The sequence below is a fragment of the Lottia gigantea genome (genome assembly GCF_000327385.1).
Source record: "Lottia gigantea unplaced genomic scaffold LOTGIsca_12, whole genome shotgun sequence".
Lineage (NCBI taxonomy): Eukaryota > Metazoa > Mollusca > Gastropoda > Lottiidae > Lottia > Lottia gigantea.
The window spans coordinates 633,956-706,044 of record NW_008707225.1 but is presented as its reverse complement, the minus strand read 5'-3'; the positions used below and the strand labels follow the sequence as shown (position 1 = coordinate 706,044).

Here is a 72,089-nt window from a genome sequence, read left to right as displayed (position 1 = left end):
GTTGAATTTGTAACCAAGCTTTTCATATAAACGTTTTTAGATCATAGTTTGGATTAAGCAGCTAACAGAAATATTTAAAATAATTTATCTATGTTAATCAGATTGTCCAATACAGATGTATATGGAAAATTGCTGAGAGAATGAAAACATTAAAACTGTTGTCTGAATGTTAAAGAACACAGCTTATAACAAGAATTCAAAAGTCATGAAGGCAGTTTTGTCTATTCTGCAAAATAACGTAAATATAGGTAAAATTAGCCATATAATATCAAAGTTGTATGAAAAGCGTATTCACATGAATATACTGGTATTGTTTGATTGGTAAGTTGATGAGGTGAAGTAAGAGGTGACAGTAAGGATTCTACAAGTGCAATGACTATACAAGAATATAACACTTAATGTCAACGTTATTTTCACTACAAAAACATTGTTACACTTCATTACACTGTACAGAACTTTCTCATTTACCAAACTCACTGATAAAAACAGAAACAACAGAAAGTCTAAGTGCAGAAAGTGCAGATGCAAATTGGCAGTAAGGATAAGGGAATACTTACAGTAGTGTTAAATATTCTTTAAGATATGCCTTTTGTACCAAGTTTATTTAAGTCATTCATGCCCCAATTTTTCCAGCAGACTGTCAAAGCATAAATACTTTGCCAAATATTCAAATCATTAGTGATAAATTGCTATCCAATAATATAATGCAAATGCATTAAGAAATTCAGATATGATCACAAACTCAAATATTGACTATTTTGTTCTAACTGTGTAAGTTATATATGGTTTGGTTATAAAAGTAAATAGTATCTTGCAATCTAAATACTTGCTTAAACAGATGATAGAGCTCAATTGCAGCTAGACTGAGTTTCCCTGTTAAGACTTGCAGTTCTCCTGCCATCTTAACAAATAATTCACTGTGGATGTTTACATTGAATTTTCACTGATATGATAATTTAAGTATTCATGACATTGAAATTGGTTTAAATGTGTGATTGGTTGAATTGTATATAAATAGGTAAAAAAAAATGCAAAAAATCCTACTTGAAAATACTAATTTGCAAAACAAAGTAGTGTGTTGTATTAAAAACAATAATCTGTAACACATACTGTGACAAACCAATTTGCCATGCCATGAAATAAATCACCATAATATACAGCATAAGATAAAAACTATCAACTAAAATATCTCAATGACTGGAAATGAGGAAATAAAATGACAATTTCAGGGAAATGGCAATTCCATATAAGTGTTATTTTGGATCATTGAAGATCATTCAATTCGTCAATAAATTCTTCAAACATACATGAAGTATCATTTCCAGTATCATTTCAATCTTATCTTTATAGCATCACTTGGATATTATCACTATATCTTCCAATTTTAAGTTATATAATATCATTATAGATAATGTTGAATCAATGTTCGCTCATAGAATTTCAGAAGGAGGAAGTCATATCTATTTGGTCAAGCAAGAAATCAATGAAATACATGAAAGTAAATGAATAGTAAAAGTATCAATAAGATGAGTTCATTGGAATCGGAATTCAGACAATTTCTATTAACCCTTAAACCCTGATTATTAAGAAATATTAAACCAGCTACAAATTCATCTACATAAGATTCTGACTTCATTGATCTACTATATAGAATTACACATCGTGGGACACATCCCACTAATAGGATATAAGATATGGGATATAACATGGGGCACTGCTTTGTCCAACTTTTTCCTAAGTATTAGATTTTTGTGGAATTGATGCTGAAGTGAAATGATGTATCATGTTCCTTTCACCCAATACACCAGAAAGTTTTGTCAGCCAGTAAAAGTGTGTGTAATGCTGTAATGTCAGATTTGCCTGCACACTTTCTGCTTATGGTATATTTACGTGTTTCTATTATTTCTGTTAATCACTAGAGAATTAGATAAATATGAAAGTTTTGTTGAAACAAGATGATATGACTATTCATGGGCAGTTTCGTGTAATTCCTTTGAGACTACGTGTTGGCTTAAGTACAGTCTATCTTCAACGCCTACAATATATTCAACTAGCTCTGCCATGAAATGTCGCAGGATAGATAAGGAGTATATACAAGAAGAGAAATTGTCTGAGTTAATTGCATGTAATGCTTCAGATGGCACTATCAAAAATACCATCAAGAGCTGTCAAAAATTGATCTAGCATTGATTGCCTGCAAATATCATACATACATGAAAATACCATGAAAACATTATTAACTACATCATCTTCTCCACACAAGATATCAAATTGACAGAGCCAGCAACACAATAGCAATGTGTGTACCATAAATTACTAATTCCATTATGTGACAGTCATAAATATAGATATCAGTCTATTTACTGGTTATTTTGGATCTTTAATCCTCTTAATCGACTTAAAGTAACTTAATCTCCATTGAGGATGGAAGGCATGTTAAGGAAAATGGTCAAGGTCTTTTACCTATTAGTTCATTGACATGGCCGTATTACTGTATTTATAAAACTGAGAATCTTTGCGATTCATCATATGTTATTGTTCTAACAATTTCAATATTCATTATTATTTCCAGGTTTTAAGCGTCATTTTTTAACCAGAAATTTCAGATCAGTGACACTGATAGCATCTATTTGCACCATTCAAATTTTTGATCAGACATCTGTGGTTCTAGCAAGTCCACTAAAACTAGATAGATGTCACTAAGGCTTTTATATAGCAGTTTTTCCAACCATGGATGACTGACTAAATGTTGGAATGATGCAAGTCAATGTTAATAGTGTCTCTGAAAAACTGAAAAAGTTTACACAGTTGCTTTACAATCCCTTTAAATATAGCTGAATAGTAATGTAATGGAACACTAATACATAATAAAGAAGAATTGTTAAGTATGTAATATAATATATTATCCTTTGTTGATTTAATGTTATATAACTGTAATACATAATTCCAATAGGGATTAAGGACAATGAAATACTGTAATTATCTAGAATGGAATTATTCTGCTGTTAAATTCACAACAACTCAATTATGCACTCAGCTGTTTTCTGCCAGTTTTAATGTTAAGATTTGTATCAGGAAGAGAATTTCAAGAATATTTTTTAACAAACTTTATTGTTCACTATAGTGCTGATCGGGATCACTAACTATACATTAACCTACTTCAAAATGGCTTTAAATGATGTGTTATATGAGTTGTCACATAATTAGATTGGTAATTATAATGGAAATTAACAAGCAACTATTTAGATATATAGATCTTTGGAAATAACTGTAAAATACAGGCTTTTCCTTTGACAATTTCAAAATGAACAAACATAAATGATGATATAAATCAATTACATCTTATCAAGGCTTATTAATAGACAATTTATTGTTTTTATTAAAAGTTAAATGATTCATAATCCAATGTTCTGCGAATTGCTTAATATTTTTGCTTTAAATTGATCTTTAAGAGTTTTATAATTGTTTAATATATCCAAAAAATAAGTTTATCTGATTGGAATTGGAAAAAAAATATATTTGAACTACCATTCACAAAAAACATGAAACCATACAATACAATATTAGATAGAAAACATAATATTGAATTTAAGTATATAAAATTTACACAGCAATGGAAACCATGTTTTGGTAGCTACATATTAGTTGGTGCTCTGCATCTTTCAGAGCTCAAAACAAATTCTGAGATGATATATATATATATCAGTTGGTATCTTAATCTCCACATTATTTCAGAAATAACATATTAATCACCTGCTGTTCTTATTAACGTACTATAAAACATTAGAGAACTAAACAAGGTACTATTAGAAACTAAGAAAATGTCACTACTTATCTAATCTAGTGTACAGATTGTAGGTGGCTTACCACCTTATAAATCAGTAATATTATTGTTTTAAAATGATAAAAATAAAGTTAAAAATGCACAAAGCGTAATTTGAGATTCAGCTTTTTTTTTGAAAAAGTCTTAAAGTCTGTCCACATGTTCAGAAATCAGAAAATTGAAATTCTAAATATCTGTATTGGTTGTATTTGAACTTTGTACGTGAAGTTGGAATGGTGAAATAGGTTATCAGTGTTCCCAAAGTACAAAAAAAACAAGAAAACTTCATAGACATCCTTTCGTATTATCATCAAAATACTTAATAAAATCATGAGTAGTGTTCCAAGGAAAAGAAACACATATAAACAGTTTTAATATTATGGGTTTGAATCTTTGATCATATAGTAATAGATTTATATACTTTAATGTTTAAGATATTATTTAAGACTATTAACAATAAAGGTGAATCATTTTAGTGTTAAAACATAGAAGTGAAACTGGTCATGCGAAGCAGAAATATCTTCACTTAGATGTTCAACAAAGATCAAGTAATGAAAAGCCTTCACGCATACATAAAAGGTTTACAATCTGATTTGAATTTGTAAATAGAATGTCTGGAAATGAAACTGAATAACTGATACAGTAAACCCTGATCCTCATTAAACTAAGAACAAGATTATGAATAAGAACATCCGGAGTCCATAACATCAGATGTGAGAAATCTGTGCTCAAGTGATGTTTTCCACAAATTTTCTTAATCAAGATTTCATAACTTTATAAGGTTCAAGCATATATATAGTGTGTTAAGCTAGTCTACACATGAAATTATCTGTAAAATGGGCAAAATTATTGTGTAATGCAGATCTATACAATGAGCATGATGGGCAATAAAAGGAATGATCTACAAGATAATGATTTATAAGATAAATGAAATGGTCTGCATTGAAAATAATATGTAATGATCTACATGATAAATATAATGGGCAAATGATAAATGCAATGATCTACATGATAAATATAATGGGCAAACGATAAATGTAATGGTCTACATGATAAATATAATGGGCAAATGATAAATGCAATGATCTACATGATAAATATAATGGGCAAACGATAAATGTAATGGTCTACATGATAAATATAATGGGCAAATGATAAATGTAATGACTTACATGATAAATATAATGGGCAAATGATAAATGCAATGATCTACATGATAAATATAATGGGCAAACGATAAATGTAATGGGCAAACGATAAATGCAGTGGTTTACATGATAAATACAATAGGCACTGTGATTGAACGAATGACCTCAAAAAAAAATGATTTATATGGTGACTAACTAAATTTGTCTGCAGTGAAGATAAGGTTGTCTTATGATGAATGAAACCAAGATAAATAAAGCCAATAATTGATAATGAAAAAAGATGCTATGAAAAGCTCTACTTCCTCCTTATTTCCTTTTAATAACAGTAAGGTATCTCTATCAACAATTATAATATCGTATTGTCAAGATCTTGACTTTTTAAGCATTTTGCTTTCCCAGTTCACTTAATTCTAGAACCAAATCCCTTGAACGTAGATTTCTTTCTTAAGCTATCAATGCCAAACAATACTGGTTTAACCTTTATATATGTTGATTTCACCTGGTCAATCTGTTATTATTGGTGGTCAAATTACCATAATACTATGGTACTAAATAATTATACTCTACTCAATAGGTCTGCTTACAACCACTTCCAAATCACAGAACACACAGCTAGAACTCTAGACATCTTCTCATCAAATATATTCTTTATAATATTTCATAGACACCTAATGAATATCTAAATAAAGACCTCTTAATGGATTGTATAAACCTATAGAGACGTGCCAAATGAACCACAAAAAAAGATCCCATTCTTCAAAGAAGTATTCTAAATCTGACTCAGAGTAAACTATTCTCTGTTGTGCAAATATCTGTCTGGGCATCTTGGAGACTTCTAGGATAAAAAAAAATTCTAGGAAGATGAATGCTCCGAACTAGTCCAAAGTATCAGAGATCAGATGTCCACCAATTGTAAATAAATCAAATCCGAAATCAGATGAAATTGCAAATTAATACATAGGAATATGATTATTAAAGCTAGAGTTAGGCATCTGTCATCCAGTTATATCATAAGTACTCCAACTATCATTATACTTAGGATAAAACCTTATCAACCAAGACATTCAGTTTCCTCTAAGATTAAGTACAAGAACTTCTTGATATATTCCGTAAGATAACAAATCATCATTTACAGGTTTGCTTCCAGAAGAATATTGAACTTTTGGGCAAAGTGTTTTCTGTTAACAACCTTGAATAATGACAAAACTGTTTAAAATGTGGTAATTATTTCTATCTATCAATGACAATTTTGAGTTCAAATCAATTGATAATATAAATAAGGTTTCTGTTTCAATATTTGAAGTCCCTGAGATCATTGAAATCCAAAGTGATCAAGAAAAATAATTGTTTGTATAGATTAAGAAAACGTGCAGTTGGTCAGGCATTAGGAGAAACCATTTAAGTGTTTTTAATACTGTATCTGTTTCTGATGTCATTAATAGAATAATCAATAGTAGTTTTTATGTTTATATAGTACCCACACTATGCAAGGTGCATGCTTTCAGTGAAAATTATTCTGAAGTTTGAAGGATTCTGAATCATTTCGTTTTCATCTGATCTAACACATGTTCTTAACTTGACATTTTCGTAAATGCTTCTGTAACATTTGTATTCAATGTTGGAACATAATAAACAAGATAAATCATTACAAACAGATTTTATAAATTAAAATACAATTATAACTGACTCTGTATTATTAGATTTATCAAAATGTGACAGAAAAGGGAATATGAAATCAGCATTTCAAATCTGTAAATTGCTATTAAACATAGAGACATCCATCAATATGACATTAAATGTTCCCTGTCTTGTACATTCTAATAAACAACAGCACACACACACACACACACCCTCACACTTATTACAACTGTTCTCCAGGTAAAGCAATCATCTAGATTCTAGAAGTATTACACATCACAGAAATAGCAGTGGAAATTATTTCTGGAAATTTGAAAACATAGCCGATAAAGTTTAAAGTTTGATATAAAAGAGATATATACACAAATTTTATCTATACAGACAAATCCTGTGTTCCTCCCACAAATAGTCAAGCTTGGTTGAGTAGAATGTCTGTAATTGACGTAAAATAGGCACAATTTGGCATCTGAGAACCTCAAAAGGTGCCCAAATTTTGCGCCTGTGGCCCACTATTCAAACAATTTATTGTTGAGAGACAGGAAGACCATTCGTCGTTTTGGGACCCATCTCCACACACAGAAGCACTGTTAGCAATAGCAAATTTTATCGTGCGCATATTTTCGTCAATCATATCGTGTGATCAGTACAAATGGCGGACTGCCACTGAGAGGACTTGCCTTGACATTAAATTTGATTGGTTAAAAGTCTCAGTTGCCCTAGGTGAAAATTGAAGTTTTTAATTCGAAATTAATTTTCTCCTAGGTTGTGGGCACCCGCTGGAGTACTGGAAAATTCAGTAACATACAAGAAGGTGCCTTTCTTTCTATAATATTTCTAGAGCTATAAAGATACGGTGTCACCTGCTCAACTGAAATGTTCCCATGCCGCTATACTCTGCAATTGAATTTACACCTTCAATCCGACCCCTTTCAATAAATCCTGCTACGCCACTGGTTCCCCACGCATTGAAAAAGCGATCTGTGCCCCTGAAAGCATAGGGAGGTAAAGCACAACAAGCTGTAAACTATTTCTAACCATGGGCATCAAAATGAACTATTGGATTGATGAAGCAACTAAATTTGTTCTCTTATTAAGACGGTCAATAACAAATTGATCAAATAATATTCTAGTCATTCCATTTGATTAAATTATTTCTTTGTATGTGTTTGAATTGTAAAGTGTTAGCAATAATAAAAACTTTAACACGACGTTTTACCCACACATAGATTAAAGCACCATGTGTGAAGTGCCAGAAGTATAAAAAAACATTCAGGAGATTACAGATTACCACATGTAGGGCTTAGGTCATCTCTTGTAACAAATGGCATTAATAACAACAAAATAATGATGACATATCCACTTGCTATTTTCTATATACATTAAATGGTAATTCTGCATTCTAGCACATGTGTGCTAGCCATAAAGTTCTTGTGTTGCAATGTGTGATAACTATAAAGTTCTTGTGTTGCAATGTGTGATAACTATAAAGTTCTTGTGTTGCAATGTGTGATAACTATAAAGTTCTTGTGTTGCAATGTGTGATAACTATAAAGTTCTTGTGTTGCAATGTGTGATAACTATAAAGTTCTTGTGTTGCAATGTGTGATAACTATAAAGTTCTTGTTTTGCAATATGTGATAACCATTAAGCTCAGGTGTTGCAACATGTGTGCTAACCAAAAAGGTTTTTTCCTATAATGCTATGTGTAGGTAATCAATAATTTCTTGTATTGAGACTCATTAAGAATCTAAATTTCTGTGTTACAACATTTGAATATTATAAGATCTTGTGTTGCAATATCTTAGTTGATTATTTAAAATCAACATATGTACCAAGGCTGTTGATCTTTTTTTTCAATCATCTGTGAATTTTGCAAGGCTTATTTTGACAACAGTATTGACCAAATAATATATTTATGTGTTGCCACTTAAATGTAATCTAATAGAAGAACCAAGTGATATTCACTCATTTGTAATGTACTTGAAACAATATCATCAGACTAATTAACAGTTAAAAGTTTCAGACGTTCATTATAACTAAATTAGCTTATAATAACGACATCAATTAGTAAAGTGTATAGAGAAAACATTGTACCTGAGCTATTATAACAGATATTAAAATAATAAAAGGTGTTTCAATTATTCAATCACCTATTGATTTCCAATCTTTCAAAAAAGAAAAACATTCTAGTACAATGTTGACCTTTATATAATTGCCGATTAGAGTGGAAATCAATCAGGGTGAAAATTCAATATGCACTCCAATTATTGAATGATAGTTATTGAACACATCTAAAATAGACCATTAACAAGACAGTTGGTAGGAAGTTCTTTCAGTTGACATCTTTTATTAGGTGTAAATCTACAGAAAGAATAGTCTAAACATTTCCTTTGAAGATTTTCTGTTTTCCTGTAAATGTGTGTGCAAATAGTTACACTGTCTCGCCATTTATTCCATGTAAACATAAAGTAGGTTTCCTCACAAGAAATTGCAAAGCAAACTATTAGCGATAAATTGGTTTATAATGTACTAACATGACTTTAACTACAGAAGTGTCTTGGAAGCACAAATAGAAGTAATGAGATGTGATTTTAGGAATTTTGAAACTCTTGTGCAGTGAAAGGTGACTTAATGAAGGTTGTTTGATGCTGAAGACGCTGAGTCCCGATGCAACAACCAATTTAATACAGTGGTCTTGAGTACAGTGACATGAAGATGCCCTTTTCACTTAATTTGTTACAACCTTCCCACATATTCCATATAATACTTAATATCGCTCAAATTACAAGCTTATCACTTTTTACTTTATTACTGATTGAGGTGAATAACTATACAATTTCATAATTAGAACTCTTAGCACTTACACGGGATGTAAATTAACGATGCTTAAATAATTCTGTCTACCTCATTTTTCAACCTTATCATTTTAAAAACAACACTCCTACATGATAAACCTTAGTCTGATGTTATCATAATTAAGAGATTCTAGCCATAGATGAGTGAAGTAAATATTGGATCTCTCTTCATGCCAGCAAACACTTTATCTTCATACATGTCAACAATTTTACAAAGCTGAATTATTGCTTTTCATGAAGTCTTTCATGATACTAGTGGAATCCAGCAGTTAACAATTTATTGTTCTGCCAAATGTTCAATAGAAAGGTCATCTAGTCTGTGTAATGTGTCTTCAGACAATCATCAGATTTATATTAATCACTATCTATCAATTGACATGCATCAGGTACATGCAGTTCATACTGACTTTTCTCAATGCAAAGGACACTCACACTATAGTACTGATCATTCAAATCCATCATTGAAACAATAGGAATGTCAACTGATCTACAATGATTGTCATATTCACATTGACTATCCCCAAACTGATCAATTGTGAACAGTTGGAATGTCAACTGATCTGCAATGAATGTAATGTTCCATTTGACTATCCTATGACTGATTAATTTTGAACATGTGGAATGTCAACTGATCTACAATGAATATCATATTCACTTTGTCTATCCTTAACCTGATCAATTGTGAACATTTGGAATGTCTGTTTCCTTTGACTATCCTCAAACTGATCAATTGTGAACAGTAGGAATGTCAACTGATCTGCAATAATGTAATGTTCCAATTGAGTATCCTATGACAGATTAATTTTGAACATGTGGAATGTCAACTGATCTACAATAAATGTCATGTTCCCTTTGATTATCCTAAAACTGATCATTTGTGAACATTTGGAATGTCAACTGATCCACAAAATGTATGTAATATCAATGTCTGCATAATGTGAGACATGTTTTCAATTGATCACCAGTTTCACCCAAGCTTGAAAGGGAGGTCATTCTGACTTAATAATGGAAATACAACATATCTAACCATTAAGATAAAATCAAGTCATTCAATAGGAACACTACAATTCCACAATGTGTTATCTTTCCTCTGACTTGCCACAAACTGATCACTTGTGTCACACCAACATTCATTTACTTATCCATGTGGATGAAATGAAATGGAATCTATTGTGAGTAGGATTATCAATGTATTAATGCATGTAATATGACTTCTGATTCTATCATGCCACTTGCTCAAAATTCATTCAGGTCATATGAACTAAAAGACATAGTAGATGGAGATCATGCCGACTCAAAGACATTTAAAGACTGTTGAGGTCATACCAACTTAATGACTCAAGAGGAGGTCACACAGATGACTTAATAATAAAGAGATGCCAAGTTATAATATAAAGAACATAAAGGTTACACTGATTCAGAGAACATTGAGATGATGGCATTGAGGTAATGCCAGCTCAACAACATACTACAGAGAACATTGAGGTGATGCCGGCCGGCAACATAACACTGAGAACATACAAGTGATGCCAGCTCAACAACATAATATAAAAAACATACAGTTGATGCCGGCTCAACATACAGAGAACATTGAGGTCATGCCGACTCATAGAGAAAACCACAATACCTATCAATTCAAATCACAATCCCTATCAATTCAAATCACAATACCTATCAATTCATATCAAATCAATCAAATAAGAACAGTAGGAATGTCAATTGACAATTATCATCATTAAGTGATAAATTACTGCTTCCTAAGATCAGAAATTACAGGTAACAAGGTGTAAATCATGTGCTAAAGCTTATTATTGGAGATAATTCGGTCATACCAAAGTTAATAACCTATAATAGAGAGATATTTCTTAACTTCTTACCAGATTATTATTGTGTATTAATAAAATCTCAATGAATATTTGATAAGGATGTCAAGTAGGGAGTCATTATTCTTTTTTATTATGTAGGCACAAATGTAAACACTAACCCAATTTTCAATCACTTCCTTGTGCTGACAAACACTCAGTAATTTGCACAAGGAACGAAGATAATTATTGAGCTAATACATCTCAACTAACATAAACTTTGAATTTATAAAGTTAATTATTAGTTTCTTCTACCTAGATATTTCCACTAGGTGACAAATATAATTAGTACATTGGACAGCAACACATGTGACTTTACATCAAAGCTCTTACTATAAGCAGTATCGTCAAATGTGTTATAGAACTGACCAATGCTATTAAGCAAAGTTTGCAGTCACATGTTTCTATGGAAATGGCTATATAATACCATCTGCTGCACTGACATTAAACAACAGACAATATCTGTGACCTAACCTCTTAACAATGCATCAGTATTCACAATTACTATTTGAAGACCATGAGGAAATTTTGCCACTAATATGCTTCGATATCCATCAGACAACATTAAGATCATAGTGCCTGCAGTTTCTCATTTCTCAAAGAAAAGACACTTCAAGTATCAGTCCTCCGACCTGAACCAGTGCACCAGATTGAAATGACTGAAGCCTACACTGAGACACTACAGCTTCGAAATTTAAAATTGCTTGAAAAATACAAACAAGACCTGAAGCTTCCAAATTTCAAATTGCTTGAAAAATACAAACAAGACCTGAAGCTTCCAAATTTCAAATTGCTTGAAAAATACAAACACGACCTGAAGCTTCCAAATTTCAAATTGCTTGAAAAATACAAACAAGACCTGAAGCTTCCAAATTTCAAACTGCTTGAAAAATACAAACAAGACCTGAAGCTTCCAAATTTCAAATTTCTTGAAAAATACAAACAAGACCTGAAGCATCCAAATTTCAAACTGCTTGAAAAAATACAAACAAGGTCTGAAGCTTCCAAATTTAAAATTTCTTGAAAAAATACAAACAAGACCTGAAGCTTCCAAGTTTAAAATTTCTTGAAAAAATACAAACAAGGTCTGAAGCTTCCAAATTTAAAATTTCTTGAAAAATACAAACAAGACCTGAAGCATCCAAATTTCAAACTGCTTGAAAAATACAAACAAGACCTGAAGCTTCCAAATTTCAAACTGCTTGAAAAAATACAAACAAGGTCTGAAGCTTCCAAATTTAAAATTTCTTGAAAAAATACAAACAAGGTCTGAATTATTTTCCTTCTCAGTTTAATGCCAGTATCATTAACAAAATTGGTTAAGTTCAAGTAAATAGCTGTCCTTGATGGCCTAAGGCAGTGATGTACAATGACAACCTAATTGTAACTGAGATTTCATCACTTATTTATCAGCCAGTTTACTTATTCAATGACATGACCGTGTGGGTGTATGTTTTGAATGAGGGCTGTTAACTACAGATTCATAAAACCACAAATCAGTTTAAACCAAGTATTCTATAGTAAAAAACTAAGTAAATCTTTCAAGAAAGAAAAGAAAAGGAATCTAATTGTACTCTGTTTTACTTCCATCAACTACAAGCTCTATTTATTTCAATGGCCCCAGGATACATAAACTTAAATCAAAAGAATTCCTGATAAAATAGTCCACATTAGGCAAAATTCATTCACAAAACTCTTTTAATGAGTTAGTTCCTTTCATAATCTTGAAAGCAAATCTTATGTCTGTTTTTACATAAATCACAATCCATTAAAAACTTATTTATACCTGTTTTAGTGCATCACTATAATACAATAGTTATAAAGATACGGGTTGTTGGAACTGGCTTACAGAGATAACAATTCACAATGAAAAGTTCTTTCCATTAGTCATCAACATTTATCACATTTGTTTCTCAGAAACAGTCATAGTCTTTTCAGAATCTTAAAAAATATTTTCATAAAGAAATATGAACATCAATACATAAAAGAAAAAAATGTTTCAAAAAAACTTTCATTTGTAAGATCAATAACTTTATTAATACCAGTGTCATATTGTACATAGTTGAATGACTATTTTTTATTCAATAAAATTATCTTTTTATGTCTCATAATTCATTTTTCACTTTGACCTGCATCAGTAGTAAAATTTCTTTTGTAACATGGAATTTAAGCCTGCCATTGTAAAAAGGATTATATAAAGATTAACATAATTCTAATAATTGTTAAATATAAGTAACATGAACGAACAGGTATGACTGAGTTGAAACCTTACTATACTTCATTTAAGAAAAAAATAGCTCAAACCAAAAGCAATAATTAACTGAAAAATAATAACACTTACAATATATTGTACACTCCATTTAGTTTGTATAGTTAAAGTTATTGAATTAACCATCAGATAAACTGGCATATTGTAAATTCCCAATGTAATTCCATACATACAGTTTGAAGGATACTCCATATTCATTCCAAAACTGAGTCATAATCCATTTCAATTCAATTAATATGTGTTCATCATCACATATAGAGTTGATCATTTTACAAAATTTCACTATTTAATTGTTTTTTTATTGATCTGTCGGAGGGTATATTCATGTTCATCTTAGTTCCTTTTATATAACTAAGGTACAGGTATAGTATATATAATCTTGTGGTTCAAAGTAAAGTTGTTGTCTAAAAGACCCACTAAAACTGGGATATGATATAGTAAAAATTCTCATTAATAAGAGAGAACAATAAATAGCTAAGATGAGGCATGAAATGAAAGAACAACATGGTCTTTAGGTACTTAGCTAGTGATATATCATATTTGTTTACCAGTTGAAAGAATTGAGCTGTGCAAAAACTTAAGTGTTTCAAAGAACAGTACAAAAAATGGATCTAATACTGATTGATTTTTTATACCTCAATGTTTTAAAATTTGAGCTGTAAACAATTTCTCTAGGTCAACCATATATGGACTTGAAAGTATATTTAAAATTGGTATCAAATATTATAGATGTAAGATTTAAAAAAGACAACCAGAAATATCAAACTCAATTTGTTCGGAAATAGAAGTCATTGAAAAAGGTGAGACCGTCCTGACATATTGTCATAAATTATAGAAATTTTAATATTGAACAAGTTGAAAAACTATGTGATGAACAAAGAATATGACAATGGTGGATAAGTTAGGAATATGTGATGAGTTGAAAAAAGAGCCTTTAACAGAAATAATGCGACAATAAAATTGTTTAGGTGAACAGATCAAGAAAGGGAATTGAAGAGATCTTATCCAATTTCGAAGTTGAAAAAAGTAAGAAAACATCGAATAAAAATTATTCTGATTTGAAGAAGCAGAAGTAATCATCTGATTTATATTGAGAGATAAAAACATTTCTGGCAATTTGACAAAGCAAGAAAATTTAATCAAAAAGTTTGTTGTCTGAAGACAAATTTAGGTCAAGATATGGCCTCTACAAATGATGCATGTAAACAATATGACTCTAAATTCAAGGAAAATGTTGTACAATCCAGACAAGCAAAGATATTCCAGCTCATCTGGATACTGTCAAAATATAAACACAACCATTCCATTATATTTTCAAGAGTATAAAAGGCAACACATTTTGATGGTTAGACTATTTTATTTTTTTAGGTTTTCCAATGTTCAGGTTGAATTGAGAATTAGTCAAACCCTCTGAATGACCTACCATTTAAACCATTGAAAAGAAATTGGACTGGATGTTCTTAAGTATATATTTTGCTCGACTATAAAACTCTCTAGATGTGACTTGCGAAAAATTTCTTTGGAGTCTAGTTTTCGACAAATTATCACTGTTAAATCATGAACTACAGGATAAATGTCCTCATCATACCATTTACAGTCTGAACAAAGCAGTAACCATTTCCTCAGTACCATCATCTTCTGACTACTGATGTACTTTAAGCTGATCTTGGTTAGTAGAGCAATGGATTGTGTAACAGATAATATGTTTTGTAAAGAGATGTCTACCAATCTGATTTACAGTTAATCTGTAAGCCACCAATCTCTCGAATATAATCATTATTTCTGATAAACTCTTCAGATTTCTACAAAACTAATCAAACAACAGACTTTTTATATCCTCTTTCACTTTATCAGAAATCAGTGCCGTCCAAATATTTCAATAGAATATAGAATATGATCAACTAGTTTCATCAGAGTTTTTATAAATCAATGGAGCTATCTGATTCAAACAATCATCATCATAACTAAAAATATTTTAAGAACTATGGAAATCAGATAGGAATTATCAAATTGAATATCAACATTTTCAATGTAGCTGAATATAATATAATTCAATATGAAACTAGCAATTTCCTGCATTCTCTCACACAATCTTCAATAGCGGAAATTGACGGTAATATTTTTTACTTGCTAAAACGTTATTAAATGTTTTTTCATGACGTGAAGTAGAATCTAATTAAAAGAATGTTTGTGTTGCTAACTTAATTAATTGTTTATTATAAAAGGTATCTATTATTGATATAAATCCTCTTTACACCAATGTAAATATCAATTAAATTGTTTGGCCAGCTTTTATTAATAATTATTAACTGGTTAATAACAAACACAAACACTTTTAATATTTTCAATTAAAACCGCACACCTGTTTATTTTCGAGACCTCACGCTATCAATAAAGTTTATTAATTCCTCAGAATAACATAAATAATTTACATGTGATAAAATAATACTTTAAGTATACACACACATGCATCATAAAATCATAAATAACTATTTTAAATCAAGATACAGGCATCATAAAATTATAAAATAATATTCTAATTCAAGGTATGAGTTCCTTATGCTCACACTATATGCAAATCATGCCAGATGTTTCTGATATGTAATGCTGCAAAAATATTTAACAAATAGACAATAACAAGCAATGTAGTTTTCAGCTGAATACAGCTTGTTGTTGGATTTGAATTAGTCGGTATTGTTTGACCTAGTCAACTAGTCGGTATTGTTTGAACTAATACTAATCAACTAGTTGGTACTGTTTGCACTAGTCGACTAGTTGGTATTGTTTGAACTAGTCGACTAGTTGGTATTGTTTGACCTAGTCAACTAGTCGGTATTGTTTGATCTAGTACTAGTCAACTAGTTGGTACTGTTTGAACAAGTCAATTAGTTGGTACTGTTTGAACAAGTCAATTAGTTGGTACTGTTTGAACTAGTCTACTTGTTGGTACTGTTTGAACAAGTCAACTATTCGGTATTGTTTGAACAAGTCAACTATTCGGTATTGTTTGAACAAGTCAACTATTCGGTATTGTTTGAACTAGTACTAGTCAACTAGTTGGTACTGTTTGAACTGGTCAACTTGTTGGTACTGTTTGAACTAGTCAACTAGTTGGTACTGTTTGAACTAGTCAACATGTTGGTACTGTTTGAACTAGTCAACATGTTGGTACTGTTTGAACTAGTCAACTAGTTGGTACTGTTTGAACTAGTACTAGTCAACTAGTTGGTTCTGTTTGAACTGGTCAACATGTTGGTACTGTTTGAACTAGTCAAAATGTTGGTTCTGTTTGAACTAGTCAACTAGTTGGTTCTGTTTGAACTGGTCAACATGTTGGTACTGTTTGAACTAGTCAACATGTTGGTACTGTTTGAACTAGTCAACATGTTGGTACTGTTTGAACTAGTCAACATGTTGGTACTGTTTGAACTAGTTTACAGAATGCAATGAGGTACAACCACAAATAGGAGATAAAAGTCTTTCTAATGATGGTAAACTCTTTCTCAACAGCAGGTTTGAGTCAATTTTATGTGGCATGACCGAAATATGTACACGAGGGTGTTTAAACTTCTACCCAGTTTGCTACCTACTTACAAGAATTATGAAATAAGCCTCTTATGAAGTGCAACATGCAGCTAACATCTGAGGCCCTGTAATTAATTTCATGATTACGTGTCAAAGAACAGAAGCTCAGCAACCTGCTTTTCTCAAGCCCCATTTACATCAGGCTGCTAGAAAAACCTGTCCATTTCAATCTGAAAGGGGCAATAAGATGTATACTTTACAGTTAAAATCAAGTGGTCTGAGTAAAGAGAAACCATTTTTTGCATACTTATCTGTGAAACTTTATTGAAGAAGATGGAATTAGTCCTTGTTGTCACCAAGATGTTAATTAACCTAAATAATGATGAAAACCAGGAGGAAATTGCTCTGCTCTAACTCGCTTTACAATTAATGTATTGAGCACTATTGTAACAGTGAAAATATTTTATCATTGTAATTTAATTTGATATTATTTTCATATATCATGTAGGCCTATTATCATAAATGTGATAAAATATCTCTTTTAATTCATTTTTAATTGTTATTTGCTGTTTCTATTTCAATGAATTATGGACCTCGTATTTCTAATACAACACATAGACCACCTAATGATACTCTATAAATATTATTGTCAACTAAGCTACTATTCAGGCTAGTCAACATAAGCATTAGTATTTTCTGTCTTAAAGGTCATGGTTCCCCATTTTCGGAGGTTGATTTGGTCTTGAATATATGTTAGTCTTCAGAAGTACCAGAACGACATGAAAATCCATTAATCCCTTCAAATTTTACTTTTTATTCAGTCTCAAGAAAAGATGAGTCGTCATTTTAACTTTCAAAATATAGATAAATCTGGACACACTTGGATTTGCAGGTTCAAATTTTGTTGGTAAGCTGTGAACAATATTATTGATTAGCTTTGCTTAAACATTCCTATTTCTGAGACTAAGATAAGATTGGTCAAACAGATGATGCATCTTTCCTTTTATGTTTTAATATTGTAGAGGCCTAGTTTCCTGAATTATACAAAGTTAGATTCTACAGATTCTCTAATAATGATATGACACCAACTCTGATAGTATCTCTAGGCAAGAATCACTCTAAAACTCTTATAAGATCTATCTTTGTGTTATACCACCCACTATAAACATCCATCTGTACTAAGTCTATATTCTTCAACATATTTAGTTGCTCAGAAACAGATCATTCTAGGAGCTTCTAATTATAAAATGTAGAGTTTGATTATCGAGCTATCCTTTCATCAACCGCTTAAATGCTCAGAATAAAATCAAATTGATTTCATTCTTCTGTTGTCAGCTGCCTGTAAATTCATGCAACAGCAAACCGTTATTACCATAATGTGGATTTATGCCACAGGGACTTACACGTCAATCAAAATTCAGAATAGTACAAATGACAGCATATTGCTGATACAAAACTTTCTACATAAAATCTGAATCAAATGCCAACCAACTTTAAGTAGTTTTAATTCTTTGATACATTTATTGGATTTTGCCAATAACTTTTATTAAATATAAATAGATTTATTCAATATTAGGTCATTGTTCCCATTCTGGATATCTTTGGGGCTTTATTAAATTTATTGGTAAATGAGTCTAATTGTAAAAAACAACATTTGTATTGCTAAAGTTAGTATACTCAGCATATTGTTTCAATTCTGATATTTTCAATTTTTTGTTAAACCTACTTCTTGACAATAATTCCAATATTTTTGTAAGCAGTGACTGTTTCACTTTATAGTAATGTAAAGACCAATTCTCATATGGGGAAAGATTTAATTTTTACAAAAGTAAATGTATTTTCAGAATTTCTATTCACTAGCACCTAAACATTGATAACAATGTTATGTATTGAAGATGTCCTCAAACAAAGAAACCTCAAAGTACAATCAAGATTCAAAACAGACACAGAGTTTTAACCAGCCTAGACTCATCCTTCTAACCACTAAATAACTACAAGCAGTAGTAGAAGAGTAAAATTTTCATGATATCAATATGTGGACTGCAACAATCTTTCATTCCAGACAGTCTTCTTGTAAACATTTTTCCTGGAAGACTAAGAATAATCGAAGACATTATAGAATAAATATTTGTTCTATTATCTACAGCCTTTTGAGACTATCGTGAGCATAAAAGCAAACTATAAATGGAAACTGCTTAAAACAAAGGAGAAAACCTTAAATAACTTGAGTTAAAAGATGATTTAAAAATATCTACAACTATGAATATAATTATTCTGTTTATGACAATACAGTAGACATTACTTATTTAAAGCAATCAATTCTTATGAGAGGAAAAAAAGCACTTATTGAACAATTGAACATGTATTTTGCTTGTTTGACAAAGTTTTTACCAATTATCATATTATGTGTAAAGAATAGGAAAGTTGTTTAGTTTTATAAACATATTTAGCTCTTGTTTGATATTTCATTGTGTTAAACATTATCTATTTATACTTTTTTGTTATGTAAAAAGAACCTAAAATATATTTAGATGCCTGAAGCTTATTATTAAGCTTTTTTCACAAGTTTTCTCAAAGAAAAAAGAAAGCACAAAGGACATTTTTAATCTGTGTTTTTAGCTTTTGTTTACAGGTTACCATATTATTTGAATTCTTAAAGAATGAATTTTTGTAATGTTTTATGTTTACTATCTTAAAAATCTCAGAAAATCAATTGATAATATTTATTTTTACACTATAGCCAATGACAGGTATATGTATATGGTGTCTTTAACTTAACCAAAACACAAAACTCATTTGTAACTAGTTTTATTTATCAATAAGTAGTTGTAGATGAAAGAAAAGTCCAGTTCATATGGTAGATAAAATTGTCTTTATAAGCAACAAAAATGATGCTACAAGGAGCATTATCTGAACATGTAGCAAGGTTTGGATAACATTAATGCTTTGTCAAAGACCTAGGTGTAAAAACAAGTTTTGGATTAAATTAAAGCTACCATGTACAATTTTACTTATCACCTTTCACATTCCAAACAGTCCTAACATTATGTATATCAATATTTTCATACGAGACCTATTGCACTTTATAACTTGATTGAGAAAGAGATAACCAAATTGAAAACCATAAAGAAAATACAGCTATTGTTTTTCTTGGTCTCCTCAGACTTACAAGAGGGAATCTACATAAGACATGTTAATCTGGACTCAATTTACCAGTAATTCCACCATAATCCTTCAATCTAATAGAACTAGGAAGGAATTATATGACTGGTATCCAAGCAGTAGAATCTAAACCTTACTAGGTCTGAAAACCCAATACTAGTGTTAGCTTTTCATTCAACAATAGTTACAAATACACATACAAACTGATTTATATACTGTTAGTTCTTGATCCCTAATAATTTGAAACTATGTAGAGGTTGGTGTCCAAGCAGAGCATGATCACTCTTCCAAAACACCTACTATCACTTAGAGATTGTGCATTTAAGCATTCTAATATTCAAAGACCAGAAGAATCATAATTCTTTCTAGCTATCTGGTAAAATTAGCTATGTTACATTAGAGTGATAATATTTTACTGCAAGTGCCTACAGCTCACTCTCAATGAAATTGCCATTAAGAAAAAGGTATTTATAAATAATGCTTTACAGATTGTATCAGGTTATCTCTGTACAATATGATGTTATTGGTTCTGTTATTTCATTAAGATATTCTTTGATCTTTACTCATGAACAATAACTATATCATATACTATACTGTAGTGAGATTCAGGCTATGATGATATGATAAAATTGCTCAATTACTTTCTGAAATCACCTTACTATCACCGATCTGCTTTTGCACTTATGGGCAATTGCTTCATCAAAAACTCTATTTCTCAAAAAATTTAATTTATAACCAATGCAAAATTGATTTAGGATTGCCACCCACTTGAAGCTTATTTATAAGTTTGACAGAATGTCAACCATCACCAATCTTTTCTTAGATATTTCTGTATTTATTTATTCATTTATTTAAAAAACACACAGCGATGAGATTAGACAGATTATTAAAGGATTAAATGGATCATATTCAATATATTTGAGAAAGATAACATTCCTGGTATAAATTGAGTTGAGATCATGTCATATCTTCTATCCATCAATCTAACCCAAATTTTACTTGATTCCTAAGCAGTAGACCTAGATTCTTGTTGGTTAAGTTTGATAATAAGAAACCTGGCAAAGAAAAGAGTTAAATCATTAATACTGGAATTAGAAAGAGTTACAAGATTCAGATCATTTTCCAGTCACACTAATCTTCGCTAGAAATAGAATCAGATAGGTATCAGAAAGATGAAAGGATAAGGTTTCCTGATTTCAAGTTTAAAATATCAATTATCTCTCAAACAATCAAGATCAGCTGTCAATTCTGTTAAAAAAAACAGTATTTATTCTATAGTTTTTACTGCAAAATTTAAAGACCCAGATTCACAAGCTATATGATAGCAAATACATTGTTTATCTGAATTGGAATTCAAGGGAATATTCCTTAATATAAGAAATAAAAATATGGTCATTCAAATATGTTTTATAGTTAAAGCAAATCGATGTAATGAAACTTAACAAAACAGAACAACTGGTTTAGAAATGTGATGGGTTATATTTGAGATATTTGTACTTTGAACACATAAAAAGAGCGGCAATTGTTTGATCAAATACAAATTACAGTACCAAAGCATTTAGGACAATTTTAAACTAAAAAATTCTTTTGTTCTATTTCCTAAGAATCAAACCAACTGTTTAAGGTAAGAAAAGAATCTACTGGTTTCTGCACTGAATTGATCAAACCAGCAAAATAATTCGAGTAATTGCTTTGATATAAAACTTTCTCACTGCATGACATTCATTTTCATCAATTTGCGTGCAGTAACATAACACTTAAACATGATTGATACAATTTCAACTGATTCCAAATCTCCAAAAAGAAATGAAAAGTAAATAAATTATTTAGTCAGCAGAAGTGTTAGTCTATATAAGATTAATGCAGAGATGTCAATGCGAATTGAATCAATTCAATTGGCAAATTAAATTAGTGTGCTTCTAGAATTCTCACCTTTTTAACTTTACAGATTGATCAAATGGCAATATATTTTTTTTTAACTAAAATTATAGCTTTTAGCAATAATTCAAATCACACTTTTCAAGCAATTCCAAATTTCGTTACTATTTAATTCGAGCAGGATATTAAGATTCATTTGCACAAAAGCTTTAAGTAGACTGTAATAATCATAATTACTACTATCAAACTTGTTGATCACAGTGAACATCAAAAATGCGAACCAAGTTGTCAATTGTGTATTTAAGTCTGATTAAATTTGAACTCCGGATGGATTATGGCTATCATATCGAGCATGAAAATAATGATTAAAAGCATGACAAGTTGTCCAAAGAAGCATGAAATTAGGTATTTCATCATTAAAAATCAGGTAAATGAAAAATAACAGTTTTTACAGATTAAATTCAGATGTCATTTAAACACAATTAGTAGATCAAATCAAAATCTGTATGAAATCACTATTTAAAAATCTCAAAATCAATATGTTTCAAAATAGGTCATTATCAAAAGCAAATGCAGTATTCAAAGAATGAAAAAGAAAATAATTTACTTACCAGCAAGTTATTATTGTTTATTGACAAGTTGAATCCAACAGAATCTGGACCACGACACTGTTTCCTGATGTTTTAAATGTCAGCATGTAATAGTTGTAACTCAGGGATCAGATATAGAACAATAAATAGTGAATACTAATAGTAATTGACAGAACAAGTTTACAGAACACTGGCTAACATCACTGTACATGACATGATTGGAAAAAGTTCTGTTTCTTCAATAAGACTATTTAACTGTTTATTACAAGTAATGAGTTTAAACAGATAGTTAAATAGAAATTACTGTTCTTTAACAGTTTACTACACGCAAAAAACTAATTCTCCTTTCACCTTCATTATTCTCTTGTAAACTTTCCTTTCTTTTAACTTTTCACAGAAAATTCTGTCAATTTAAAATATTTTATCCTCAAAAAACTTTTAAAGTTTCAAACATTTATTATTTCTTGAATTTTATACTCAGTTCACATGAATCACTGACTTTTTTTTAACAAACTTTCACTTCAATTCAATGTATAATTAAAAAAAAAAACATGATTTACAGATGAAGGTAAAAAAAAATTACATCTAATTGAAGTGCTCCTTAACTTCAATAGAAAATTTATCAAACTGTCACAGCCAATGACCACTGTTGTTCTAATAACTGTCTTGAAGTTTCACATTGACAGCTCAGAGAGTTTATACCAAGATGACCACTAGAACTGACCATTTGACAACAATGATTCCACAGATTAGAGATAAAGTGTGTAAGAGATATAGATGTGTTAGAATGAAGCAGCTAGTTATATGCTGATTGGTTAAGAAGATAAGGGTGAGAATTCAGAGGTAGAAAACTCAATCAATAGCTTTCAAGTCACTAGGCTTTTATTCTAGTCGGATTATATCTACCACAAAAAACCAATCAAATTTCAGTATGTTAAATGAGTGACAGGTAATCAAAGTGGCAAGTTATCGATACACAGTTTGACTACAGTATCTGTGCAGGGCTATAGATTTAGCTCTATTAGGCAGTCATATCTGGTAAGAATGTCATAATACCTGTATGTGATGCTTAGGACATTTCTTAATCAGTTTTTGAAGAATTTTCACACATTTGTACTGCTCATAGGTATTAGAGTTTATTCCATAGCATGTCTTACAGCAAATATTCTGTGCCTTTGCCTTGTATTAGATATACATATAAGTCAACTTAACATGGATTGATGTCTTACAACAAATATTCTATATTAACATCATTACATTAGACATACATGCAAGTCATCTTAACATTGACTGATGTCTTGGAGTTTATATTCTATATTAACATCATTACATTAGACATACATGTAAGTCATCTGAACATGGACTAATGTCTTCTAGCAAATATTCTATATTAACATCATTACATTAGACATTCATGCAAGTCATCTTAACATGGACTAATGTCTTATAGTTTATATTCTATATCATTACATTAGACATACATGTAAGTCATCTTAACATGGACTGATGTCTTGTAGTTTATATTCTATATTAACATCATTACATTAGACATACATGTAAGTCATCTTAACACGGACTGATGTCTTATAGTTTATATTCTATATCATTACATTAGACATACATGTAAGTCATCTTAACATGGACTAGTGTCTTATAGTTTATATTCTATATCATTACATTAGACATACATGTAAGTCATCTTAACATGGACTAATGTCTTCTAGCAAATATTCTATATTAACATCATTACATTAGACATACATGCAAGTCATCTTAACATGGACTGATGTCTTGCAGTTTATATTCTATATTAACATCATTACATTAGACATACATGTAAGTCATCTTAACATGGACTAATGTCTTCTAGCAAATATTCTATATTAACATCATTACATTAGACATACATGTAAGTCATCTTAACATCGACTGATGTCTTGTAGCAAATATTCTATATCAACATCATTACATTAGACATACATGTAAGTCATCTTAACATGGACTGATGTCTTCTAGCAAATATTCTATATTAACATCATTACATTAGACATACATGTAAGTCATCTTAACATGGACTAATGTCTTGTAGTTTATATTCTATATCATTACATTAGACATACATGTAAGTCATCTTAACATGGACTAATGTCTTGTAGTTTATATTCTATATTAACATTACATTAGACAAACATGCAAGTCATCTTAACATGGACTGATGTCTTGTAGCAAATACTCTATATTAACACTCTTACATAGGCTACCTATTCAATATCTTTATATTATACTATATGATATAGTACTGTTTATTAGTAATAGAACTGAAACTGGTCTACACTCAAGTGATGTTACACTTATTAACCCACCATGTAATGTATATTAATTAATATTCCAATAAAATTTATAACATGGTATAAACTGTATAAGTAATGATGCATGACAATTTATGTCCTTTTAGTTCAAGCCAAGGGTAGATAATTTTTCAATTTCTGATTGTCTATGAATGGTGTGTGGCATCTGGAACCTTATAGTATAGTTCCATTATCAAAAGGCAAATTTCATTAGGGTAATTTTATTGATGTGGAAGTAGTCACAAGTAAAGAAGGGCATGCATTCTCTTGTCATTCTGTTATTGGGTTTGATAATTTGGTATAGGCATATTTTTGGAGAGTCTAAATAGTTAACATTCTCTATTTGAAATATCTATATACAAAAACCTCTCTTCAATCTTAAGATCAAGTTTTCTTATTTCAATGTCTATCGATTACAGAACATAATTTATTGTGTGTTTTATCTATTTTCTACTCAGCACACACCATGTAAAACAGTTTGAAATCAAAATTGGGTAATAAATTTAGATATAATTTTGGCTTCATTTTAACTGAAATTCGTTATTTCAAATATGTAAAGTTAGATACAGGCAGTATACATTTGATGACCAAACCATTAATCAATATCAAATACAAATTTGAGCAAGAAATAATAACCATGAAGTTGTATATTAATATTAGAGAAGATCTTATAATAAAACTATAGTACAGAAAGACCTTTCACTTTCATTTTCACTACATCTTCCCCATGAACATGAAAAACAAAACAAGTCAGATATGTCAACATGAAAAATTCCCTTTTCTAAGAATAATGTTCATCCTCTTTGTGATGCAAAAGAGTTATGTCCCCTTCAATTTTGCCATTATTGGGAAATGGTGATGTATGGTCTGCAAAGGGAGGTCTTTAATGAAGAGCATGTGGGATAGTGAAAGCAACTGTTAAATGTGATAAACATCATACACTGTTGCTAAAGGAACATGGTGCTACCACATCTTTCTGAGATTGTCTTAGTCTATATGGACACTTTTTTGTCACAGCCAGAATAGTAGAAATTAGTTAACATCTTTTGATTTCCTTGACTCATGCAAGTCACATGTTAATTTTGGCAATAAGATAGCTATCGAAGATTGTCTTAGACCATAAGGACACTTTTCTGTTACGTTTGGCACTAAGCTGATGCTAGCACCTTTTTCTGACAAGTTCAAATCCATGGAGATTTCTAGTCTGCCGATTTTAACAATTAGTTGAAGACATGGAAGAATCTACCTAATGATATATTACCTCTGAAAACATATTGTCATAAATAAAATAAACTGATTCTCGGGAGATACATAATAATGAGTTGATAAAAGAAAGAAATTGTTTTTTTTATTATTATTATAAGATTAGAGTATATTTCATTATTAAACCTTTAACCTGCAAGAAAGTTAATCATTGAACTTAATGAGAATATCAGTAGTTTCAGACAGATATCACACAAAAAACTTTATATGCTATTGAATTTTTCATTCAGTCTGCTGTCATTGACGTTTTTATGACTGAGCATACGTCACTTAATAAAGATTTAAAAAAATCAATTTTAGCTATGTTAACAATCTTACAAGTTGACAATATCTTTCAAAAGAATGAGCATATCCTTCAAAATTATTAGTAATTATGACTTCTGTTTTCTGAAGCTATGACTAATGCTTTTGAGAATGACGGTGTGGCGCCAGACAGGGTATGTTTACTCTTTCCATTATCTGCTTATGATTGATAATACTTCCTCATATAAAAAGTTCATTAGCTACTGCCAATGTTTCGGGTTTGTTTTCCAGTTTGGATCGTTAGTACATGTACTTGGTTTAATTCTCCTGATGTTGGTTATGACATAGCTTTGAATTTCTTAGAATCATCAGACCATGGTCCATCATTTTCAATGTTTACAGATGTCAAGTTTGGCTACTCATTGCGCTTTCTAGAATTAGTTTCTGACATTGGGATAGCTTGTAATTACATATTCAGAATTGATAGGTCTGTTGGTAGATGAACCTTTTCCATTTGGAAGATAGATAAACAGAACAATGGTTTTAGCAGACAAGCTGAACATTGAATTTTCTTTTTAGAAAGGATTCTGCTTTGTTAATTCATAGTGAACATGTAAATATCTAGAGAGCTAGATAATGACACACCATTTCCAAATCTTTACCAGCTTTAATGTCCTTGGACATATTCCAAATTGTCATTGTGCTCTACCCTTTCTTAGAAGTAGGAACCCTGCTTGAGAAAAATCCTCAGGTTTTTTCTACTACTTTGGTACTATAATATATATATTTACACAGACTACTTGAAATGAATCAAATAACATCAAAATAAAACTTTCTTGCCAAATGTCATCTGATAATACATTGATTGAAAACAATGAAAAACATCTTGAAGATGAAAAGAAACAGAACGTTATTGGTAAATGTTGAAATCTCCTGACATGATGGCTTCATCATCAACTTTGATATTCAAAATATAAAAGAAAGTGAACAGTTTTTTTTATTAAGTATTGTGTGAACAGAAATCAATGCAAAGACAATTTTAAGTAGATTTATCTCATTTATAAACAAAAGTCTGTTATTAGTCACCCTGGCAACACAAAATAATCAAATCTGAAGCATCACACACTTGACCTGCTTAGGAACAATTCAGTCATTGTTGAGTTCAATGGTTGAAGAAATTAGACAACCCTTTAATGTCCTATAAAAGATTTAGAAATGTCAAAACTTTAATATCATAAAGAAAGACAAAAGATATTTTCCAGATTAAGGTCTTACCTAGACTGGCAATAACAGTGTAGCTCTGTTGTAGTCTGTGATACTGTGTGCACAAAACCCTCAGGGCATGAATTTTACTGAGTCAATTATGAACATTGCAAGATTTTGCTTTAGATTATATTGAAGGGAACTATGGTAACTTAAGAGTGGTCTCTAGCCCTGCATTACAGATCTCTTCAGAACATGACAATCAAAAATATGAAAGTTTTGATATAATTTCTTTCATTTTTGTTTCAGAATATGATGTTTCAATTCAGATTTCATTTTCAATAAAATGTGTAAAGAAATAAAAGAACATGGACTGTTTTTTTTATGATGCAGTTCAGATCATGACAGTTGAGAACAGGATAGCTCTTGTTTCTTCTCAATTGAGAATCTCTATTATTTATTACAGTACCATCAAGCATAATTTTGAAAAAATTTCTATTACAATTGAAAATTTCTATTGAAAGAAAAAGCCTCCAAATATTGATAATTTTTATTTTTTGGATGCATTAAAGGAGAAACCTGAGTTGACAAACGTAATCGCAGTATGATATTGTGTAGTGTTTGTAATGTCTTTATCTTGCACATGGTTTATGTAGACCAATATATCATTAAACATCCCACCTTTATGCCAAGCTATAAAATATTTAATAGGTTTTCACAACCCACTCCATGTAAGCTTGCTTTATTCTGACATTAAGAAACACTAAACTATTATTAAGTACATAACGTGTATAATTTCAGTAAGGATTTCCAGTATTCATCCATTTTCAGACAACCATGAAAAGATGTTATCTGGGTAAGTAAGTCTGATTGACTATCTTTATATGTCAAATTGTCTGAAGATTTTCCTTGCCTATCTGATATTCCAATTAATTCTAATAACATACTATGTACCAAGTGATACACACCAACAAAAAAGCTTCAAATAAGAATTAAATATCTCTTTTTCTGTGATTATCTTAAAAGAATTGCCTACAATACTTACCTGATGAAGACAAAAACAGAATTGAGTCAAAGGTTAAAAGGAAAGTGGTTCAATATTCAGCATTGGGAATTGCAAATAGCAAAAGACATGCCAGCTCTTTTTTGGGGATTTGCAACATAAACACATAATGTGAGAAAGGTTGTAACTTAACTCTTTTAGAATTACAAAAAACCATCCATCTCATTATTTGGAAACCATATTTTGAAGTCTATTGTAATCCATAATAGCAAATAATGGGTTAATGTCTTATGAATTGTAATTAAGGATTTTGTATTATAACATGCTAGCTTTGGATTCACAATTCCAACTTAAAGTATTTTTGGATTTGTAAACAATTACTATTTCAGCTTGCTATTCCAGATTTAAATCTTAGCTTTCAAATCCAGTATGACAATCCCACTTGATATTCATTCTCAGGGATTCTTTTGAATTTAAAACCAGTTTGTTACAATCCAGAACTGGCGTTTTTGTTCTGTTTTAAAGCAACAAAAGCTGTCATTGTTGAATTTAACTAAAAGCTTAGATTTACCACTTAAACTGGGTCAGTGGTATAAGACATTCAATAAGACATTCTATTCCTGAATCACTTTTTCAACTTCAACACTTAATAATGATTTTGCTTGGTATTGCTGTCTTTTGAAACCACAAATTACAAGTCATTTAATTCAGATATATTAGGGATTCAAAAATATGCCAATATATGCTGGCTTGCTTGCTATTTGTGTTTGTGTTTTGTGATTTCATTCCAAATATTTTTAGGGTTCAATGTCTTTTGAATCTCATCTAATAAATAACAATCTGTTTTCTTATTGGAGATTAAGAAAGAACCAAGATATTTACAACAAATAACAAACTGGTCCATTATTCAAGTTTGAAGGGCATTAATATTTGATTCATGAATAACATAATTATAAAGAGCCACTTTGTTATTTGTTACAAAGCTATGATGAATTCCACACTCATCCACACTCATCGATTGTTTTTAGGGAATCAGGACAACTCGGACAAAAACAAACTCGGACAAATGCAAACTCAGTCCACTTTTTTTAAAAGTTTGAAACAATTATTAACTACTATTTGCTCTAACCTTACTTTTCAGCCAACTTCTTTTTTTGACTCAGCCCAAAAAATGATTAATTTTCACACAGTACATGTGGAACTGGTATATTCTGTCACCAATACCGAAGGATTTAACAGATGTACCATTCCAGTGTTTAACAGATGTACCATTCCAGTGTAACGCTTGTACAATACCTCTTCCTTAAGCTGAGACTACCAGAATAAACAGCCGTTTTCAGGGCCACCAAGAGTGATTAAGTCTTTCAACTACATTTTTATATTCAAATAAGTTCATTTCAATTTGTTAACAAAATATGAGTGGTCCCAATTTGCAAAGTCATTGGCCCGAGTCTAACAAAAGAAAAAGTGGTCTTAGTGTGTCGTGAAAAGTGGGCTGAGTTTTTTTCGAGAAAGAAATAACATAATTATAAAGAGCCACTTTGTTATTTGTAAATTTGGATTTCAAGCATTGCTATGGTGAACTCCAAATTGTGAGCTGTTATTTTTTTGAATCTCCAATGAAGAGTAAAGTATCATTTATATATTTATGTGTCAATAACCTTTTGTTATTCGTTTTTTAGGATATAGAGGATGCCAACATACACCCCAAATACTCATGTTAAAAAATATTAATATTTGCTTCCCCAGTTAATCAGGATTCCAATATACATTTATTTCGAACCGTTTAACAGATTGACCGTTTATTTGGGATTTAGAACAATGTTTATGATTTCCAAAACCAAGCAAGATTCACATTGACTGGAATAGTAATAGTATTTTAAATATATTTCGCCCCTAAATAGCTTGCTGATTTGTAGTTCATGATTCAAGAATCCTGAATAGCCAGCTTAAGGTGTGTTATTTCCAAATTGCCAACCCTGAAAAACATAACCACTTAACCCTGCTTAAAGTAAAGACTATTCTCCAAGAATCAAATTTAGATAAGGTTAGGTAAGTCTAGGCCCTTCCAGTTGTCTAGTAATATTTAATCAGCCGAAGTTGTCATAAACTCAAATACAGATTTTGACCAATCAAAATTGAGAACTATTCTTATCTTTTATAGTTACTACTTTTGATGTTAAGTTAGCCTCTATATTGTTATGTTTTGTTTTAGTTATGGCAGTCTATGTATTGATGTGTGTCAGCCTATTTTAGTTATGCCAACCTATGTATTTGGGTGTCAGTTGTATCTTACATCAGTCTGGCCTACTTATTGATGTTTCTTCCTATTTTTGTTATGTATACCTATTTATCGTTATGGGTATCATTCTATTTATTGGGGTGTAAGTCAATATTTATTGGGGTATCATTCTATTTATTGGAGTGTTAGTCAATATTTATTGGGGTATCATTCTATTTATTGGGGTGTAAGTCAATATTTATTGGGGTATCATTCTATTTTTTGGGGTGTTAGTCAATATTTATTGGGATATCATTCTATTTATTGAGGTATCATTCTATTTATTGGGGTATCATTCTATTTATTGGAGTGTTAGTCAATATTTATTGGGGTATCATTCTATTTATTGGGGTATCATTCTATTTATTGGGGTATCATTCTATTTATTGGGGTGTAAGTCAATATTTATTGGGGTATCATTCTATTTATTGGGGTATCATTCTATTTATTGGGGTATCATTCTATTTATTGGGGTGTAAGTCAATATTTATTGGGGTATCATTCTATTTATTGGTGTGTTAGTCAATATTTAATGGGGTATCATTCTATTTTTTGGGATGTTAGTCAATATTTATTGGGGTATCATTCCATTTTTTGGGGTGTTAGTCAATATTTATTGGGGTATCATTCTATCTATTGGGGTGTTAGTCAATATTTAATGGGGTATCATTCTATTTATTGGGGTGTAAATCAATATTTATTGGGGTATCATTCTATTTATTGGGGTATCATTCTATTTATTGGGGTGTAAGTCAATATTTATTGGGGTATCATTCTATTTATTGGGGTGTTAGTCAATATTTATTGGGGTATCATTCTATTTATTGGAGTGTTAGTCAATATTTATTGGGGTATCATTCTATTTATTGGAGTGTTAGTCAATGTTTAATGGGGTATCATTCTATTTATTGAGGTGTAAGTCAATGTTTAATGGGGTATCATTCTATTTATTGGGATATCATTTTATTTATCGGGATATCATTCTATTTATTGGGATATCATTCTATTTATTGGGGTGTTAGTTAATTATTGCTGCTCTATAACTCTATTTATTGATAAATGTCCACTTATAATTATTGTATGTCAGCCTTTCATAAGTAAGGTAGGTTATTTGTTATAAAAGCCTATTTAGTGAATGTCAGTATTGTTATGAATTTATTTAAAAATTTATTGCTGACTAATATTTATTGTTACAGCCAATTTATACCTCTGTCAGCCTATTTATATGTCTGTCATCCTATTTATATCTCTGTCATCCTATTTATATCTCTGTCAGCCTAACAATTTCTGTCAGCCTACTTATCATCATGCCAGCCTAGTGTATTAATACCAACCATGTTGTTGTTCATTAAGCAGGTCACCTACAAGTAATGACATTATTTCTTTACAGGAACTTGCCTGACAGGAGTTATAATAACATCCAAGCAAACCATAACAAAAACATAACAACCATGCAAGAACCACTGGATTTCATGTATTTTGGTACATTAAGTTAATGGAAATACATATTTTCAATAAAAAGGCTTAATGTAATCCTTATAAATCCTTACAATCTTCTGAGATCTGATGAATTTTTAATCAAGTATACAATACTACAAATATATCATTGATTTCCTCAATATTTGTTTAAAAGATATATTCATTTGAAATGATGTTACGCAGGATGATTTATTTAGACTTTGTTTGTCTCTAGCTTTCTAGTAATTTAAGTTGATGATCCACTATAATGTTATTGTGGACTGTTCAATGAACTTATTATCACCACAGTATCTTATCTTCAACTCATTCCAACCCTCTCAAGGACACTTTTGTAAAGCCATTTTATGTGAACAATCATACTAAAAGTCTGCTTTTATCCTTTATATGGACTCGACATTTATCAGCAGGGTCTTATTAGTGAGGCTATATGTCATAATCACAGCTTTGTGACAGTTCCTAAATCTGTGGTACTTAATGAAATCTTGATCTTAGTAGTTTGGTGGTACCCAAGATACTAGTAATAATCTGTTCATGTCATTGGTTTATAGATGTTTTATTTATTAACCGTGTTTGGTGAGAGTGATTGAACTTTTAATTACTTTATTTGCTTTGTTATCCAGATGAGATAGTCATGTTGTCAACATGATCAAATTTCTCTTCATCTCCCCAGGGTAATCATCGTCTAAATAGCCAAATGATAATAGCTAATTTCATTTATTTTCTATTTACACCCTTCCTATTCCCTAAACTTTGATATTATGTAGTGGATTTATTGCATTAAATAAGTATTGTTATTACATTAAGTGTTGTGATATGTTTTCCTGTAAGGTTGATTTAAGATATAAGTGTGGGCTGTGGATTCATAGACTTAAATAATAAATAAGCCAATTTTTTTTCAAAATTTCTGGTTTCAAAAATGACAGATATTTTTGTCAATATAGATAAAATCTGAATTTGACCAAAAATGACCAGTCAAGATTCCTGATTGCATAAAAAGTCTAGAAAACTGGGTCAAGAGAAAAGAGATATAACCAGCATTTGTTATCTGACCAGTTAATTTCTACTGTCTGAGCTAAATGACCATAATAGTTTATTTTATGGTCTAGGTGGTCAGAAAGTAATGAAGAATTAAGCTATAAATTGTTTGAGGTGTCTAAAATGACCAATTACAGGTTTTAATTCCTTAATTCTGCTATCTATTTCAATTGGTAAAACCACCAGAATTTCTTCCACCAGTCCAGCAGATGTCTGTTAGATAGTAGTCGTTAACAAAAGACGAAGGAAGGAAGATAGGATTCCAGCATGACCCTATGCAGGAAGGAAAATAGAATCAAACATGACCTTATTCTGGGCAATAAATTTATATATAATCAAAAACATGACCTGATGCAGGAAGGAAAACAAAAGTCCAACATGACCTTATATGGAACTTCATGGAAACTTGATTTGAGTCTGACCTAGTATATCAAGGAATACGTGACTAGATGAAAGTATATGGATCTTAATCCCTGTATAATCACAAGATTTAATCAGTTTCTTTCTACTATAATGAAATAATGACAATAATGTATGATTATATTCTTTAAGATAACAGAACAATAGCTATCTACATAAGGCTTGTCTTTCATGAAAGGCTACTATAAACATTCTTCTTCTAAATCACAACCACATCTCGAAGGGTCAATTTTTTTCAAAATTAATGGTTTCTTAAACATTTTAAGTAAAAAATCTTAGGACCTTAGGGCATTAACAATAAAACCTGGCATGTAGGCCTAGAGTTTCCATAACCATTTATTCTACACTGACACCAAACAAACACAGGTTTTTTTTTAAAAAATGGTCAGCAAAGGTTCCACATCGCTGGTGAATGTTATGCATACTGTAGTGAAATCATGTAACTACCAATTACTCATCTTGCATTTAAAATGAAGTTTCTCGCATGCAGGAATTACCAACAATAACCAGAAACATGCATACCCATAGTAAGCTGTAGAGTGTAGGTAGGTAGGTAGGTAAGTAAACATTCTATTTTAAAAAGTTGAAATAAATTGCTCTGTTTGGTATCCATGGTCCATGTGAAATTACAAAGAACAAACTGATGAAAACTCTCCAGCAACTCTCTGGACTGATGACCCTAAAGATAGTTCAGCCATTGTATAGTGACCAACTTATTACAAGTTAATAGGGCAGATTGATTAATCATCTAAGTTATTCATTAACTTTTTTCAAACCTACTCAGTTCAATAGGCCACTGAATATAGAATACAACTCAGATATCAAAAATCCAGTTCAACTATCATTACATTGGTATAGTGAGTAATGTCCAAAACTGCTCAATTAATTAAATAAAATGTTATGTTATTGAAGACAGGCATATATGCTTTGCTCAGTGAGGGAAAATTTGCCAGGACAAGGATTAAGCCATCTTTTTTCCAATTTCTTACTATTTCATTTCTTTGTCCCATCCAAGAGACTGGACGCTTTTTCCATTTCAGCTACTCTGAACTTAACACTGACAAGGGGAAACCAGTTTGAAAATGCAATAGTATCATCTTAACCTGGAGCTGAATTGAACCTTTGACATCATGGTCAGCAAATAAGTTTTTAAACTCATTGAGAATGGCTTTTCAGCTATTCATGGCCCACACATATCCACTGCAGATCTGTCTTAGTATGTGTCAGTTATTATTTAATAAATAAAAAAAGCCAGTCAAATGATTGATGTTTCTGTTTCAAATTGCTCAGGGATTGCAGGAAGGCATGAGATTAGTTCTGATTGGTTATGATGCAGATCAAATGACCTTCATTAATATTAATTTCTGTCCAAACAGTCAAAAAGAGACCTTATACACAATAGAAACATGAAATTGTCATTTCTTACTGTGGACTTTTAAAATATTTTATTCTGCAAACTAGATATAAATTGTTTATATGTAGCCTACTCCAAGGATCATATTCAAACATATAGTTTCAAAACTTTATCACAAATCTATAATATATATAATACTGGAATGTAGGTGTACCAATCTGTGGATAAGATAACACATTATTCGTATGATTTATAATTTTATTCTATAATACAGTTTTAATATAATCAAGTATTCCCATTGATCTATCTGTTTTATATTAAATAATGCTCAGCATCCTTTCATTTCACAACATTCATTAAACTAAGTGATGAATTTTTCATGACTAGATTTTTCAAAACAAATGATTAATAGATATAACAAGAATAAGCAACGTCAAGGGAGTTTTAATCATTTTATTTCTTATCTTGAAAAAAAATTGAAATGCATAATTTAATGAAGCCACTTAATCTATACTTCCTACAACTAAATGTTATCTTTTCAGTTATGTATCATTAATTTCAGAGAATGGTTTTTAAACAATACATGCCAGACAAGGTAATACATGCTGACATACTGACTTTTCAGTTATGTATCATTATTTTCAGAGAATGGTTTTTAAACAATACATGCCAGACAAGGTAATACATGCTGACATACTGACTTTTCAGTTATGTATCATTATTTTCAGAGAATGTGTTTTTAAACAATACATGCCAGACAAGGTAATACATGCTGACATACTGACTTTTCAGTTATGTATCATTAATTTCAGAGAATGGTTTTTAAACAATACATGCCAGACAAGGTAATACATGCTGACATACTGACTTTTCAGTTATGTATCATAAATTTCAGAGAATAGTTTTTAAACAATACATGCCAGACATGCCAGACAAGGTAATACATGCTGACATACTGACTTTTCAGTTATGTATCATAAATTTCAGAGAATAGTTTTTAAACAATACATGCCAGACAAGCCAACACATGCTGACATACTGACTTTTCAGTTATGTATCATTAATTTCAGAGAATGGTTTTTAAACAATACATGCCAGACAAGGTAATACATGCTGACATACTGACTTTTCAGTTTTGTATCATTAATTTCAGAGAATGTGTTTTAAACAATACATGCCAGACAAGGTAATACATGCTGACATACTGACTTTTCAGTTTTGTAACATTATTTTCAGAGAATGTGTTTTTAAACAATACATGCCAGACAAGGTAATACATGCTGACATACTGACTTTTCAGTTATGTATCATTAATTTCAGAGAATGGTTTTTAAACAATACATGCCAGACAAGGTAATACATGCTGACATACTGACTTTTCAGTTATGTATCATAAATTTCAGAGAATAGTTTTTAAACAATACATGCCAGACAAGCCAACACATGCTGACATACTGACTTTTCAGTTATGTATCATTAATTTCAGAGAATGGTTTTTAAACAATACATGCCAGACAAGGTAATACATGCTGACATACTGACTTTTCAGTTTTGTATCATTAATTTCAGAGAATGTGTTTTAAACAATACATGCCAGACAAGGTAATACATGCTGACATACTGACTTTTCAGTTTTGTAACATTAATTTCAGAGAATGGTTTTTAAACAATACATGCCAGACAAGGTAACACATGCTGACATACTGACTTTTCAGTTATGTATCATTAATTTCAGAGAATGTGTTTTAAACACTACATGCCAGACAAGGTAACACATGCTGACATACTGACTTTTCAGTTTTGTATCATTAATTTCAGAGAATGGTTTTCAAACAATACATGCCAGACAAGCCAACACATGCTGACATACTGACTTTTCAGTTATGTATTATTAATTTCAGAGAATGGTTTTTAAACAATACATGCTGACATACATATTGTTATGGGTAACAAGAAATCTAATGATTTTACTACTAGTATCAAGATGTGGGAACACACTTTCTACAACTGTTTACAGTAAACCAACCCATAGTGATCAATATGTTCACAATACCTCCAACCATTCAATGACAGTAAAGGCAGGGATCTTTTCAACTCTAATAAGCCATTGTGCTATGACTGATTATGATACCAAGCAAGTACACTAATACATTATCTTATTGGCCAAGTCTCAAATTCAATTCAAATTTAATGTTCATTCAAGGAGGTAGTATTCCTTTAAAGATGTACAGCCTGTAGAACATAGAGCCTTTGTTTATTGTCCCAACCAAATGACTAAACCCTTGTCCACGTCAGTACCTCAGACCTGAATCACTGACAGGAAGAAAATGAGTTGAAAAATTTAAGATATCATCTGGGAGAGCCAAAGACTATACCATTTTGGGGAACAAGATGAATAATTATCATACTCTATCTATAGTTGAATTGTATAGAAGTTGGATTGTACCATCACGTAGTACAGTAGAGATGTTTGTTGTACTACAAGGAAGTTTCCAGGCTATGTACTAGGCTATCAGTCATTTGAGCTGCCCTGCCGGTCTTGTCCGGAAAATAAAGCCAAATCAACAGCCCTGCAACAGACTGGCTGCGATAGCTGTTCTCTTTCTGAAGAGACAATAATTTAAAGGCATATTGAAATATATTAAAATTCTTCTTTATTTTATTCAATATATCTGGTGTAAATACTGAATTGAAGAGTCTGCCCTAGAATTTTCTAGGCCTATCGAAATCGCGTCCAAGGAGAATAAAAATTTTGCAACTGTGATACCAAGCAGTTCTTACATCGTCATAAAATTCTTCAAATTAACCTCATCATTAAAGCTCACAACTCAGTGAAGTGGCCATTGAGAAAATCTTGTGAATTTTCTCCTAATAACCCTTTACACACTGTCATTATTCAGTAGTGGGTGGTATTTTCACTCATGTGAAATCAATGACAAACTTCTTCAAATACAAATTAACCCATAATAGCAATCACTGGAAGGCAAATACGTACATACTACAACGTCATTACACTAAGAATGTCCACTATTGTCAACGTAGGTAGAAGTTCCCAAGGGAAGAGTTTATTGACCAAATAGCCTAACCGCTGTTTGTTGAGGTAAATGAATTTCATAGTCTGGAAAACTTGCTCATGTAAGTTCATTAGCTACTGAATTAATTATTGGCTTGATGCTCAAGACATTTACAATTGTGATTAACGAGAGAATTGGTATACCTTCAGGTATATGTATATTTTTATGAGAACATCTAGAATTTGTAAAAAAATTCTACTGCATTAATAAATGGTAATGTTTAAAACTTATTAAATTGAGCATGCAGAAAATTTTGTCCTATTATTTTTATGTAGAAAAATAATGAATTTGCTGTAAAAGTATTAAAAACAAAACAGTAGGTAATAACAAGGTACTGAAAACAACACTCTTAAGATGTCATAAAATGTCATTATTATATTCAAAGATGAATCTAGAATCTCAGAAATTTTGTCAAATGTTTTTTTTAGCCATTGAAATAATGTCTTATTGTTGATGATCTAAAAAACATCACTGTTGGAAAGTTTTTAGGCATTGCAGTAATTCTTATACAAAATATCAGTGAATACAAAACTACTCTATTTTTTTAAAAATGTCATTAATATATCTAAGAATTTCAGAATCAGTAATACTTTGTATGTTTTTTTTTTATTCCAAAAAAGTGCCATAATAATCAAGACTTATTTAACAAACCAGTTAATGATTGTTCAGATAAATTGAAATAATAAAAGTTGAAAATGTTGTCATAATTACATTTCAAACATAAACCACAAGATAGCTGCAAGATAATTAACAAGTGTAACTATTTTAACATGTACTCATAGAACTCTGAGAGATAGTTATGGTGGGTGTAAATTAAGTTATAAACACACCTGCAGGCACTACCTTCCCTTGTCTAAAACATCTATTTTCAGTTCCTTACCTAACCTGATTAGTTTGTGTAAACACATTACCCATGATTCTTTAACTACTCAAATGATAAAATATTAATATAACATGATCTGCTTTGATTGAGGAATATGAAACAAAGATGGATTCTCTCTGTTTTTTAAAAGAAGATTCGAACCATCATTGGCCATGTATATTTCTATCAAAAAGTGCAGTGAAATTGTAAGAAACCAAAATGCAGAAAATTTGTATTCTATATGAACAATGTCAAGTTATTAAAATCGGTGTCTAATACCTTGAGTGCAATAGCCACCTTTCATCTTTTGTGATACAAGAAAGGTGGCTATTGCAGTCAAAGTATTTGACACAGTTCCTGAAGATGACTCATTGACAAGCCTTGAAACATTAGAAACTGCTCAAATTAGTAACAGTTTCAAAAAAATCATGCTGATGCAATATATATGTTGAGCTAGGAAGCTGCATTTGCCAAAACACTATGCTCAAACTACAGAAAGGCCACTCCATCGTAACATTATTTATATTTCGGTAAGTCAGTCAGTACTTTTTAAAAAAAAAAACATTACAATTACCCATCCCGCAATCTACAAATTCACATATTTTTTTAATACAAGAGCATACAACCAATCTGTCCAACTTGCTCAAATATGACTGAATCACTCAATAGTTCCGGTCACATGCTTGAAGATTTATTTTCATGAGGTAGATCATTTAAAAAGTACAAAAACAAGAAAGAATGGTGGGTAACTTTCACTTCCTATTTTGTATTCAGGAAAGTATCATCTTCAGTTGTGAAGGATCGCAAGCCATTGAAATGACTGTACCATCTAATATCAAGTAGCAAACTAATATTCCCTTCATTAAAGCCTAATAAACTTCCTCGAAGTCACCTATATTATTGTTTATTTGGCCAATCATTGAGAGTCATAAATGTGGAATATAGGTCAAAGTGCTCTAAAGAATCTGTTTACATTGATTGGGAATAGAGCAAACTTAACAAATAAATTTTGATGACATGTCACTTCAATCAATCTTCAAACCATGCTAAACTAACTGCAAACCACAAATATTAGATTGTAATAAACTAAGTTTTACATTCTTTACTATGATTATTCCACGGTATTTTTAGGAAAAAAGCTTTATCAAGGTCAATATTTCTTTTCAATGAATTGGTGACTAGAATGTCTGCTATCTGTAGGGTGGGATGGCAGATTCATTTCAATTTTAGGGCCTATGATCACAAAGTATCTGACCATTTATATAGCCATGCCCCCAAACTTATATCAATCGAAAACTGTCCTTGGCAGATAAGTATTGATGGGAACTCTAGTTTTAAGCTATTATATTTGATAATAATCATTAATAGATTTACAATAGAGAAAGATATATTAATGATATTATCCTCACTGATCAAAATACACTAATGACCTAATTACATCCATTTACCTACTAAGAAATACTTCCACATATCATCAGTAACCTACTAGTGAGAGAAAAAAAATGGACTCAACAGACATCAACTTCCTTTCTGTTAGTTATCTCATATGGACATACTTAGCTCAAGATTTGGAATAATAGGTTTGATAATAAAGCATGAAAATTGTGGGTCGGAACACTTTAACGCTGAGAAATTATTACCACCCACATCACTAGACCTTAAAGTGGACCATACAGATCACAACAGTTGCGAATAAGAATAGATATCATATAAAGTTTTGAACTCAACTCTAAAGCAACTGAGTTGTGAGTTGTGTTCAGAACTCATGTCCACTTTGATTATTCACAACCACACACAACTGGTAATCACAATTATGTGAGGTGTAAGGGCCAGACAGATATATGAATATGCTGATGAACAACCCTGTACACATATCTGAACTATTTCTTCCATAAACTTATATCCTAAATATATATAAATGTGATCTTCCAAAAGTTAAAATAATGTTGGTTTTTAACCTGATAGTCTGATGCAGCAAAGAAATACAGTAGGCCTTAACTGAACAGTACATTCAGAGCTGATAAAACATAACTTCAAGTATTCATAGCTTGCAATAGAAAATATGCCTGATGTATTTACAATGTGACAAACCGAGTCACAATGAACTCTTTTACAGTATGCGTAACTAACTAACTAGAATTACAATAAAGACAATCTACGTTTTAAATTCATGAATACAATAAATACATCTATAGTTACATCCTAAAATAAACATCTTAATCAAAACCATAATGCCATCTATTATCTATCTTTAATATAAAGCTACAAAATAGAAGTTGTACTAACCCATATCAATTGTTCATTATGCCAACCATTATGATATGACGGAAATATATAATGGTGTGATAATAGGAATTACTATATATGGTAAATATGAAATTGTGAATTGAAAACTAGCCCAAGCTCTACTAAAAGTTTTAATGAAGTTTGTCTTAATGAACTAATAGGTCTCCTCATTTCTTCTATTGACCAGACTCCTTTATAACATTTCCTAACATTTTCTAATGAATGGCAGATTAAAATAACCAATATACCAACCATTCATTAAACTCGGAATCCTGTCCACGCAATTCATTCACAAGGAGAGATAAAAATCTCAAGCAATTAGGAATCACTCCATCCAAGAAATTGGCATATAACAGCTTGACAGCTAATTTTAAAGGAAATTTGAAAAGAGACAAACATTCAGTAGTGAAATGTAATTATAGAAGTAAGGAAGAAGATCTAGATATCCTAGACGTTATCGACAAGATAATTCTTGCCTTACCTGGCCTATTTTTCATTTGACAAAGACTTTCATTTGACGTTAATTCCAGCTTAAATTTGGAGATAACTCTCTGAAATTCAATTTCCATCTGAAAATAGCATTGCAGAAGACATAGTAATTTGTGCTATTGTCTAAAAAAACCCATTAAAAGCAGCATCTCGTGTCAACATCGGACAATGTGTCTGATGGGGCTATAGCACTTCCTTGATATTGAATCAATATCATTTAAATATGACATTTTTCTTTCCTGTTTAACTTTTTCTGAAACAAAACATAAAGAAATGCCATGAGCAATGAAAACATTTGATAAAAGGACAGTAGCACCACTCTACTAACTCTTTACAGGAATTTTGAAAAGCATAATGTGTAGCAGTGCCCCTGTTTTTCATCCAATCTAAAAGAAGAATGCTTTTCCATATCTGAAACCCATATATTAGAAAAAAGAGAGATGCTATGCTTGCAGTGGCGTCTGCAATTGGACCTGGGTGAAGGATCAAAATGTCTTGCCAATGGGTACAGTCTACACCAAGAGCAATACAGATATCATTTTACTATATTCTGTCCTCATATACAAATCTTATCTCTGCTTGCAAAGTGCACTGAGTAGTACGCATCTTTCAAGGGACACCCATTTTGTCATTCATCTTGACCTATTCATTCCATGGATCTTTTTGATCATTTTGACTTTTGAATTGCAATTTGAATAACATGAGGCTTGATTTCTTCTTATGATTTCTAGATATTTCATATTCAAAGGAATCTTTTATGGGTTATCAAAAAGTAGGTTTCATACTCTGGGAAATGTATTAATGTTGAAATCAAGATGTAGAAATTATTTTGGTCATTAAAGCATAATAAATATTTTAATATGATCTATTAAGAGATTGTAGTATTTTAGAATAGATTATAATTATTAACATTCACTGATGCTGATGTTATTTGAAAGCTCTACAGATATAAAATTACAAGGAAGCTTATAGTACACTTTTAATTGCATAAGATTGCGGTGTATGATTCTCATTTTTTAGATGTACTCTCCACAAAATTTTTTTTAAGGTAATTAACGCAAATACTGATGACTGTATACTGTAGTCAAATAGAAATGTAAGTTCTGCTTGTAATCTAGGATGTAAAACTCCATTCATTTCATTTCTGTATGTGATCTTAAAGGGGTTGTAAAGAGGCTTTTTGAATTAATTTTTTTTTATTTATATTGATAAAATCAATTTGTATCATCCCAATTTTCAATCAGACGTCTGTGGTTCCTGCAATTTCACTAGAAATAAGTGTTTAATGATGTCACTAATTGCGAAGAGCCATACATGTATGTTATACAAGCATATTTGCAATTAGTGACATCATCCTAACACTTATTTTTAGTGGAAATGTAGGAACCTCAGACATCTGATTGAAAATTGGAATGGTGCAAATTAATGCTATCAGTGTCCCAGAAACACATAAAAACTTTAGAAAACCTTTTAACGAGGCCTTTAAGGAATCAATGATCCTATAGTCAACTTGAGATCTGAAGGCACAAAATAGCACAGCATTGGAATTGGATTAAATTCCATAAGTAAAAAGATAATTAAATTTTGTCAAGTAATAACTGGAGGTAATGATTGCAGACAACATATAATTACAATGTTAGTAATCAGATTTCTTGCAGTTTAGATACAAATATATAGCACTTACATAACACCAAAATTGAAGCCATAATAACAATATTAACCAAAATAACAATTCCACAATATGGAAGTGATAATCTTGTTTCCTTTACATTTAATGAAAAAATAACCTAACTACTGGTATTTAAACAGAATAAATATCACAGCATAATGGATTCAGAATGATTTTTAACTTTATTAGCTATTTAGTGTTGGACAACAAGCTGTGAAACTGTGGATTTAATACATTTAAATGAGGGAAATGTGTCATGTTGGCACCAAAACTATAAGTTCACTAAATGGACAGATTTTTTTTGTGTGAAATACGTAAACTATTATATATATTCAGAGTTCATTTACAGGAGTGTTTCTTCAGAAATTAAAACTAGTCTTTGAGGAGTGTTTGCTAACTAACTTATATCTCTTTCAATACCTTGAATATTGTAAAGATGTTTACTTCAATTTATGTTGCCATTTTGGGTACTGATTCAAAGTTGTTCATATTTCTCACACCTACGTTTCAATGACGTAATATGAAATAGATATCAACTTCATTGCTATAACTGTTTTCAAACTTATTTAGCATTGGCTTTATAGGTAAGAAAATCCAAAAGAACTTTCTTCTCCTTTACCTCAGACCTCAAGGTTCGGAAATGAGCTCCCAATTCATCTAAGGTCTGAGGTCAGGTTCCAAAAGTTCTTGGGAGGACTGAATCATGTGTCTGGAAAAAAGATAAATAGAAAAAGTGAAGTACCTACCTTTTAATGAGACTCAAACTTGTTTGTCATGTTAACAGAAAATTTTGTTCTGGTTCCTATATTGACTAAAAATGAAAGACTGCCACAGAGAAGCTATCAAAAATTTCACAACAAACTAACTTTGCTAGTTAGTCTGTTTGAATTAAGGCAATGACTGTGAACACATTTTTTCGTACTATAAAATACTCAAGTTAATGTGATTGTCATGAATATTAACAAGTTTATTACTCAGACTTTTTCATTTTGGAAAAGTTTTTACCCATGTAATTAGTGTATATATATATATATGAGTGTATTTATCAAACATCATAACATGTAGGAAAGTATTATTAAATCATAAGATTCTAAATATCATGTATAATGGTAATGAGTCACTACTAATGACACAAGATAGCACCAAGTTACCTTTTTGTGGCAGAAATAGCTCAGTCAGTAGCAGGTTTGATTGTCAAATCTCTCTCAATGTGAGATTTGGTGACTTTCATGATAAATAAGATACATATTTTGTGTACCTTGGTCCATATTGCACATAGTTAGAGCACAGTCTTTTTAGCACTTGAGAATGAGAAAGCCCAGTGTGTGGCTACAAAGGTCTGTTGTACTGTCTTTTTCTGCAATTTTTGAGCTAAAAACTCAATAAAAACAGCAGTACAGCAGTTTTATCAATCAGAAAACCAGAGTGCTGTGTAGAAAAATAATAATATCAAAATGGTTCAAAAAAATATTTTTGCAGCATAAAGGCTATTTAAAGATGATTTGATTGTAAAAATAGATTTTTCAACAGTGCTTTTTTAAAGCAACACATGGTTGCTAAACAACACTCATTAAACAATGCATTTCTACAGACTTTTTTTGTATTTTGAATAGTACAGTTTCTTTTTCAAGTATTTTTATTGTCTCTGTGCTGAAAATCAGTTTTACAAATAGGTTATTGTGTATTTATCATTCTATAAATGTTTGTATCTTCATAATTAGAAGTATGTATATATGTGTTGGGATCAGAGTCAATTTAAATCACCTACCTTAGGCAAGATGAGTGACTGTATTGGTTGATAATAAAACCCATTTTCTAGTACACCTTTATCTTCTTGACTAAATCTAACATTTAGTATTTCATCCTGTAACCAAATTAGATTGATTTACTGAAGCACTGGCTGTGGTATTAGAATTATTCTTATCTTGAGCAGGAGGATTCGAACACACAGCACCTTACTGCCTTGTAGACAACAACCTAAACTTGCTACCAACTTATTATATCACACATTTTGACGCAGGATAGGGCTAATGACAAACATGCAGTAAACACAACAAAATGCAAGAATGGTATTACACTCAAATTTCCATACAAAATATTATTCACCTCTGTCAGACCATCAAATAAAGTCAGACTTATTGAAGGCACTTTAAAATCACTCAGAAAATCTTCATAAATACCAAATTTTCTCACAGTTACAGGATGAAGTACCTGTAAATGAATATGAAGCTGATTATTTGAGGAAAACAAGAAAATTTGTGCTTACCAAATTATATAATGTCAGTTATTCAAACTTAAAAAGTATAACATGTCCTTTATTGTTAAAAGAAGATCTTTCTGAAATTTAACTTTCTCTTCATCAATAACCTTTTCTGGGGAATTTTTTCGCTTTTAAGATGCCTGAGTTTAACACTGGGTTATCTTTTCTTAATGTTATATATTTTTGTTTCAGAAGTTTAAAAGTGTAATTTTCTTATAAAAATTTATCTTGACAATGTTTTTACTTTAATTTTTCATGTGAAATGTCAAAATTCTGTAATTATCAAAGATTTCTGTAGACAGGTTTTTCAAAGAGATTAGAGAATAAGACTGGCAAAAAATAATTCTTCTTTGAAAATAACCTAATTTTAAAACGATTATAAAAACTTTATTATTGGTCTAAGTTAATTTAGTCAAACTTCTGTATTAAGCCTTTTTTCTGCATTTTTTAGCTAGTTTATTTCAAGTTCAATGTTCCAGACATTATATTATTAGATCATCATCAGGTTATATTAGATCATTTCTTAAAAAACATGCACTTTGAACCTCTTTTTTCAGATTAACACAAAAAAAGAATTGTTAATGGCTGACTGGAGAACACTCACAGCAGATGAGCCAATAATTCACACATGATACTGGAATTTAAAGTGGAGATGACTAATTACAAAACCCAATTTATTCAACGCATTTAAATCAGTTGATCAACAATTTATAATTATAAATAAATAAATGTGGTTAACTTTATCCAAATAGCTATTTCATATGTAGGAGGTTGCCCTACTTTTATTACATTTACTTGAGTATGTGTTCATATGTAAAAAAAAAAAAAAAAAAAACGACTGTAAAAATGACTGTGATTTGTTGCTGTGAAAATCATGTGATCTCATGAATATTCATCATTTGAACCCTTATACGAAGATTATGTGGTAAGATTACCTGGTAAAGAAATATGTAATGGTTTTGGACATGTTCAAATGGGGGATAGCCACCGTAATTTTATGGAATAACTACAATCATACACAACCTGTTAACTTAATTTTTTAAAATTTGAAACATAGTCATAATGAAACTGTCCTCACCTCTGCTATTAACTTTAAATTCAACTGTAATTGACTAAGCAATGAATTTTGATTCAAAGTGCTATAGATAGAAAATATGGTGAAATATCAGTTAAGTAGGAGCAAATTCTTATAATTTTAATGACGTCTTCACATAACATCATCTTTGGTTGTACAGTTTTATTATTATTATTCTATTACTGTGTATATACTATTGGCTCACAACATAATATATTATTACACAGTTCAGCTATTTCCCACTTTTTCATGAATTTAATTAATGTTATTGAAAGAAAGAAAGAAAGAAAGAACTATATTTTACAAGGATAACAACATAGGTTCACAGTTAGGGATCATTTCTACCAGTTGGTCGTTGGTCAAACATCTTGGTATTGATCTTTCTCGGATTATCGGTACCCAGCTGGGTCATCAGACTATTACATGCCAATAGAGAATTGAACCCACAGTCACCATTTGCTTAACATAACAAAGCAAATGACATCAGGACTGTAAAGAAGCTGGTAGCAAAACCCCGCAAATTTATTTAATCTAATGTCAAAAACCTTATCATGTTCCGAGCTAGAACAGGACCAGAAGAAAACTGATGCTTCTATAGAGCTACAATACATTTACATTTTTTTTTTAGAGAAAGGCAATAACTCAGATGTATGTGTAGCAATAATACTGATTTTCATATATAATATGAGTGTGTAAAAAACAGTTAATGTCTAAAAAAAGTGAGTATTTTTGTGTAAGAGCATGTGTCACTAACAATTGATATTATTAAAACTCCTTTTTAATATGTTATCATATAAAAATAACATTAGCACTATCATTAAATTCTCATTTCTCAGAAACATGTTTGTAATTTTCTAATAATGGCCTATATCGTGATGACAATAAAATAAATACCTGCCTCAAAAGACCTTTCTTTGATTTCTTATCTTCAGATAATTTTGTCCTTTTTTATCGACAAAACTTAAATGTTATTAAAAGAAAGAAAATATGAAATGTCTGAACCAGACTTTCTGTAAGGATTGGAAAAAAAATAGGTTTCTAAAAAAACAGACACAAATTTTTGGTTTTTATTGGATAATATTTTCAATTTCAAATGGACAGAGACAGTAAATTATTTAATTGATTCTTTACTAATTCAACAATAATCTTACATCACCTAAATAATGGTCAATCTCTATTATGTATGTAGCACACGCGCAAACTGTCAGAATTTGAACCCAGAAATTAAACACTGTATTAAATAATGTTGGTAGAAAAAAACAGGAAGGTTACTATTCATCATTATCAGATATTTGGATTAGTGTAAGTGTAGAGGACTTATATAAATCTAGATCAAGTGGGAAATATAAGGCAATTTATAACATGGCATTAAAGGTAAAAGTTCATAGAAAGTTTCTTGATGTCTTTGACCGATACTACTTGACTAAAGTAATGATCACAAATCAGTTTAGTACACAGATTAAAATTGAATAATTATCAGTATATAACTTTAAGTATAAGTTTATATTTAAAGGGATTAAGTTGTCTACAGATTTGCTTACAGTTGATGTTATCTGTAACACTTTTCAATCTTAGATTTCTGGGTAGTAGTAATATTAGATTTTAATCCTAAATAGTAAACTTACTATTGATAGCAGAAATTTAATTTTTGATTATTAGATCTATGTTAGAAGTACTACAAATTTCCATTTAACTATACTAGCCTTAACATTAGTGAACACTTCCTCAACCCCGTGCCAGTGCTTTCTGTTGAATAGTAACTTGTTACCTTTCAACCACCCTAATATCTATTGGCTGCTGAAGCTAATATCTACATGCAATCAGATTTCTTGATATGCACTTGCAGAAAAGAAACTTACAAAATTAAGCTTCCAGAGCTTTTCAGAGCAAGTTTTAGTTCAACTAATGTTAGTGAATAGAATGAAAACAGCTTGAAAAAGTTATCTATTCTGATGGAGAAAACCATTGTATTTTGTGGCTACATCAAAAATCAATATTCATTAAAATCAAAAGGGTATAGGCATCATTTTTCAATTTTAACTATTAAATTGACACGGAGGGCAATTAACATATTAGTCTATGTAAAGTTTAAAACAATTGTTTTCTGAAAATTTTATGTGTATCAGGGACACTGATAGCATCAATTTTGCAATTTTCAGTCTTTGATGACATCACCAATCATGAAAGGCCTTATATGACAACAGCATATTTTTAGTGACATCATCATGATATACATACAATTTTCAGAAAACCTTTTTACCATCCCTTTAAGTTGATTAAGATGCCTTTCTTCCTTTTATTACCAAGCTTCTCGGAAAAGCTGGAAGGCAGGATCTATAGAGTCTTATTTTATGCATCAATTATTATTCTTGAAAGACAATAATAATTGTCTGTATTTCAAATATAGACATGACTTACCCGAATAGCTAATCTCTTCACAAGAGTCATGTTTGATTTAGGTAGACTATCATTTTTACTGAATAAATGGTAACTCTCTCTTCTTTCTAAATAAAATAAATTAATCTTTGGTGTGAACTAAGTGTTTGATGACCTCACTTATCGCTTATGTGATAAAGTATACTTTGCGATTAGTTATCAAACAATTAGATTTGCAGAAACCACAGTATGTCTGATTGAAAATTGGAATGGTGAAAATTGATGCCATCAGTATCCCTGATACACATAAAAAATAAAGAAAACCTCTTTACAATCCCTTTAATATTAAAATACTTCCATTCCAAAATTGTCATCAGTAAGGCAAAGTTTTCTTACACTATAAATACTACTTAAAAATGATATTCCAATTTACATAAGAATTTAAAAGGAGCATTATGTTTTTTGTAAAAAAAAATTCATTATCAAAAATGTCATAAACTATATCTGAAAATATTTCTAAAGCTTGCTATTTATATATATGTATCTATTTGATCAAACTGAATTTGTTTTAATTAAAAAACTTAAATTACTAGTAATTAAATTACTAATTGTTAATTAAGCAGTTTGACTAAGTTTTGGTGTTCAGCTTTATAATGACTAGATATTATTAATTGAAACACTAAGAGGAGACATATTTCTCTACAATTAGGCGTTCATTTTATTTAAATCTGTACAGTAGTTTTCAAACAGCTTCCAAAAAGCATAACAAACTTTAAAAGTTTACATAAGCTAAATAGATTTGGCGTTTAAAAACAGCTGGATTGTTTAGTCAAAACTTTGAAATACGTTAATGGGCACATTTCTCTAGATTTTGGAGTATAGTTAGGACCTTTAAAAAAGTAGAATGTCCCTTTAACCAACGAATATACAAAGACAGAAATAGTAGGTGGAAAATCATTATGCAACCAAAACTAAGTTGTCTCATGCCAGTAGTATAACAAGCACAGTCAATAAAATTAAAATAGTTTTTTAAAAGATTAATCCATATATTTCTATTCAATAAAAGCATGGATTCTAGAAATTCTGTCCTACTAGTAAATGTTAATTGGTTATGAACATGCAAAGCAAAGTTAGACATACAATTAAACTATATTTTTTATAATTTTACACCACCAAACTACCCAATTTTAAATTCTACATTTTTTCCCAAGAAATAATGACAGATTCTTAAAGAAACCCAATTCTGTCATATTTTACTTAAAATTACAGGGAAAAAAATAGTAATTTCAATTAAGTCTTTGACATCTTAATGTTTCAACAAATTTCTGTGATTTATCAATTTAGGTATAATACACATGTCATACACAAGTAGACAAATACATCCCTTTCATGCCATTTTATGATTATGATTGCTTTTAATATCATGCAAGAAATGTCAAATGTCTGGAATTGATCTGCTTAGTTTTTTATTGTAGCACACATTATTACTGATATATTGAATATATGAGGGTTGGCTGAAAAGTTTTAAGTTTTATTTTAAAGGACTTATACTAAGTATTTAATTTCTCTACATATCCTAATTCCAGGTTAACACTTTTGCTAGCAGTGCTGCAATGTCTGGATGCAGGGGAATAAAAGAAAAACGAAAATGACATCATCATAACTATCTGATCTGCAGTCAAGAGCTTTGATACCCATCTTGCAAGATGATCTGGTACAAAGACAATATCAACACTATAGTTCTTATGTCTATGATTCATTAAATGAGTGTTGGCCCTATTTGTTGATAGAAAAAGTTTCAATCTGATTCAGGTATCCTTCCTAGACTTAGAACCTTTCAGCCAACCCTCGTAACATTAACAAAAATACAGGTAGGCGGTTCATTCTCTAGAACAAAAATAATCATGTACTCTTACGTTTAATTAAATCAATATCTTTAGTTTCTGATGGCCAATTTTTCAATTTGTCTGATGTAAATGGGGAGATGAACTATCTTTCAACCAAATTATGTGAAAACAGCATATAAATAAGGTTCTACTTTTCAATAAAGCTCACATCAAATCTTGGTATCCATCTGTCTACAAGCTTAGACATACGTTTCTGTATATAATTTCTATATAAGGGGAGACTAATCTATTTTCTTACCTCTTTTAGTTCTGTTCCATTTCTTACATTCATATACATCAACTCTATATTTTGGATGTATAGGGCAACTTTGACCAACAACAAATACTGCTTTACTGAAAAAACAATATACGTTTCATAATATTTCTGTGGAGGCTAAAGTGCTAACATAAGGAGTTAAAGCACGGCAATTGGCAATGGGTTTAAATATAATGCTCCTCTAAGATTATGTCATCATTTGTATATATACAGAGTTAATAAGCTTACATCTTAATTATGGCTGCTTAATCATTTTCATTTACAAGGCATGAAGAAGGTATAGCAGCACACAAAAAACTCATTACCTATCATTTCCTAGCTTACTTAGCCATGTTTCTCTGATGGCTTGTCTCTGCTCATGGTTGTCTCGTGCAGACAATATACATATACCTAACTTTAACTTTTCTTTCTTGGAAACTGAAGAGAAATTAATAGCATATATATAATAATAGCTTTCTGGTCTTTCCTATGTGCATCAAGGACAATAAAGCTTCTTTTTGCAACACTTGGATGTCCAGCACATCCTGTATTTCAAGAGGAAATTGATCAGATTATTCAAGAATTGAAGGAACCAATGTAGGCATATAATGTCTGACAAAATATCATAATGGTGCCCGTGGAAGCCTCTAACTGAATATGATGACTTGTAAGTGACTATCGAAAAACTATTGAAATTTTTCAGATAAAACCAGTATTGTGCTGCTTTAGGTTTGGCAAAAGAGAAAAAGTCACGATTATACAGGATTTGGTCATTGGCATAAGCCTAAATAAAAGGCGATATTACCCCATCTTAGCAAGTGAGATCTTATGAGTAAGAAATAGTTGAATAGAAAAGAGCACAATCAGAATAGAGCAACCCTGATCAGAAAACAAGATTATAGAAGAACAGAACGGATGTCTGAAACATCTACCTCTATTCCAGCCTCTAATAGCTAATGTGACAGTTGTCGACAGGAGTTGGGTCAGAAAAATGTGGGGATTTTCACACACCTTCAAAAGTGATGGGTTTTAAACATATTTGTTACCTTATATCCACCAAACCCTGATATATTGGGCATTACCACTACTTTTGGTTGTGTGGCACTGAACAGTCTGCAATGGGGAGGAGTTTGATTAAAAAAAATGTTCAATGGAACTGCAGAAATGACATAAATGGTTTGCTGATGGTGCGGAAAATTCCAACAAAATATGGCCTAGTTTTTCTGACTCTGCACCAACGGGCAACTGACAAAATATCTCTATCACTAGTACCAGAGGCTGTAATCGAGTCAGGCAAATGTTTCGGACTAAGAACAGAGAAAAACAGAGCAAAATTATTTGATTGACAACCTACTGACTATAATCAGATGACAGTTATCAGATATGCAACAAAATAAATGATTAGAGTAAGAGGTTTCGGACTACTAATTATTGTACTCAAAATAACAACAATCTACTTACAAAATTGCAAAACAAAAGGGACAAATATGTTTCCCTTGTAATCTACTGCAAAAATAACTACACAAATGCTAATGACAACCCAAAATGTTCTTTCCATTGCACATTAAATTTTAGCAAAAAATAAATAAATTCATAAATTTTTCTCAGTAATTTGAGTTAAGCGCCACCTGTAAACACAGTCCAGATTTACCAGGCGGAATGGCAAATTCTTTTCTGCTCGGCACAAAACCAGACCACAGCAAATTAAAGTAATCATTATTTTTCCATTACCTTTTTTCAGACACCCTGGGGCAATGAAATATGAAATAAAACACGAAGATTGCTAAAAAAATCTTTTTATAAAAATGCTCATAAATTTCAAAATAGCACTATGACACTGCGAGTGTGGACATTTCATCAACTAAATGTCATTTTGATCATCATTACTTTTTGAAGGCTATTTTCTGAATCACATAGTTCCAAAATAATTACTAAGATTCCATTTACCACCAAAAATCCAAAGACAGTACTTTCTCCACTTTTGCAAAAATGCCAACATCATTGTAGGGTGAAACAAAAACAATTTACAATTACACATTTTTTTATTTCACAGCTTTACAAAATCAAGTCATAATATTTTGATATTTCATTATTAATCATTTTGAATAATAATCATAATGAGACAATAATCATAAATATACAAACACAAAACATATATATCACAGTTTTTTATCATATATATTTTAATACAACATTCATTATTGAAAATATCTATGGTTTCATTAAGCTTTTTCCATGTCAGTCTCTCTAAACTCCATCACTGACAGGGGGAACTGTGTTACATAACATTCTCTTTGACCAATTGAAACAGGTATGTAATACATTAATCACTGTTATTACTTGGTAATAGTGAATGCATATAGTCATGCAACAATTTATATAGTAGGTATGATCAATAATAAATGTTATATAAATTATACAAGTATTTAAAATCAATCATGACATACTATCACAATTAAAAAGATATTACATTTTAACTTAGGCGTCTAAGACTAAGACAGAAATGTCAAAAATTTTAACTTCACACCATTATAAATTTACTAAATATGACTGTTAAATCATCAGTGGTCTTAGTGAAATATTAAGTTATGATATTTTTGACAACATGCTCTAGTTATTTATATGAGTATTACAGTTTAAAATGGTAATTTAGCATGACATCCAACCAATCAGTCTTCAACAATTTGGTCCTGATTCATTTCTATAATTACGACATGATAGATTTAAGATTGTTATTTCTTTCAATTTCAATATACTGCAATCAATTTACATGGTGGTATTAAAGATCTTATACCAATTAGACTAAATTTCAAGTCATTTTATATTGAACATGGAATTCTCAATTTGAGATAGTCTTTGTTTACCAGTAACAGCACAAAAAATAACATTTTAAAAATATATATACAACATACATAAATAAAATTCTAAATAAATAAATACATTATTAAGTAGTTGTTTGTTCAATATTATTTTGTAACTAACTTTTAAAGCTTATCAAATATAGAATGTAAAATAATTTATACAGTTCTAACATTAGATATGAATTGATCCTGTTTAACCAGGGTTTGAATTTCACCAAAAAATGTCTTTGATCTTTAAAAAAGTGGATCTGAGTAACGTATCCAATACTAAATTGTGACTATTTATTTATGGGTATAGTGGAAAAAATATATTCTTCTTGTCTATATATTTTGGTAGAGATTGATTTTGTGAGTAATAGTAGTTTTTCAACATTGCCCACTTATCTAACTTATCCTGTTTTTTGCAAGATTCACAAGACAGTAATCTGATACTTGAATTCATATATTCTGCAGATTCAAAGGGTACAATATGACAAATCTAGGAAAGAATACTGCAAATAGCAGTTCATTGACAGCTGCGAAAGCCTAAACCTGGATATCTATGGTGACAAGTCCTCAGAAGGTAGCCAGTCTAATATTTTTACCATGTAGAACCTTCTATACCAAGACAAAAGCAATTAACAGCAGTATTCATGGACGGTTGATAATGACTTGAGCAAAAGGAATAAACAGATGATGATGGTTTACAGATGAATATATAATCAATTACATCAAATCATAGATAATGCGGAGATGAATGAATGAAATGTGAAGGAATGAATAGATAAGAAGTTATGTTGATAGAGGATCAAAGCACAAATAAACAGATGGCACATTAAATTTTATACTAGGAAAGTTTAGTTTAATGAAAAATATGTTCTGCAGACAATTTTAAAACAAAAGCCTTTAATCCAAAACATATATCAAAGTAAAGTCCATTAATTTTTAAATGCAATGCAAACAATTGGTACAGTGCAGATGTTGAATTATGCCAGTTACGTATAGCCAATTTTTCTGTAAATAGTAAATAGTCAGGTATATCCGTAATTCCAAAATTTAGATTTTTACTACCAAAAATACATATACATATACATATATGTAAAGGATACCAGAAAATTGATCAGGATTTAAAACCCCAACTTTGTTATCTTACAGTGCCTTATTGATAGTAAGTTTATAATGTAGGGACTGACAAGGGTCGAGAAGAGAATATAGGATAACCTAGAGGTGGATCTGCAGCTTGTACTGTTAAATTACGTAATATTGTAGGATGTGCTTGAATACTGTATCTCTCTTCATCATCATTAGTCAGATAGAGTAATTCTAAACTGAGGTTAGCCCATTGTCCCTTTACTACTTCTTCATTTAGTCTACCAATATGTACCATAACTTCTTGTAGTGATAATATTCTACTACTATATGTTCCCTAAAATATACAAACTATCACATTTAATATACAGATATCACTTATTTTCTACTACTGTATGTTCTCTATAATATACAATACATTACATTTAATAATATACAGATATCACAGTTTATTTTCTACTACTGTATGTTCTCTAAAATATACAATATATCACATTTAATATACAGATATCAAAACTTATATTCTAACCTCCCTTCTATGATTTAATTTTCTTTAGCTTAGAAGATTCATAAACCTATGTCTTATAAAGCAGTCAAATCCTCACCTGTATTGAGTTATGTCCTAAAGAAAATAAATTTTTCTTATTATCAATAATACCAGATTTCCATTCCTCCTCACTCTCTAGTCCAATATACCAATTATCATCATAATCCTCTAGACATTCTCTTAATTCCTCATTATTATCAATATCACCCATCAACATATGATCTATCATCAATTTAAACCCATATCTATACAAATCAGAGAAAAACATTTTAATAAAGATATCCAGTTACCATTTGTTTAAAATACAACTCTCTATATCCATACTTTTGTCCATTGAAGTATCAGTGTAAAAGGTAGCCAAACATGGGGATTATAAAGTCTCAGCTACCCATTAAAGGTAATATAAAAGGGAAGGGAAAGTTATCATGGTAGTTTACCTGAAAGCCTTGATAACCAAACCATACAGTTCTTTATCTTCTGCTAACCAGTCTACCATAGCATTCCATGGTACATCACCAATGTAAGTTTTATACTGACTACTAGGTCCGTTATATCTCCCTATAATCATACACAGCAGAAACATTTATATAGATAATTATTTTAAAAGATACACAACTTTTTTCAACCAAGTTACATTAATAAAACTTCTATTCGAGCTCTGAATTCCACAACTGGACTACAGTAATGAGTTGTGTAATTCATCGAAAGTTTACTAGAATAAGTCTAGTATTAGTTTTTTTATAACAAAATTTCAAGATGCATACACAGAACAATTGTTTGAATCTTGTCTCCACAATCGATCCTGAAAAAATGAACATATATATTTACCTTGAAGATCAAATCCAGAGTAACAAGCCATAATAAGTTGAGAATAACAATTAGTCAAAGCATCATCGGCAGCAACTTCCAAAGCAACCTTCTCTGATGGACAACTTATACCAGACCAATCTAATGTTGACAACACATACTTATACCATTCTGTGGGAAATTGACTAATGTGTCTTGATAATTGAGAATACTCTATTGGTAGTTCTCTCCACTTGACTGGTAAACTGATGTGAGCAGAATACTGACATTTAAAGTCTGGCGACCCTGCTAAATTGGTGACTGGTTTGTAGATGTGATTGTTTGAATTTGTTCGTTTGTTTGAAACTGGCTTGGAGAAGAGTTGGGTCTTTTGGGTCTTCTTGTTCACATCAACTGCTGGCATACCAAAGTCCAAATCCTCTAAAATATTATCAATTTCTTCATCATATGGACTAGCGGTTTTATGTCTGGAATAATCATTTATAGGTGAGGCAGCCATCCTACTTCTAGTAATAGGAGTATTGAGATTTCTGGATGAATTGATTACAGGAACATTGATCTTCTTTTTATCAACCCTCTCAAATTCATCATCAGACCAAATACTGTCAGTAAAACTATGTATTGAAGATGTCTGGGAAGGCTTTCTCCTCTTTTTGAATGATAAAGCAGATGCAGGTCTAGAATCACTGTCTACTGGTGTCAAATCATTCTTAATAGAAGATTTAGCAACTTGAGCATGAGTTATTGTTGTATGCCTTGTATTTGTGTGGTTATTTAAATCTGATTTTTGATTGTTGTGGTTAATTTCTGATTTAGATTTTCTTCTGGTTGAAATCTTCTGTGTTCTCTCTGCTTCTAAAATTTCTTTCTCCTTATGAGCCATAGCTCTTTCCTTCTGCTTTTGTGTTTCTTTGTTCTCTGTGATTTTTCTTTTGTTGACATGATGAAGTACAACCCAGATGAGACTTTTAACAAAGTAAGACATTGTTATTGGGAAGCTATCTGGAGAGTCTATAATACCAGTAAGTACATTTCTAGCATCAGAGTAGGTCTGGACACCTACAGCATCAACTGGTGTTAAGGAATGTAATGGATAACTATTAAACCCACAAGCGCCTGAGTTTTCTCGTTCAAATGCCATTTCAAATATATCATCCAGTCTGGCTGCCTCAGCTGTATGACATGATGTTTCTTGTAGTTCTAAACCTTTAATATTGACTGTACAATAGGCAGTACCACGTTCTAATATTGTAAACCATGCTAGTCTATCTTGATATCTTACCATATAATGATTACCAGGTTTTGCTTCACCTAGAATGTCAAGTCAATAATTTATCAATTTCAGAATGATAAAATGATAAAACTGCAAACTTTTATACTTGCTTTAGAGTCGGCTATAAATGCTTCAGACTTCTTCTTTTTGTTCATCTATATATATCTTATGTACTACCTAATCTTTCTGCTTTAATCAAATTAGATCCAGTTATTTTAGCATGTGCATATTATTCAACTGATAATCAAGCTTTCACCAGCAAAAAAAGCAGACTCAACCAAGCAGATTTGCAAAGTAAGGTTATTTATTGTTCAAACACTTACCTAAACTACCATCGGCAAATGCCTTGCGAATAGCTTTAGCAAACACTGGAGCAAATTGCTTATAATATACTGAATCACCACAAACATTGGCAGAGGCACCTACAGATTCTGGCCAGAAGCGGCTAGGACGAGGGAATGCAATAAAGAATATTGGCAAAGTAAATAAAGGCAGAAGTGGAGAAGATAGAATAGAGGCAGCAAAGAGAATAACCAAAACAACAGGAAAAAATAGAAAAGATACAAAAATAACAAAAGCTGTGGATTTCCGTCTTTGTTTTTTATCAAGCCAGGATGAAAAGAGAAGTGAAAAAAAGAAAAATAGCTTGTTAGTTATTTGGAACAATCGATCCCGACACAGTCCAATGATTAATAATAATACAGGAATAGAAAGAGTAAGAAGTGTAGTATTCGTAGAGCCCAGGGTTACGTATATTAAATGCAGGGCAGACATTTCTAGTAATGCATTCACTGTAGACTGCCATATCTGAAAAATACAAAATAAAAACATTTTTTAATATCACATCTTTAAAAAGTTTTCTGTTTCTTTAATAAGATAGCAACATTATGCCTAGGTAGTTTAATCACTATAAAATTTGACAGACTAACATGTGAAATAAAAACATGACCAAAAGAGTTTGTATCAGTTTTATCAGAAATATCATTTGCAGTCATATATTCAGATAATTGATATTAAAGAAATACCTACTGTTCTAAAGGCTCTTACTACACCAAATATATACCATATTGAGAAATATAGTTGTTGCCCTTGTATAATTGATATCTTTAAAACATCGGATTGTGTTACAGTTAATGAAAGATATGCTAACATTACAAATGGTGCCACTGAAAGTAAAAAACAATATATTATTGTTACTGCCATGAAGAATGTCCTTATTCTCAATGTATTCGAATGTGAAAGTCACCAGATGACAATCAATCAAAAGCAACACATTCTAAAGAGCTTACATCTGATAGAGAAGAATTTGTTTACTTACCCCAGTTTACAACAAGTCGTCTGACAAGACCAAGGGGAAATAACTGCTTTTTTCTTTCATGAAATATTCTTTCCCTCTGAACAGTGATTGGAAACAGAACATTTCGCAAAAGTCCAAAAAATAGGTATACTGATTGAGATTCCCGAAAAATCTTTTCAACAATACATAATCCAATAATAATATAACCAAAGACATCACGATATTCTGTAGTCAGAGTTCTCCAGTTATAATTCAAGAGACCAGCTTCGACTCCAACTAACACTACCATTACAAAATGATAGAGGAATGTTGTTGGCTTCCATGACCACAAAAATCCTTTCACTTCTGATGTAGAATTGACAGCCTTGCTTTGAGATACAACTGAAACTCTATTTTTAGTCTGGGTCTGATAATATGACCATATTTGAGTTCCAAGACCACCCAAATCTGTACTAAGAATATAGCCGAAGCAAGCAGCTATGACAACAGACACTAGAGATAAGGGTATATAATAAACTGCTATATACACTCCAGTTGATAATATAACCATACATAGTAATCTGGAAGTAGAGAAATAATGAACTAGATAAAAATCTGATTCTATAAACTAGCGATCCAGATATCATTAACGTTTATTTCAATAGTGCCAGTGCATCACATAAAATACGATTCAGTAGATTGAAATGTTTTATGTTAAAAGAATTTCGCATGGTTTAAAACATCAATCAATGAAAGTTTCTCATCTTCATGTCAACAATTCAATAATTGTTTTTCCTTGGAAGCCATCTTGACAACATAATTTCATGATATAAAGAAGTTAGATGCTAAACTTAAATTAGAACCAACAGCATCTAGTCTTTTTTTCTATTCCTTTTACAAGCAATTTTGATAGCATATGTACATAACAGATAAATAAAATACATAACATACCTTGCATCTGAAGCCATGGGTGATCCTCCAAATAAAAATACATGTATTTGTTCTAATAACCATAAAAATAAACAATCTACAGGTGGCAATACACCTAATATCCATAAAACAGGTAAACAAACAAATACACCATGTAATATCTGAGTAGCTAATAAAAACTCTGGATAATACCTGAAAAATAAGTGCAATACAGGGAAAACTACTCTGCATGAAGGTTTTAAGTACCATATATTATTGCTGAAAAATTTCAGACAGTCATGATCATAATTCCAAGGCCCTCTCAGTTACATTGCCCCTTAGCATTGGGTATACATATTGGACATGTTATTATTGTAAATAATTGAATTTGATTAGATTATGGATTGTGAAGATATTTTAAATAATCTCTCAGCTAAAATTAGCTGCTTGTGGGACATTATTTTTCATTGATCCAAATATCTCGAGAATGGGCTCTGAATTTCCACAATATCAGCTGATAAGAAATACGCCTGAGATTATTCTATTTTTTCAATACTAAAATATAATGTTAATAGCCATAGCTTATATATAATCATCTTTTTAGCATTCTCTTCTTTTCTTTGGTAGCTTTTGAAAATTTTATGAAAATGTTCATGATTCAGAAATGTACAACTTACCAATATACTAAATGAAAGCTTGTACACAGAAGAACATAAAATGGCCTGGTGATAGGTGATATTTCCCAAACATCCATTGTTCTATACATAGCTAGTTCAGGTGGAGAGCCTGTAGTCAGTGGATACTGAGCTATACAAACAGTCAACCATCCCAATATATGAATGATACCAGTGGCCACATAATTATAATAATATAAACTATTTAACGTCCATGGCAATAGGTACCATAATGATAACCCACACATAAAACCTGACAGTACTGAATGAACCAGTATATTCAACTTGAAAGTTTTTGGTGGTATAATAAACTGAAATGTGTCACTTCCACAACAAGAATCAAACTCAATCTCATCTTCTTCAGCCAATAAATTTTGTTTCTTTATAAATTTGATGTCATCGTTCTGTTTAGCATGTTGTATAGAGCTAATGATCTGCATAACTAACACAAAACAAACTATACAAGCCCCATAGACTGAACAATACAGCAAAAGATAATTCTGAATAACATCTGCACTGTATGATAATTCTAGAGTCAATGTGAACGTTCCACCTAGAATCCATGGCATTATCCATATCAAAATCTGATTTAAATACACATAAGCTGGAGCATCATAGCCTAATCTCAATTTCGGACCACCTAAAATTGTCTGTGGTAATCTTTTCCAAAGAAATTCTTGTTTATATTCATTAAGTAATGGTACCCCACTTCCCATGATGAGGGTTTCCTGTTCACTGATTTAATTATTCTGTCTCTAAGTCTACAAAAGAAAATCATTAATTATTAAGTCTAATTAAGCTTACACATTTTGTTTACCGTAACCAAATGAAAAGAAACCTACCTTGATGGCTTTTAAAGTCAATGAAGTAACAATAACCAAAAAAATTGACATAGGCCTAATCAGGAAAGGAAAAAAAATCCTAAAAATTTATAAATCTTATAGGCCTAGGCTATAGAGATCAGATTTATAATAAAACCAAAATAATGCTTCAGACTTACAACAGAATAACAATATACGGTATTAAATGATGATCTATTTCATTCCATGTATCACCTTAGACTGAATCAGAATGATGCTAGTTCCAGTACTCTTTGATTAAATTTGCTTCTTGACCTACTTTTAAGTAGGATAAATAATGGTGCCAATGAACCCTTATTCTTTCCTTTGTCTTGACCAAAACCAACTGCTTTGACCTGTTTTATTGCTGGGAGAACTGTTAAAAAATATAAGCTCATTAAACACACACATATTGGCTATGGGTTGTATGTGTTCTGCTAAATGAATGTTTTATTTACCAGTAAAAAGATAAATATATTACCTTATCTTATTTTAACGATGAAAGATATTCAAAACGAATACCATTGTTTGGCCGTCAACGACATTGATTACTATTTATTTTGCTTCCATTCTTGGCATTTCTAAAGCTCAATGATTTAATTTCGAACCTTGAAATGTTTCATCGAAAATCAGATAAAAAAAAAATAGCAAATATAATAAGGTATATTTTGAGGAAAAACTAACTCTGAACATCCAAATTGAATGATGTCAGCTACTTAAAAAATGCATACGAAAGTAATAATAAATGTATACAAGAAATATCAAAGGGACTTGAGAAAGACTGAAACACAATGAAAGCAGTTTTTGCATAATTATAATGGATTTGATTGTGCGAATGAAAACATTCAAAGCCATTTTAGCGTGCAGTGAAGAAAATTTTTATTTTCAATAGGACTCGATTTATTGAATTAATGTTGGCTATAAAAAAAATCATTACCCTTGTGAAAAAAAATGTTTTGGGTTTTAATTTGGTTTAAAACGCGACGCATCCTATTATGGACCAGGTTAGAAAATTATCAAGTCCCTGTGTGGTAAATAAACAAAATGGCTGTCCCCTCAGTCACTGTCAGTGTTGAACCAGTAATAGAGAATAAAATACAAGAAGTTAAGCTCGATGGACAAGAGATTTATGTTGCGTAAGTTTGGGTTTTGAATGGTAGTCATTGTCAATGATTGAAACAGCTCTTTAATCAATGTGCCTAAAATGTCGCAAGAAAATCTGACATGCAAAATGGTGTCTGTAAAATGCCAAATTTTAGTCTTTTAAGAAAAGACCAAACTTGCTTTTATATGAGACAAGATCTAATATCTGTTTAAATTGCTTTTGTAGTTATGAAACCTAAACTTAGCATATCTTTCCATGTCATTGAAATGTAAGGTTGTTTAAAGTAGTTAAATTCACAAAACTCTTCAAGTCAGTAGGCCTAGGCCTATCCTATGCCAACTATGCCTGTTGTTCATTTTAATTTATTGTTTTCCAGACCTTTGTCTATGTCAGAAAATTTGACCAAACTTGCTCATAAAATAGATTTTTACAAAGATGAAAGTGATGAAAAAGGAAAACCCACATCAGAAGGAGAAAAAGAAGAAGAAGATGAAAAGGTGTTGGCTTCTTTTCAACCGTCATTATGGCCGTGGGACTCTGTTCGAAATAAGTTGAAGTAAGTAATTTTTATCCCAAAGGATAGTCCGAGAAACTGTCACCCTAGTTTGTTGCTTGCTCTCCCAGAAGACATAATTCTAGTTTAGTTGCTGAAAGCTATAGCAAAATATTAACTTGCAAAGCGTAGCTTAAAAAATTCATTGTTATGTTTCTTTCAGAGCAGCATTCACAGAGATGTGTGTGTTAACTGATGTACTAAATATAATTAAAGAAAAGAGGTATATGGTAGCTGATCCTGTTTCAAATGAAGCACCAGAAAATAAATCTTCTGTGCTCTTATTAGCTAAAAAGAGGGTAAGGAATTTTATAGTCTTTAAACCTTTTTATCCCTGAAACTAGAAAGCTGAACACTTACATGCAAGTTTTGTGTTATATTAACCTTGGTGTAATACAGTACATACTGAGACGTATTAATGTGATGTAAAAATGTTTTCAAGTCAATCTCAAGTGTTAAGATTTACATTGAATGATACTGAATTATGTATTTAAATTGTATTTCATTAAAATTAACAGCATTTTTCTCTTTAACCATCTTGTTGATGGGGCATGTGTTTGCTTTTGAGAAAAGACTAGTTCTGGTAGCTGATCGTACCAAGGATCATGGAGCTTGGAAGGAACTTGACTAATTACCTGTTATACTATTCTATTCTGTAAAGGGTCTTGTAGTTGCTGCTAATGTATTAATCAGTGGAGCTGAAAGATTGAAAAGATCTCATTCAGAACATTCTAACAGAGCTCAGAATGATTATTTTATTGAGTTGTTGAAGTTAAGACAGAACTGGAGGTTAAAAAAAGTTGGAACATCAATATTGGGAGATTTAACTTATAAATCAGGTAGATTCACATTATATCAGTGTAGGATAGATCTATATCTAAAAGGTATTAGGGGGTGAAAGCAGACGCCAGATTGACTCTCATCAGAAGCACTGGTACAGGCATCAGATTTTTTTCTTACCTTGATGAGGATTCCATACTTATCACATAGTTAAACAACATTAGAGTTCATTTGCTTATTCAGAACCTTTCGTAATGGCTTTCAATATGTATAAAGCCATCATGTGATTGGATCACAACAGATGTTTTTCTTGCAGCTGGTTCTAGATTTTTACAAAGTGGTACATTTGAAGTAACAAAAGTAATAGAAGAAAAAACAGATGGCGATGGTAGTCATTCTAGAGGATCATTAGAAGTTGTGATACCTAGTGAATTAGAGGGTGTAGCTTATATACAAGTTGATGTCAAGTCTGTTCCAGGTAATATTCTAGTGCCATTTGATTTTCAGTAGATCTAAAAAAAAAAAGAAAAGCATCCAAAGGTCTGACATTGAATTCTCTATGAAACTGGTCTTAAAGTGTTCGAGTTATATTGAAAGGGATATCAGACACAAAATTTAAATTCCTAAAAGTGATAGCCAACTGATAAAGTAAATATCTTAAGTAGAATATCTCTGTATATGTTGTTTATTTGAATATGTATATTGTGACTTACTGTTTTATCAATCTCCAGATTTAATGGATTTAACCAGTGTAACATTAAAGATGCCTGCTGGATTAGGTGTTATTAGGTCTGATGCTTATTGGCAACAAAAACTAGAAGTAGCACAAAATGTTCTCTTCTGTAAAGAACTCTTTGCTCAGGTTGGTATGTTTGGAAATTTTGTTACAGTCATATGAATAAGTCTTCCGCTTTTATGTGTTCACAAAAATGATGGTTGATAGTTTTGTGGTATTGATGAACAAAAGGTCAATGAATAAGTCAAAAATATGTATGCTTGTTTTAAATATTAATGTGTTGATGAATTTATAAGGGCATGTCCTTATGAAGGAATAATTAGTTGTTTACTTTTATACATGAAACATCCTGCTTTGTAAATAATAGTTAAGCTAGTTTCAATTGTTTACTTGTTTATTAATATCTCAACAGTTAGCAAGAGAAGCAGTTCAAATTAAAAGTTCTACACCACATATGGTAGTTGGTAATCAAATTATTACCAATGTAAGTATATATCAAATTAACAGATATGAACTTTAAATTTCTACATAATTTTTAATATGCTCATATTCCATGTTATATGTATTTTGAAGCCATAAAATACAATTGTAAAATGTGTTCAGATCAAGAAACTATTTATCTTATCTAGTTGAATCCTTACAATGACATATAAATAAAGATTATTATTTTCTGATTTTGTGATTTCAGGCATTTCCAGGAATTCAACTTTCTATTGTACTTTGTCATTATACTGGGAAGGAAAAAAAGGTAATAATGATTGTTCTTACACTTTATGCTTTTTTTTTTAATTCCAATTATTTCCTAAAAAGTCATATTTGTTTTGTTTTTTTTTTGGGTTTTTTGAAAGATGACTATCAGGGAAGGGTAGATCTAGATCATAGAATCTGATTATGATCAAAAAGTGAAATCAACAAGCAGATCTTACTTTGAGAAGCCCAAACGAAAAATTTCAAGTCTAACTCCCTGTTTAGAAGTGCATAATTCAAAAACAATATCAATATGCTGTTATTCTGTAAAGGCATTTATTCATGTTTTTATTTTCAGACTCCACAAGCTCCCCAGAAGCTAGAACACAATCATGTTTTAGAACATTCTCTGCATCAGCTATTACGAGAAGTACATTATAAGAATATTAACTATGTTCCACCACATCCTGTTAATGCTATGTTAGGTATGAGTAAAAGACGAAGGTTGGCAGGACCACTTGGCACTTCGAGAAGAGAACTGGTAGAAATGAATGTCAGGTGTGTATTTTTGAAATGCTATTGTCTATTAGGCCATATAAGAGTTATATGTCAACATTTGGATGAACATTTACTCTCAGTTTATCAAGTATTAAATTTCCCCTTACCAAACAAGCTGTCTCAGTGACTATACATTTGAAACTTATGTCATCAGTATAAGAGAAAATCTTACCAATATAATCAGAGACCAGACTCTTCATACTGTAGAATATCTTCATTTTTGACTTCTGGCTCAGTGAATTCCTTTGCTCATATGCCTAATCTATTTATACAGATGAATTGATGTCTATTTCATAGTATGCTGGGTAAAAACTATCAAGATTAATCAAATCAAATGACATTTTTTCATCAAAACCGATCAGTTTCTTCAAATTCTTCAACTTTTTATTTGTAGGGAGACATTATTGGAGCAGATTATTAAACAAACAAAACATGCAGTATTAAGATTACGGTAAGTCTTTATTACAGTATAGGGCATGCAAATTGTGCAGCATTCATTACCTCTCAAATGAATTGGAAGCTCACAGTAGGAAAAACTGGCAATTATTCCACTTGACTTATATGTTTGTTTTGGTGACTTGATTTTGACTAAAGCAACATTAACCTATGTAACATTTGCATCATCTTTCTTATCTTCTTGTACTTCAGGACAATGCATGTATTAGATAAACTAGCTATCTTATCAGATCCACAGATAACAGCTCATTGGAGTTGTTTAAACAGTTCATTAGAATGTAGTGTTCGAATCAATATTACTACTGCAGGTTATGAAATAGTCAGGTAGGTTTTCTTTCTTGTTAATTTGACAGCATAGTATTATGTTTTAGGTATTGCAGAGTTAGCAAACATGGTTGGAGAGAATGTGGTGAAATAATATAAACATGTAAATGATATTAAATTCATGAATGATCAGCTAAGTGGCCACATTGGTAAAATGTCAGAAAAAACTTGACATATTAACCAATGAATTATGTTAAACGTAGTTGAAATAAAGATTTTAACAAAACTAATTCAAATTTATTCTGCAACATGCTACAAAAGAAATCAAGTGTGTATATATTCAAGTGATTTACAGCAGTTTTGTTGAATTAAAAATTTGTTTGTAAAATGATATATGTTGTGTTTTTTAGGTCTAACAGTTTAGTATTAATAATAGAAGTTGATAATATACAGGCTATACTATTAAAAGATAGTAAAACTATAACTCTATCATTTGAAGATAAAGCTTTACAAGATTTAATATTGTGGCAGGTAGGTGGTAAATATTGGTTTCTCTGATCAAAAATGAAGCAGCAACATCATATTTCTAATCATTTTACTAACTTCAGTTTTTTTTTCCAAATATAACTTCCATGGCTATGAATCCCTTTCATCAAATCTAATCTAATGCCATAAATCTGCAAATGTTTTCGAATCAACTGTTGGTGGAACGTGATTCTCAAGGATAAATTTGAGACAATTTGAAATGAGTATTTTCTCAATCTATGACAATTGTATAATTGCTTATCTCTTTCTTTGTAGGTTTCCCAGCATCACATTCAAGTAGTAACACATTTAGCTAAATGTCATTCATGGACTGTGATTTCTACTAATTTAAATGTTGGTATAGGTGATATTGATGTGTATGGTACAGCTACCTCTATTATGATGTCATCACCACGAGGAGATAAGTATGTAATGCACAATACATTATTTTACTATGCTTACTTGGGTTAGAAAACACCTTTCAGCGACCATCACTGCTTTTTCAGGTTTTTTGAGATTTTAGGATCTTTCTTATTAAAATTGTCTATTCTCACCTCTGGGCTCTTGGTTACATTTTCCTGCTATGGTTTTGATCTTGTGGAAGTTTTACATTATAAAGAGCTATGCCACAATAACAAATTTCATAATAGTTTCATAATTAAATTAGTAGAGGGATATACATTTTGTGTGGAAATATTAAAACGGAATCTGAAACATGTTGCAACTTTGAATGGGGTTCTGTTTCGATATTTCTCAAGAGCAATGTTGTGTAGATTTGACACATTCATCACAAAATATTGACTTTTATGGAACTTGCCTTGTTTAATGGTTGACATTTTAAAGTGGCAGCTCTTCAAACAGATAGATAACATTAAGTAAAGTTGTTTCGATGTTATATTTTTCAGGGTACTTTCTCTAAAGAGTGGAGCCTATAATAAGATACAGATGTTTTTAAAGGAAGTGACATCATCCGAGTTAAATAACCTTTCCACAGCTGTTGTGGATCCAAAATGGCAGAAAATTATGGGAACATTTAAACAGATCGATGTAGATAGACTACAAGGCAAAACATTTGCCCAGAAAGTTGACATGTTAATGGCTAAGTTGTCAACAATGAGCTGAACTCACATCAGGCTTAAAGGACAAAATGTGGGTGATATGATTAACCCTAACTGCCATGGTTGCAAAATTGCCAAATTTTAACTGTGTGACTGCCATTTAAAAAAGTGATGAAATTTTTCTGAAATATCAGTAATACTTAAGCCACATGCTTTAAAAGAAGTCCTATTTTAAATAAATGCAATAGTTAAAAACCTATCATAACTGTTTATTTAATGAACAGGTCTTCTAAAATGCTAAATTTCGCTTTACATAAACTGCAATATGCAGGTCATCAGTATGATAGGTACTGGGGTACAAGCACTTAGTAAAAATACAGTATACTATCTGAATGCCTGGCTTGAGTTAATTTCATAGTTGTTGAACAAAATTGGAACATGTCTGTTATTCTTGTCTGTCAAGTGGATATTTAGAACTAAATTAAGAGATTTAAGGGGTAACCTCATGCAATCCTAATTGATTATTAGATTGATCAAAAAACTGTTAGACTCTTGAGAACTGATTTAAGACTGTTACAAAATATGTTCACGTTTTTGGGAATATTTGAACGAATCCAGCCAGTTTATATATATCTCAAATAAACAAACTCAAAAAGGCATGTTGTTTCGACAACCCAGTTGCAGATATTGGCGCTATGCAGGGTATGCTTACACTTCTAGACACCTGATACCACTTTTCATTATGAAATCCTTACTCACTTATGATTGATATACTTCCTCGTGTTAAAAGATCATTTGCTGCTACCAATGTTTCGTCAAAATATTGTTTTGGTTTCCGTTTCGGGTTTGGATAGTTTGTATTTGGTTTATTTATTATTGTCCAGAAAGGTAATCATGTCCTACCTTGCTGCCACAGTGCTTATTGTAATGGAGCTAACATTCAATAATGTCTTTGTATGTACATGGATTAAAGAGTGTAAAGCTATCAGGAAGATAAAGGACAATCTTTTCCACTAGAGAGTAATCAGCCTGGTATCAAATAAACAATATTTACTATGTTGATTCCAGATGGTGAACAACATTTCTGTTTTTAAACTATTACTCTGAGGCTATAGATAATCTTATATTGTTATTCCCTTCAAAGAGCATTTCTTAAATGTTCAAATTATGTCAAATTTCAGTACCATGTTTATATATCTATGTTTTGTATTAAGCATAGTACATCTCCATTAATTTAATTGTTGTTCATCCTTAATAATATTGTACATTATTCATCATCATATGTCAGTAAAAAATATACTGAAATAAAAATCAGTGTCATGAATTGTGTTATAGTGTTCTATAATAAACCCAGGTCCTGTCTCGCACAGGTTGGGATTTAAGACCAATATTTGCTCTAAATATTTGCACCCATCTGAAGTTGTTCTGTTCCACATTTCAAGTTCCTGCCGCGCAAACTGTCTGTTACAGCACTTTTAGTGTCAGACTTTTTCCCAAACCAAAATACAAGCGATTAAAAATAAGGGTGAATCTTCAAAGTCGATTTTCTCGAAAGTTTTCAAAAATTCTGAATTTCTCTTTCCGACGGAAATAGACGCAAGACATGTTCAACTTTCATTCAATACAAAATTCATACCTCTTGGGTCCATATTAGCCGAGTTATGGCCATTTAAAGATGAGGGTGTGGGTCAGCCCCCAGCCTATATACGGACCTATACACAGTCTCGCTGCAGAGGTTAGGGTTAGGACCAAAACTTTGACGGACTGCCGTTCGGAAACTATCAGAGATGTAAAGTTGCAATTTGCACTGAATATTTGCACCCATCTTAAGCTGATCTGTTCCAAATTTCAAGTTCCTGCCGTGAAAACTCTGCCTATTACAGCACTTTTAGTGTCAGACTTTTTCTCAAACCAAAATACAAGCGATTTACCTCTTGAAAAAAAGGGTGAATCTTCAAAGTCGATTTTCTCGAAAGTTTTCAAAAATTCTGAATTTCTCTTTCCGACGTAAATAGACGCAGGACATGTTCAGCTTTCATTCGATACAAAAATCATACCTCTGGGGTCCATATTAGCCGAGTTATGGCCATTTAAAGATGAGGGTGTGGGTCAGCTCCCAGCCTATACGGTCCTATACAGTCTCGCTGCACAGGTTGGGGTTAAGACCAAAACATTGACGGGCTGCCTTTCGGAAACTATTAGAGATGTAAAGTTGCAATTTGCACTGAATATTTGCACCTATCTGAAGTTGTTCTATTCCAAATTTCAAGTTCCTGCCGTGCAGACTCTGCCTGTTACAGCACTTTTAGTGTCAGACTTTTTCATAAAAAATTCACGAAATAAAGGCGAATTCGTGAACAAAAAATGTCAAAAAAAGCAAATTTTTAAAAGCGTTTCCCCCAAAAAGTTCTTCACCCCTTTTTCTATCAAGGAAGAACCTTCCCCAGGGTTCTCCTTCCCCAGTCTCAAAATAATACTGCTTTATTTTTGGTCCGTCTCCTATATTGAGTCCCAGAAAACCATGCACGTTTGTTTTGAATGCGGGGGTCTGAAAAATTGAAAGCCTGTGTTTGGAGTCAAAATTCACTTAAACAGAATTATTTTTAGATCGCCCCCCCCTCCAAAATTCTTTCTAGCCCCCTTTTTGTCTCATTTGCCTCCAGGGAAAACCCCTTTCCGGAATTCCTCTTCTTCATTCGCATTTTTAAAATTGTTGTCTATTATCCGTCGCCTATATTATAGTCCCACTTAACCAATGAACCATGAACGTATGTTTTAAATGTAGGGGTATGAAAATTCATATAAACGACACACTTACAAATAAAACAGTGTCATATATCCTTGAGAAGATATTTTAAGCAGTTTCATTAATTTATTTCATGAAAATGAATTTAAATGCAATTTTCTAATTATTTTTCATGTAGGAAATTTTATAGAACGATTTTAATAAACAATGAGACAGCATACTTTAGACTAATACCTGGACAATTAGACAATATTACACAGAATGAATATGAAAATAACGGATATATATCATAAAATCATAACAAAAATATAGGCACTTGAATTACAAAGAAGAGTTTTAATCTTTCACGTAATATATAATCTTAATATAATATAATAATATACACCAACTTACTTTGTATAGCATTATATATATAGTAGGGAAAATAGATCAATGTGTGAAACTCTGAGTAACTCTATTTCATTATTTCTATAATTCTTTTTTAACAGTAGTAATTCTATATCACTCAACAACTGATGTATTGAGTACTATTTTAACAGTGGTATTTCTATATTGCTCTACAATTGATGTATTGAGTACTATTTTAACAGTGGTATTTCTATATCACTCAACAATTAATGTATTGAGCACTATTTTAACAGTGGTATTTCTATATTGCTCTACAATTGATGTATTGAGTACTATTTTAACAGTGGTATTTGTATATAGTTCTACAATTGATGTATTGAGCACTATTTTAACAGTGGTATGTCTAC

General features: G+C 31.0%; 3 protein-coding genes across 3 annotated transcripts; 2 read left to right on the top strand and 1 right to left on the bottom strand.

The window, feature by feature from the left end:
* Positions 1–27,447: 27,447 nt before the first annotated feature.
* On the top strand, positions 27,448–37,308 carry LOTGIDRAFT_156744 (hypothetical protein; the record flags this gene model as incomplete). Its single annotated transcript, XM_009048019.1, has 16 exons — positions 27,448–27,520; positions 28,609–28,663; positions 31,361–31,484; positions 32,179–32,193; positions 35,942–35,974; positions 36,025–36,141; positions 36,192–36,224; positions 36,275–36,316; positions 36,450–36,482; positions 36,533–36,565; positions 36,700–36,732; positions 36,866–36,898; positions 36,949–36,981; positions 37,032–37,064; positions 37,115–37,147; positions 37,198–37,308. 16 exons carry the CDS (start codon positions 27,448–27,450, stop codon positions 37,306–37,308), a joined length of 834 nt encoding a protein of 277 aa, XP_009046267.1.
* Positions 37,309–55,626: 18,318 nt separating this feature from the next.
* On the bottom strand, positions 55,627–61,743 carry LOTGIDRAFT_110843 (hypothetical protein; the record flags this gene model as incomplete). The annotated part of the gene is made up of 10 exons (XM_009048018.1): positions 55,627–55,878; positions 56,147–56,333; positions 56,526–56,646; positions 56,917–57,240; positions 57,583–58,200; positions 58,486–58,975; positions 59,198–59,334; positions 59,487–60,025; positions 60,396–60,597; positions 61,056–61,743. The coding sequence occupies 10 exons, from the start codon at positions 61,741–61,743 to the stop codon at positions 55,627–55,629; spliced, it is 3,558 nt and encodes a 1,185-aa protein (XP_009046266.1).
* A 1,167-nt stretch (positions 61,744–62,910) lies between these two features.
* Positions 62,911–68,652, top strand: LOTGIDRAFT_111028 (hypothetical protein; the record flags this gene model as incomplete). Its single annotated transcript, XM_009048017.1, has 14 exons — positions 62,911–63,002; positions 63,348–63,527; positions 63,688–63,823; positions 64,186–64,363; positions 64,621–64,793; positions 65,068–65,166; positions 65,453–65,524; positions 65,729–65,788; positions 66,086–66,285; positions 66,680–66,736; positions 66,934–67,065; positions 67,416–67,536; positions 67,807–67,955; positions 68,436–68,652. 14 exons carry the CDS (start codon positions 62,911–62,913, stop codon positions 68,650–68,652), a joined length of 1,866 nt encoding a protein of 621 aa, XP_009046265.1.
* Positions 68,653–72,089: the final 3,437 nt, after the last annotated feature.